The sequence below is a fragment of the Polyergus mexicanus genome, unplaced genomic scaffold, assembly GCF_030449975.1.
Source record: "Polyergus mexicanus isolate NDT 795.1 unplaced genomic scaffold, iyPolMexi1.0 SCAF_4, whole genome shotgun sequence".
In the NCBI taxonomy this organism is placed as follows: Eukaryota; Metazoa; Arthropoda; class Insecta; order Hymenoptera; family Formicidae; genus Polyergus; species Polyergus mexicanus.
In genome coordinates, this window is record NW_027223324.1 from 6744695 (window position 1) to 6816783 (window position 72089).

At 42.1% G+C, this 72089-nt stretch overlaps 6 protein-coding genes and 1 pseudogene across 6 annotated transcripts in view; 4 read left to right on the forward strand and 3 right to left on the reverse strand.

The window, feature by feature from the left end:
- Nucleotides 1-460, forward strand: part of LOC138932756 (fatty acid synthase-like) — a 6152-nt gene extending 5692 nt beyond the window's left edge. Inside the window, exons 2-3 of the mRNA XM_070294890.1 lie at nt 1-241; nt 404-460. The exon at nt 1-241 is cut by the window's left edge and continues 266 nt beyond it. Coding sequence (XP_070150991.1) covers nt 1-241; nt 404-460 — 298 coding nt within the window. The remainder of the gene's footprint in view (nt 242-403) is intronic.
- A 3835-nt stretch (nt 461-4295) lies between these two features.
- On the forward strand, nt 4296-7665 carry LOC138932757 (uncharacterized). The gene is made up of 4 exons (XM_070294891.1): nt 4296-4801; nt 5421-6011; nt 6219-6692; nt 7008-7665. The coding sequence occupies exons 1-4, from the start codon at nt 4296-4298 to the stop codon at nt 7663-7665; spliced, it is 2229 nt and encodes a 742-aa protein (XP_070150992.1).
- Nucleotides 7666-9900: 2235 nt separating this feature from the next.
- LOC138932758 (tropomyosin-like) lies at nt 9901-10836 on the reverse strand. The gene has a single exon (XM_070294893.1). It carries the CDS (start codon nt 10834-10836, stop codon nt 9901-9903), a length of 936 nt encoding a protein of 311 aa, XP_070150994.1.
- Nucleotides 10837-18863: 8027 nt separating this feature from the next.
- Nucleotides 18864-20450, forward strand: LOC138932759 (stromelysin-2-like). The gene has a single exon (XM_070294894.1). The coding sequence runs from the start codon at nt 18864-18866 to the stop codon at nt 20448-20450; it is 1587 nt and encodes a 528-aa protein (XP_070150995.1).
- Nucleotides 20451-30707: 10257 nt separating this feature from the next.
- Nucleotides 30708-31454, forward strand: LOC138932269 (uncharacterized; annotated as a pseudogene).
- A 33336-nt stretch (nt 31455-64790) lies between these two features.
- Nucleotides 64791-65489, reverse strand: LOC138932769 (uncharacterized). Its single transcript, XM_070294908.1, has one exon. It carries the CDS (start codon nt 65487-65489, stop codon nt 64791-64793), a length of 699 nt encoding a protein of 232 aa, XP_070151009.1.
- Nucleotides 65490-66072: 583 nt separating this feature from the next.
- LOC138932770 (uncharacterized) lies at nt 66073-66798 on the reverse strand. The gene has a single exon (XM_070294909.1). The coding sequence runs from the start codon at nt 66796-66798 to the stop codon at nt 66073-66075; it is 726 nt and encodes a 241-aa protein (XP_070151010.1).
- Nucleotides 66799-72089: the final 5291 nt, after the last annotated feature.

Genomic DNA, 72089 nt, shown 5'->3' on the forward strand with positions numbered 1-72089 from the left:
CGCAGTGACGATTGAGATAGCGCCGCATGATATTCTACAATACATTCTTAATGATTCTTTAGATACCACAGTGACAAATGTCGCTTTATACAAATTCTCTCACAAATCGAATATTGAAATATTTTTACACGGAATTGGAAAACTTTATAATGCAGGATTACAGCTGCAAATCGCAAATTTATATCCAGAAGTTAAGTATCCTGTAAGTCGTGGTACACCGATGATTGTCTCATCTTATAAGGTAAATTCTACTTAATGTAACACAAGATTTTTCAGTCATATTCGCTATAGAAAAATAGTGAAATTTTAGAAGCAGAAAATTAAATTGTATTATTTTTAACGACAGTAAAAGAAACGCTATGTAATATTTTATATATTGTTTAATTAATGATATTTATTGTAGATGGGATCATTCCAAAGATTGGTATACGTACCGTTATATCGGGCTAAGAACAATTGACAAAGGAGAAGTAATTGTTACTATTAATGTGTTAGAGGAAGATTTTATACATATGACTGGACATGTTAATAATGGAAAAAATTTATTACCGGCTACAGGATATCTTTTGCTTATATGGAAGATGATCGGCTGGTTAAAGAAACAAGATTATCTCGATATACCAATTATATTTGAAGATGTCAATTTTCTACGCTCTACAATATTATCAAAACAAAACTCAGTCGATTTAATTCTTATGATACAAAAGGTAACTTGTACAATTAAATTAATCTTGCAAACTAGATATACAAAAAATGAAAATTTTTTGCATAAAATACAAATGAGAGGTAAGATTATATAATATATAAATTAAGAAAAGATTTGTATCCAATAAATAAATTATTAGAGCAATCTGTCAATAGTATGACCGTAGATTTGAGCAGGTAGATTTGAGGATTTACCCATCAATGTTATACGTGATATATATATATATATATATATATAATATATATATATATATATATATCATAAACAAAAAACGATGACAGTTTTTATCAATTTATATGTATATATATCATAAACCAAAACGAAAACAGTTTTTATCAATTTGTAATATAAAATATAACATAAAGAGAACAAAACTATATATATATACATTTATTACTCTCTATTGTACGTATACCAAAAAATGATCATACCTTGCCAATATGCTTTCCAGCAGCCATATATCTAAACGCAGCTTCTATTTCATCTTTTTCAAAGACTTTTCTGCACAATGGTTTGATAGCTCCTTCCTTTAAACCTTCTATTAGTTTATTCGACAATATTATCTTACTTTCTGGTCTGTCATAAAAAGAATTATCCAATATTATACTGTAGAAACTAATGCCTTTTGAGAATGCAAATATTTCTAAAGGACTATTGAAAATCATATCAAACTTTCCAACTTCGAGGAAACGACCTCCCTTTGCTAAGCAACGGATGGATGCTTGCAGTTTTTCTTCAGCTAAAGAATTCAATACGATATCTACTCCGCGACCCTCCGTCTTTTGGATAACTATTTGTTCAAAACTTGTATCTCGAGAGTTTCCGATATGATCCTCGGGAATAGAAGGAAATGTTTTTTTTTATAAAATATTGTTTCTCGATACTTCCAACCGTTGTAAATACTTCGCAACCTTGGTTAAGTGCAAGATTAATTGCTGCTTGACCAATGCCTCCCGTACCAGAATGAATTAATACTTTGTCGCCTTTCTTCATTTTACCTTTCAAATACAAAGCATAATAACAAGTGGTATATACACAAGGAACCGTCGCAGCGTCTTCCATCGTCCACTCGTCAGGTATGATCCAACTGAAATATTTATCAGCTACGCAAATATTTGCAAACCTAAAAATAATGATTTATATTATTTATTATATTAAAGTTACATTTTAAAAAATTTTTTATTTTCAATGATATTCTATATATAGAAAAAAAAACATGCAAAATATAATAATTTTTCATTTTTTTTACTTCATCAAAAGCTTCATTAACTTAAATTTAAAAAAAATGTTAAACAGTTTATTTACTAAAAATATATTAATTAACATCTGTGCGTGACCTATCTTACTATCTTACCCATTTGAACACAATCTCATTATTCGTTGTTCATTTTTATTAAAACCAACAAATTCCATTCCGATTAAAAAGCTATTATTTCGTTTGAAAGATGCAATAGAAGTTGAAATGAGTCTATCACTAGCTATCTTGATATCTCTAAAATTGATAGACGCATAGACTATTCTTATCAAATTTTCTTCGTCATTGTTGATCATAGATATCCTGTTTTGCACCCAACAAAAAGTGCTGAGATTACTTCGCACCTAAAATAAATAAATATAACGATTATTTTAATCCTATTAAAATTACAGTAAATCATTATCTAATTTATAAGTAAAAATATCACAAAACATTATTGCAATTTTTCTTAAATACTGATTCTTTTTGACATACCATTTGAGAAACATAAGAGTAGGATAGATAGGCCGGTTTTGGATCAGTTTTGTGTGAGTGTGAGAGAGAGGGTATCGTTGGGGAGTAAGAGAGAGAGATAGTTTCGGAGCAGCTTGTGGGCGCCCGAGGGATGGAGAGCGGGCTGGGCGGGTGCGTGGGGGGGTAAGTAGGGTGAGAGGGGAAGCGCGGTCGGGGGGAAGCGGTGGGTACGAGTCGCCGAGAGCGCTCGAGAGATGGCGCTCGGGGGGTGGCGCGCCCGACTCGCGACCTCGACGCGACTCGCGCCCCTAGCGCGCGATCCGCCGTCGCGATTCTTTAGGGGGGCGCTTCTAGCGCGCGATCCGCCGTCGCGATTCTTTAGGGGGGCGCTTCTAGCGCGCGATCCGCCGCTTCTAGCGCGCGATCCGCCGTCGCGATTCTTTAGGGGGGCGCTTCTAGCGCGCGATCCGCCGCTTCTAGCGCGCGATCCGCCGTCGCGATTCTTTAGGGGGCGCTTCTAGCGCGCGATCCGCCGCTTCTAGCGCGCGATCCGCCGTCGCGATTCTTTAGGGGGGCGCTTCTAGCGCGCGATCCGCGAGCGGGCGGCGGGCGCCCGGCGTCGAGGGGGCGGGGGATCGTCGGTGGGCGGTCGAGCGGACGGAGGGGCGTCCCTCGTCGCTCTCCTCCTCTCGAGGCGCGCGTTAGCGCGAGCGCGCTCGTCGCGTTTCGGGGCGAGTTTTTTTCGTTTTCCGACGACGTCGCGCGTCCGAGAGCGAGTATCCGGTTCGGTTAATCGGGGGCGCGTCCTCGCTATTTTCCTCGTTATAAAAGGACGCCGCGATGATCTCCAGGTGTTAGTACGTTCGAGGATATTTCGCGGCGCGATGAAGCGCGCGCCGAGCGCTTTAACGAGATTAGCCGGAAGAGCGGTGAACGTTCGAATCGGAAATGTCGAGGATATACGGAATTTGGAGATACCGAATTGTTTGAAGAAAGAACTACGCGAACGTTATATAGAGGATCGTTTGTACTGTATAGAAGAGATCGATTTCACGGAAGAGTTCGTGCGAGAGGCGAGCGAGACGCGATTCGACGAACCTTTCGCGAATGTCGGAGCCGATGGCTATTTGCTCTATCGCAATTGGAGACAGCGATACGGAATTCCGAAATTTTCGTGGGAGGTGAATCACGTCGTGCATTGTTTCTTTAAGTTCGGTTGCCGATTCGAGAACGGAAAGTATTTCGAGGAGAACGAGAGATATTGCGCGTATTGCGCGCGTAGCTCGAGTTTCGCGAAGAGCGTATCGACGCACGTGACGAAAACGGTGTATAGCGAGATGGTGCCCGCTTGCGATCTCGTCGACGAGGTTTTCGACGTGTCGAATAATTGGTGCGCCGGCTGCGAGACGAAAGCTTTGTTCTACATCGAGAATTACGACGAGGAGGAGACGTGGTTTATTTGTAAAAAATCTTGGCGTTCGTTAGACGACGAGTGACGAGATGGAGGCGCGCGATCTTCTCGATAGCGCGCGGGACGTCGCGACGGGGAACGCGTATCGCGCGTGGGCGCGACGGTGCGACGAGTGTCTCGAGTCTCTGCGGGAGAGATGTCGAGGAGAGCGCCGAGGGAGATCGACCGGAGCGATCAATTCTCTTATCGCTCGGATCGTTCGATTAACGGGCGTGAGAGACGATCTGCGTCGACGTTTCGAACGCGTGGGAGGCGGCGTAGAGGAACGCGAGGGATTCTCGTGGTCCGAGATCGAGACGGCTTTCTCTAGACGCGTTTTAACCGGCGCGGTTATTAATTTCGATTATATCGAACCTCGACGATTTCTCGAGGACGCTAGAGATACCGTGCTCGATCGAATACGCGATGTTATGAATGAATATAACGGTGTTAAGGTCAATACCGTATTTGTTGGCGAGTTCGTTTCGGGCGACAAGATCGATGTTAAGACTATTGTCACGAAGAATTATCCGCTTCTACCTCTTTCCGACTCGCGAGAGTGGTACGAGAAGCGAGTGGTCGACGCTACTCTAACCTCGTTGGAAGAATTTCAGGAGCGCGATAGCGGATGGGCGTTATCGCGAATATTCAATTTAACCGTGAACGTGAACAGATACAATCCTATGCACGCGGGATGTCGCGTTAAATTGCCGCGAGAGATCGCGTTGAAGAAAGCGGTGATAAACGTGCAATCTAATGACAATGCGTGTTTCGCATGGGCGGTGGTCGCCGCTCTGTATCCAGCTGAAAAAAACGTGGGTCGGGAATCTTCGTACCCGCATTACACGACGGTGCTGAATCTGAAGGGCGTTAAATTTCCTATGAGTTTGAACAAAATTACTAGATTCGAGCGTATTAACGACATATCTATTAATGTGTATACCGTTCGAGATAAAAAGGAGGGAAAAGACGGTTGTCGCGTTGTTCCTTTGCGTCTCACTGACGGTAAAAAGAACAGACACGTTAATCTGTTGTATTTTGACGATATGACGCGACGAGATGACGCGACGCATTTCGCGTGGATTAAGAATTTGTCGCGACTCGTCGGCTCGCAACTCAGCGGTAGACGACATAAATCGCATATATGCGATCGGTGAGTACTAATTAAAAAAATCGTCGCGCGATGTTGATAATGCGCGAGATTTAAAATGTGCGTTATGTCGCAGGTGCATGCACTATTTTCGAACGAGCGATAAGTTATCGGCTCACAGCGTGGACTGCGGAAGGATGAACGAGTGCGCTATAGTCCTTCCTACCAAAGACGACAAATGGTTAGAGTTTCGTAACTATAGTAGAAAGGAGCGACTTCCATTCGTGGTGTACGCTGATCTCGAATGCGTGCTGAAGAAGAAAGAGGAGAGGAGAACGTCGAATACATCTATCGTTCAGCATCACGAAGTTTATAGCGCCGGATATTACGCGCGATGCGCGCTCGATGGCGTTAGCTCTACTTACAGAGCTTATCGCGGTGAAAATTGCGTATTGTGGTTCGTTAGAGAACTGCACGATCTAGCGCTTCGCGCGAAAACTGTTCTCGATATCGATGCTCCTATGACGAATCTTACATCGGATGAATGGGAGAGATTCGTAAACGCGACGCGCTGCAGCATATGCGAGAAACCGTTCGAATTGGGAGACGCTCGCGTGCGCGATCACTGTCATTTGACTGGACGGTACAGAGGTCCGGCTCATTCGAATTGTAATTTAAATTATAAGGATACTTACGTAATTCCCGTATTCTTTCACAATTTATCGGGTTACGACGCGCATTTTATCATTAAAGATGTAGCTAACGCTTTTCCCGGTAGCGTGGAAATATTGCCGATAACGAAAGAAACGTATATCTCTTTCACGAAGAACGTCGAAGATGCGTGGGACGAGGGATGGTTCGGAAAACGCTTGAAGTTGCGTTTCGTGGATTCTTTCAAATTTTTAAGCGCGAGTCTCGAGAAATTGGCGTCGTATCTAGACAAAAGCGAGTTGAGGATCGCGCGTTCGGAATTTTCCGATCTTAGCGACGCCGATTTCGAGCTTCTCGCGCGAAAGGGTGTATTTCCGTACGAGTATGTCGACGACGTAGATAAATTGTTAGAGACTCGTCTACCGCCGCGCGAGGCTTTTCACAGTTCGCTAACCGGTGACGCGATATCTGAGAACGATTACGCGCGCGCGATAAGAGTCTGGGAGCGATTTCGCGTCGAAACGTTAGGCGATTATAGCGATTTATATTTAAAGACCGACGTTCTTCTATTGGCCGATGTTTTCGAAAATTTTCGTGACGCGTGTATGAGAAGTTATAATTTAGATCCCGCGTATTATTACACGTTACCGGGATACACATGGGACGCTATGTTGAAGTATACGAGTGTGCGATTCGAATTATTAACCGACATTGATATGGTAATGTTCGTGGAGCGTGGAATACGCGGCGGACTAAGTCAATGTTCCAACAGATACGCGCGCGCTAATAACAAATATTTACAATCATACGATTCTTCGGAACCATCGTCGTATCTCATGTACTTCGATATAAATAATTTGTACGGATGGGCGATGTGTCAATCGTTGCCTTACGAAAATTTTCGATGGGTCGATAACGTTACGAGCGTTGACTTAATGTCCGTGACATCGGACTCGCCTATCGGTTATATTCTAGAGGTCGACCTTGCATATCCGTCCGACCTTCACGATTCTCACGCTGACTTGCCATTCTGCCCGACGCGCGATAAGCCGCCCGGAAAACGAGACGAGAAGCTTCTCGCCACACTGTACGATAAGAACCGTTACGTGATATATTATCGCAATTTGCAGCAATGCGTTCGACACGGATTACGCATTACGAAAATACACAGAATATTGCGATTCGCGCAATCTTCATGGTTGCGCGAATACATCGAACTGAATACACGATTACGAATTAACGCGAAAAACGAGTTTGAGAAAAATCTATACAAATTAATGAATAATGCCGTGTTTGGCAAAACTATGGAAAACGTGCGCAATCATTCGAATGTTCGACTCGTGACTCGATGGGACGGGCGATACGGCGCGGAGGCGATGATCGCAAAGCCGAATTTTCACAGTAGAAGCGTTTTCGCGGAGGATCTCGTAGCTGTAGAATTGCGTAAACTCGAGATTAAGTTCAATAAACCAATTTATGTAGGTATGTGTATTCTCGATATATCTAAAATTCGTTTATACGAATTTCACTACGAGTACATGCTACCATTGTATCGAGATAAGTGTAAAATAATGTACACCGATACGGATAGTCTCATTTATCGCGTCGAGTGCGAGGACATATACGAGAATATGAAGCGCGATATCGACAAGTTCGATACGAGCGATTACGCAATGGACAATGCGTATGGAATGCCTCTCGCTAATAAAAAAATACCTGGTGCGATGAAGGATGAGAACGCTGGCGCGATTATGACCGAATTTATTGGACTTAGAGCGAAAATGTACGCGCTGCGAGTCGCCGGTAAAAGCGATACAAAAAGAATCAAGGGTGTTAAGAGCGGCGTTGTCGCGAGAACGATAACGTTTGACGATTACGCGCGCTGTCTTCGACAGGGGATCGAGATGAAGCGCGAGCAGTTTTGTATAAGATCCGAGTTACACAAGATGTATACAGTATCGGAATTGAAAATCGCGCTCAGTCCGCACGATGACAAACGATACACGATATCGGGAACTACGGATACGTTACCGTGGGGACATTATAAAATACCGTTGTAGGGAGCGAAAAAATACTATACGTTTCTTAAAACATTTAAACTTTAGTTAGTAGTTTATTTAGTATAAACATATTTTATAAATAATATATTATCATTGTATTTTCGATATAATTCACGATTGCGTCGAAAAAACATCGATGAACGTTCTACGAATCGTTTCGAAGAACAAATTTGCGCGAATAATATAATTTGAATATAATTTGAATATAATTATTATAATAGATTTTAATAAAATAATAAAAATTAATCGGTTTTATTTATTAGATTTTAATAAAAAATCGTGAAAATGTTCGATCGGTCTTATATATAATAGGTATTAGATATAAAATCTATTATAAATAAGACTGATCGTACATTTTCACGATCTTTCTATTATGCTCTCGGAAGTGTTTTATATAGAATAATGTGAAAAAGATGTTAATGCGAGTTTTAGCGTTATCATAGTGACGTAATAAAGAATGTATACAAAGCGCGAGAAAGAGTACGTATAAAGTTTGAAAGAGAGAACGCAGGATACGGCGGCCGCGTAGCGGTGCGAGAGAGAACTCGTATAGAACGCGAAAAAATGAACTTTTTGTATTTTTGCGATATAAAAGTCGTGGAAACCACCATTCTGTCCAAGTCTTGGCAAATCTCGACTCGATTTGACAAATTCGCATTCTACTTCATTAGCATCGAACATATATTATGCTACATGCTACATGCAAACGAGATAGAATGCGAGAATTTGTCATAAATCGAGTCGAGATTAGCCGCGAATTGGACAGATCGATGATTTCCATGACTCTTTATTATATTCTTGAAAGTGTTATATATAGAGTAACGCGAGAATAAAGCTACCGCGAGAATAAAGTTACCGCGAGATACGATGTTCGCTTAACAATGCGATGAAGAATATATATAAAATATAAAAAAGAGTCCGCATAAAGCGCAAAAGAGAGAACGCAGGATATGGCGGCCGCGTAGCGGCGCGAGAAAGAGTTTATATGGAGCGCAAGAGAGAACTCGTACAAAATTACGATTGTTTTATAATCATACGATTTAAAGATTAATAATGATAATTACTCTATAATCGATTATTTAAACGGTTAATCGATTTTCACAAGTTTTAATTTTAATTGTATTGTGTTATTATTTTTTTCTTTGTTTTATAATTATACGATTATTTTAGTTTTAACATGTCTACAATTTTTTCTAAGATTTTCCTTGTTTTATAATTATACGATTATTTTAGTTTTAACATGTCTACAATTTCGTATAATATATAATATGTATAATATGTATAATATGTAGTTTTATTTAATAAAAATACATTTTTATCATAATACAGCTGTTTTATTTATCCAAGAATTGTGCGATTCGTCCATTCCTAACCATTTCACGTAAATCTTGTCACCCTTTCGACGCAGCACCTTTTCTACGAGATACACGTCGGGATCGCCAACGCGCGACAATTCGTGCTCGTAGAATCCTCCCGCGATCAGCTCGCCGCGCGAATCCTTTAATAGATACGTTACGGGATTAGTCCGTTGTATCTTAGTTATTCGAAAAATCTCTGTAGTCCAGTTGGGTGTGAAGCCTTTCTCGAAAATCGTTTTACTGATGCGTACCGGATCGGCTACTTTAAATTTCGCCGGAGCCGCGATTTTTATATTGCTGTATACAGTATTTAAAAGTTTATCGGCAATTTTTGGAGTTACGTCGACAGGTCTCATATTTATAGTGCGATGTTTTCGCGTGTTATATTCCTCGACGAGTCGTGGTAACTCGTCGATCCACTTGTACGTTCCGTTTAGCGTGAAATACTTCCACATAAAATTTTTGAGCGTACGATTGAATCGTTCGACTATCGACGCTTTCATCACCGAATATGTCGAATAATGATTTACTTCGTGCTTCTTCGTAAAATTTCGCATATCGGCATTGTAAAATTCTTTTCCTTTATCGGTCTGTAGATTTTTTGGACACCTCTTAGAGTCTCGTATTATTTTAGATAACGCTCGAGTAACCTCGTTTGCGCTTTTGCTCTTAAGCGGTACAGCCCATGCGTATTTGCTTAATACGTCGATAACGGTGAGTATGTAGTTGTGGCCTTTGTTGAGTCTCGCGTAAGGACGCATCTCGACCACATCCGCTTGCCATAGGTCGTCGTACCCGCGCACCGCAACGCGACGACGCGAGAAGTTTCTTCTCGCGGGAGCGTGCAATTCCTCGACTAGTCTTCGTTTTTTAACGCTCATAGTTCTTTTTTCTTTCTCTCGAGAATAACGTTGAATTGAATCTCTTTTTCGAGCGGTTCGCCGCTCCCGCTAATCTCTCTTTCGAGCGGTTCGCCGCTCCCGCTAATCTTTCTTTCGAGCGGATCGTCGTTCCCGCTAATCTCTCTTTCGAGCGGTTCGCCGCTCCCGCTAATCTTTCTTTCGAGCGGTTCGCCGCTCCCGCTAATTCTTGCTAGTTCTCTTACTTTTCTTGATAGCTCGTCCGCGTCTCTCTTCAATCGTGACGTTGAATTTTCCAATTCTCGTATCTTCGTCTCGGATTTCACCGCGGAATTCGCCGCGATACGCGATTTTTGACTTAGTTCCCGTATTGCTTTACCTTGATTTAACATTACTTTATAATCACTCGCGTTTCTCGTCGAGGACTCCGCCGCGTTGAGTGATATAGTTTTTTTCGCGACTTCGATTTGATCGCTTAAACCTTTGATTCGTTTATCTAAAACATCGATTCGTTTATCTAGAGCGTTAGCGCTCGTTTCTATTCTCGAAATGGAATTTTCCACAGCGTCTATTCGTTTACTCAGAACGTCATCGCGTGTTTTTATCTCGGAAACGAAACTCTCCGCGACGTCTATTCGTTTACCTAAAGCGCTATCGAGCTGAGCGAGTCTCGTGAATAGTAGAATGACGCCCTGCCCCGCTTCGTTCGCGTCTTTTCTTAATTGCGATGTGATTCCCTCGACGTAGCTTTTGCTTGTCGCATCGGCGTCCTCCTCAGGTTGAGCCAAGCGTTTTATTTTACGCTCTCTCGCGTCGTATTCAATGGAAGAGCTTAGACACAGCGCGTTATCGCGCACGTAACTTCGCAGAGACTCGATAGCCGGACGTAATCTTCCGGTTCTCGCGTCGTAGCCTCGATTTTTTAAAGGCGAGCCAAATTTGCTCACGGACATCGCGAATTCCGCGTACGACTGCGACAGTCATCCACGCGACAGTTCGATTTATACGATCGCTCCTGTTTCGCGAAGCTCCTCGATTATCGATAGAATCTCGTTTTCGTGAGCGTTGTTGCCGGCTCGACGCGAAGCGTCTAATAATCGCAGACGATCCACTAATTCGTTTGGATCGTCCCAATGGACGTAATCGATTTTATTGTCCATGACACGCATAGTCGACGATACGCGACCCGCGCCTGTTTTTTTCGCGCCGCTGTTGTGAATAAGCGGAGCGATAATAAATTTGTATTTATATCCTTTATTTCCTAAGACAGATTTTTTAGCGTCATGATCACGTCTATGAGCGTTCGTTGTTAACAATATACTTCTGTATGTTAATTTATCTTTTTCTGTATATATGAGACTATTAGGAATTTTCATAAAAATTAATTCATACAAACCGGGAGTACCGACATATTTAATCTCATCTATAAATATGGAATCATTCGCGTCTACGTCAAATCGCTTATCGCCGAGCATCGCACCTTTCTCGCCGATGTAAACTCCGTAAACGTGATCAATCTCGTTCGGCGCTTCTCCGCCGAGAAGAGTCCCCATATATTTTCGCCCTAACGGTCCTAGTCGACCGTGCGATATTTCGCGATCTTGAGCAATTCGCGAAATTTGTTTAACGGGTATTTCGGATATCGAGGGCGATTCGAGACTCTCGGATTCGAACGTTTCATATTCTTCGGTTTCGTTTCGCGCGAATGGGTCTCTTTCGACGAAAGATTCGTTTAATGGAGTAGAAACGGCGTTCAATCGTCGTCGAGCGCGTATTCGTTTCGCTTTAGGTTTTTTCCAAACGGGAGTTAGTGCTTCATCTTTCCATTTTTCCTCGACGCTCGTTGAGGGTGAAATGTCGGTTGCGTCTTGTTTTATCATTTCGCGCTTAATTTCATTTCGCTCTATCTCGTCTCGCTCAGCGCGATCAGCGATGCGTCGCAGCGGTTCGACAATCGGTTTGAAACGACTCTCTATCGCGATCTCGCTTTCCATTTTTCCAGTTTTTAATGCTCTGTGTTTTTTACGAATCGATGCGCGCGTTTTAGCTATCTCTTTTGCTGTTTTTTCGCGTTCGCCGATATCCGTCGAGGCCATTGCAACTTCTTCTAACTCGCGAGAGAGCGATTGACGCGTTCGACGTATTCGCGACAACTGATCGTTCTACGGTACAATGAAATCATTAAATCCTCGTCTGTATCTACCAGCGCGGAGCGCGCTATCTTTGTCGATTACTAAGAAACCATATTTATATCGCCAACACGCGCGACATAGCGCGTGAAAATTCTCGTACGACATATCCGTGTTCACGTGATCGTTGTATGCGTGACGTAAATTAGTACCATCTTGTTTAAAAAGAATTAACAGATTAGCGTTATCTCGAATCAAATGCTTCGGTATTTTAGCATACGTCTGGCACAGATAGAAGCAATCGACGTTCGAGTGTCGACCCATAGCGAAATATTCTCTGATAGTATTTTGTTTGTCGCACGCTACATCGTCGAATACGAATATCGAATTCGGGAGAGCTTCGCTGGGTGAAATAACGTCAAAGTTATTAGAAAATGTGAAATAACCTATATCTTCCATCGGTGTTAATAAATTTTCTAAATATTGATATTTAGGCTGCTGCAATGACTTTGAGTAAACATAAACGTTCTCGAAGCGTACACCATGCGGACTCTCCAACAAACTTATTAATGCGTTTGTTTTGCCGCAACTAGAAGGCCCGCAAATAACGCAACGAATAGCGCTCGGTAATAGACGACCGTGTCTACGCGTTTCTTTCGACGGTCGCGTTTTATTATCGAGGTTCGTCACCTTTATCGCGATCGGTTGCCGCACGAAACGCATTCCTCTTGCTGCGCGCGTGCGCGATACACTCGCGTAAGGCAGGGCGAGACTTTTTAATTTATATACGAATAGATTGCCATCAATCGCGCAGTAGCGAATTGCGCGCGGTGAATCGAAATGTTTATCTTACTAATAGATGGCGACGATATTCTCGATTTCACCACCGATCAATTGCGGTATATTCCGAAAATAATTTTACTAAAGCATTTCGGTCGCTACGTAGAACGATTGTGGGAGAAACTGCCTGAATATATAAAAGTGGATCCGGAGGTGCGGCGCTACCGTCGATGTCTAGAGCATTATAATCGCCCTTGGCAACGAACACACATCGACGGTCCGGCGCCGCTTGTTAAAGATTGCGGCGAATGCAATTCGCGAAACAGCAGTACGGTGTGAGTCATGGCGCTGGCTTGTTGAATAGAGCGATAAACGCACTCCCTTTCGAACTACATATACCTGGATATCAATTTTGCGGGCCGGGTACTCGTCTTGCGAAACGACTCGCGCGAGGCGATCGAGGTGTCAATCCTCTGGACGCGGCCTGCCGCGAGCACGATATCGCGTACTCGCGGAGCGGCGAGCTCGCTGATCGACACGTCGCTGACCACGCGCTTGCCAAAAAAGCGCGCGAACGTGTCGCGGCTAAAGACTCGACTCTCGGCGAGAGAGCCGCCGCGGCGGCTGTATGGATGGCTATGAAATCGAAGACAAAACTTGGAATGGGTACAACGAAAATCAAGAGAAAAAAGAACAAAAGAAGAATAATCGCTACGAGAAAAAGAACGCTTCCGATAGCGAAACGCGGCGGCTTTTTACCCCTGCTACCGTTATTAGGAGCTCTCGGTTCTTTGGCCGGAGGAGCGGCGGGAATCGCGAAAGCGGTGAACGATCGCAAAGCAGCGCGACGACAACTGGAAGAGTTGCAGCGTCATGATCGCGCGATGGAAGGTCGCGGTTTATATCTCGCTCCGTACAAACGTGGAAGTGGCGTGTCCTCAACGAGAAGAAGAGCTAAAAAAAAACTTCGCGTAAACAGACGCTAAAGATTCTCCCATCCGTCGGAGCAACAACGAACGAACAATTAAATCGCGCGGCGATACTCTCGCGCGTACCTCATTTTAGAGGTGTGTTTATGCGCAACGCGCTTCCGTCGCAAGCGCGCCGCGATGAGAGCGGCATTGTGAATTTAGACGACGCATCCGGACCGGGTACTCATTGGGTAGCGTATTTTCCGCCTCTCGATTTAAACGACGACGATTACGAATTAGGTTTAACCAATTTTGAAACTTATAATACGATACCGAATATAAATTCTACGAATAATAAATTTTACTTCGATAATAATGACGAGATTATCGCAATTCCAATAGGATCTTACGAATTAAGCGCTATAAACGCGTATCTAAGAGCGGCGATTCGTCATAAACGACGAGCGAGAGAGGAGGAACGAGAACGCGAAAATGAAAAACCGGAAACGAACGATGATGATTACATATATGATGTTGATGACGATTATTTCGAAGACGATGAGAATGGCGATAAAAGTGAAAATTCTATAACGCTTCGCGGTAACGATAACACTATGAGAAGCGAAATTAAATGCGCATATCGAGTAAATTTTACAAAACCCGATAATATCGGTTCGCTCCTGGGTTTCTCGTCTCGTGTATTACAACCGAATAAATGGTACGCATCCGATAAGCCAATAAATATTATGGCCATTAACCTTATTCGAATAGAGTGCAACGTTACAACAGGAGCGTATCATAACGACAAATCCGCGCATACTATACACGAATTCGCGCCTAACGTTCCACCCGGATATAAAGTGTCGGAAATTCCAACGCAGATCATTTACCTTCCGATCATCGCACGGACCATTACCGATATAAACGTGCGTGTTGTGGACCAAAACGGAAAATTGATCGATTTTCGCGGCGAAGAAATTACGATTCGTCTACACGTGCGACGAAAACGGTAGAGAAGCGCGCGATGCTCGTAGTGAATGGATCGAATGCGAGAAACGCACCTATTATCGCTGTCGCGTCACCTCTAAACGCGGAAAAGAGAAGAAAAAAGGGAGGAAGACTAACCGCTGCCAACGAGACTTTTCTGCGCTCTTTGGGTTTTGTCGTGCCGAAAACCGCTTCTTCGTAAAAAGCGGAATGTGCGACATTCTAAGTATCAGTGGGGAGCCAATCTTCGACGATCGCATCGTCAAGATCGAAACTCACACGTACAACCCTTACGCCAATACTACGTTCGGAAATAGCGATGAGATACGAATTCCTATACAACAGCAAGATTTGTATACGTTACCTTGCGACAGTTTTATCTACATTGAGGGCAGACTCGAGTCGAAGGAAACATCGAGCGCGCAAGAGGAAATCGCATCGATAACGAGATTAGTAAACAATTGCGCGGCGTTTATGTTCGAGGAAATTCGCTACGAGCTCGATGGCGTAGAGATCGATCGAAACAGAAACGTTGGAATAACGAGTACGATTAAAAATTACGCGTCGCTGACAGTCGAAAGAAGTAAAATATTAAAAAACGCTGGATGGGACTTATTAGCAACAACTCATTCGTCAATCGGTGATTTTAATTTTTGCGTACCTCTTAACGTACTATTAGGTTTTTGCGAAGATTACAAGCGCGTTGTGATCAACGCGCGACACGAGCTTATTTTAATACGAGCGCGCAACGATAACAATTGCGTTATATCGCGCGAAACGCAAGAACCTAAAATCGTTTTGTTAAAAATACAATGGCGAATGCCTCATATAGTATTGAATGATGTTAATAAATTAAGGTTATTGCGCACGTTAGATAGTGGACGATATTTGAGCGTCGCTTTTCGCTCATGGGATCTTTACGAGTTTCCGCTTCTACAGAACACGACCAAACACTCGTGGGCCGTCAAAGCGGCAACACAACTCGAGAAATCGCGATACGTTATCTTCGCGCTACAATCTGGAAAGAAGAACGTTCTGTCCGAGGAGCCTTCTTTATTCGATAATTGTAAACTAACTAATGTCAAACTGTATCTTAATTCCGATTTTTATCCTTACGATGACATGAATTTAGATTTCGATAAACATAAAATCGCCGTATTATACGATATGTATTCGAAATTTCGAAAAACGTACTACGGATGCGAAAACGACGAAACGCTCTTAAATTTAGATAAATTTTTAATTCACGGCCCACTCGTAGTCATCGACTGTTCTCGACAAAATGAGTCAATTAAAAGCGCCACTGTGGACGTTCGCATAGAGTTCGACTGCAAGGAAAACATCCCCTCTAATACCACAGCTTACTGTCTTATTATTCACGATCGAGTGGTAGAATACAATCCGCTCACTAATGTCGTGCGCAGAATCGTGTAAGCGCAACGATACTCGAAAAAATATGGAGACAGAATAAAACGCTTAGAAAAATCTAGAAAGAAACACTTCGAGTATCGCTAACAACGACGATGGACACACCGATTTTTGTCGATCTTCAAGGTTTCGTAGTTAACGAAAAATTCGTCGTGAAAGAAGTAGCCGTATTAAGAAATGGTGTAGAATTGACGCATCACATCTTTCGCTCGCCGATGTCGTGGGATTTGCTCACGAGAGCGGAAAAATCGCGAGCGTGTTGGTTGATATCGAATCATCATCAGCTAAAGTGGAATGATGGACACACAAATTATGGGTCGATGAAAAAACTCGTTCGAGATGCCATATGTCGAGGATCTAACCCTGATTCGACGGTGCAGATCTATGTCAAAGGTCACGAGAAGAAGAAGTGGTTAATCGAGATCTTAGGAAACGTCGCCGACGATCGCGATATAGCCGTTTCTGTCGAGACTATCGACGCCGATTACGAAGACATCGAACGTCTGGAGACTCTGAACGCTTCGCGGGCCTTTCATTGCGGATACCACGCGAAAAATTGCGCGTTAGAAAACGCGTGTAAATTGCACGATTGGTGGTTCGAGCGACGCGACCGTTTGCGCAATATGAGCGATTGATTTTATATTATATTATATAAATTTAAGTTATATAAATTTAAGTTATATAAATTTAAGTTATAATGTATCAAATTAATTATATATTTTAAATTATAATCTATAAATTTAATCACGAATATGTTATATATTGTTGCAAAATATACGTTATACGAACGAACCGCGTTTTTTCTTTATCGCGGTCGCATCCTTTATCGCGGTCGCGTAACAAATTTAATTATAATAACTGTCCATAGATATTATTTTATCGCGATCGCATAATAAACTTAATTATAGAATATTTTAAATTTTATATATAATTATAATGTATTGAATTAATTATTAAGTATTTCATTCTATATTTAAACTACATTTTTATATATCAAATCTCAAAAATTAAATCTAATAAAACCTTAATTTATAATTATCCATAGATTATCGCGGTTGCATAATAAACTTAAAGTAAAGAGATTTTAAATCTATTTAAATATACTTAATGCGGACACAGATGATTACGAGAGGATACGGAAGAAGAAAAGCGTAAAAAATCAACGTTTCGCTTAATATATAACATTTATTCATAAAAATTATCTTACAAATGCGCTTTATTAACGCTTAAAATTATTCCGCGTCGAACGGTTGCGATTCGGGCTCATAGTTCGCCCATCGTACATTAGTCTGCGATTTACTCTCGTTAACCGTCGCTGGTTCGGCCTCGTTCTCCATTGATCGTAATTCGAGTTCGCCGATCGATCGCGATTCGGGCTCCTCATCGATCCGTGATGCGACGACTCGCCTAATTTCGGGAACGGCGAAATCGCTCTCGCCGCGTCGACGAGCGTCGCGCAATGCGCTGTGAACGCTTTGCGCTTGTGCGAGCATAGTTCTCGTTTTATTTATTAACTCATAGAGCGATTCTCGCGCTGTTTTTACACAGCTTTCTATTTCTTGTCTAAAATACGAAAGTAAAAATTAATAAAAGTAAAAATTAATAAAAGTAAAAATTAATAAAATTTATTATAATTTTTATAACTTATTATAATTTATTATAATTTATTATAATTTCAATTAGATACTTACATTAAACGTGCGATATCTACGTCTTCGTTTAACTGGAAAGCGAGTCTAAACGAATCCGGACTATTATCGATAACACCTTGCGCTTCCACACGCAAATCCGTAGCGAGATCTCCCAGAACATAGGATTTTATCGCGATTAAGTCCCCGTTTACGTTAATATAATCAGCCGCGTTAATGATCTGTTCGATTCGTTCCATATCGAACAGATCACGACCGATTTTAATTCTCGTCACTTCGCGTTCCGTCGTTTCGAGCTTCGTTATCTCGCGAACGAGAATACTTTAACGCTTCTCGAAACGATCTCGCGTTTTATAAAGATCGACGCGCGGGATGTTGCGGTACAATTTATCGATCGCGCCGCGTCTTCCTTCCGCGACCGTTTCGTCGTCGGAAAGGAGATATCTCTACTCGCTCATCGAGTGTCCTTTTTAGAGGACAAATGAACGATAAAAATAGAAATAATAAAAAACATCCGTTAGATAATGCGCATTCCGAATACTCTGCGAACAATAAGATCATCATCGCCGGAAAAAAGTATCTAGGGATATCTAAAAAGGTATCTCTAATTTATCGTTACCGGAAAGAGATATCTCTAATTACCGGAAAGAGATATCTCTAATCGCTCATCGAGTGTCCTTTTTAGGAGACAAACGTAAAAAACATCCGTTAGATAACGCGCATCGTTGAAAGAGATATTTTTAATCGCTCATCGAATGTCCTTCTTAGAGGACAAACGAATAATAAAATGGAAATAACAGAAAACATCCGTTAGATAACGCGTATCGTTGGAAGGGATATCTTTAATCGCTCATCGAATGTCCTTCTTAGAGGACAAACGAACAATAAAATAGAAACAACAAAAGAGGAACTCGAGCGCGTCCGCTAGATAACGCGTATTCCAAACGCTCGACGTCGAAAGAAACGCATTTCCCTCTCCCTCTCCCCACCCACCCGCATTATTCGTCGCCGATAAAAATAGGCGTCTCTCGGAACGCGCGAATCAATCGCGCTCGGTGTCTCTCAACAGTTTATCGCGTCTTCCCCGCTTCGCGCGATGACTAACACGAGGACGGTTCTCACTCTAGCGACAATACTCGTCGCTACGACGGTCGCCGCGCCCTTCGACTCGGAAAAAATCGAGGCGCTTCGTTTTCTGCGCGTATACGGTTTTCTAAAAGACGATGGAGAATCGCTGTCGTCCGATAACGCGACGTCTTTGCGTCGCGCGCTGTCGCTGTTTCAAGAATATTATCAATTATCGGGAAACGGCGCGTTAAACGCCGTTACGCTTCACCTTATGCGTAAACCGCGATGCGGTCTCGCAGATATTCCCGATCGCGCGTATAGCCCGATCGCGCGAAAATGGCCGAAGACGCGTCTCGCGTGGAATTTTCAGATGGCTAGCGAGGAAATCTCGCGAACGGCCGAAACGGCGTTCGCGCTATGGGCGGCGAACTCATCGCTAACTTTCGCACGCGACCCGTTACACCCCGATATATTAATATCGTATCGAACGGGCGCGCACACTTACGCGAATCGTCGAAACGTCGGTATTTGCCCGGCAGCTTTCGACGGTCCGGGAGGAGCCCTAGCTCACGCGTTTTTTCCCTCTGGAACAACCGATTTCACATCGGAGATACACGTCGACGATTCCGAACCGTGGCACGTGTATCTAAACAAAAATCCTCCCGACACGCATCACCTGCTACAAACGCTAACGCACGAGATCGGCCACGCATTGGGTTTACAGCATAGTATGCGCAATGACTCTATAATGTTCCCATATATACCCGACATCGAGAATCAATTTCCAGTTAAGCTGAGCATAGAAGACATTCTCGCTATACAAAATCTGTACGGATCTCACGACGACGGAAATTATCCAACGGCGACTCCCGCGACCACCGCGACGCCCGCGACGACGAGCGTCGCGCCGACCGATCCAGCGCGAGCGGATCTCTGCGCATTGCGACGCGTGGACGCCGCGCTAATAATGAATCATCGATTATATATAGCTAATCGCCGCAACATATGGTCGGTCGACATAACCGAGAAACGTTACGGTAGACCCATGACGCTCACGGATTACGCGACGTTTCTACCGGCGAATTTCACGCGTCTATCCGCCGCGTATAGAAGACCCTCGGGCGATCTCGCTCTATTCGCGAACGATTCGATCTACCTCGCGGAATATCCCAGTCTTAAACTAAAATCGGGTTGGCCGAGATATCTCCACGATATCGGACTTCCCCGAAACGTTAAAATCAACGCGGCGATAAATACGCACACGGGACGAACCTACGCTGTATACGACGATGATAAAGTCGCGGAAATCGACGAGTGTCGCATGATAGTCATTAGACACGCTCCATTAAAAGATATATTTCCCGGAATTCCGTCCGCGATAACGTCGGCCTTCCGATACATCGATGGCAATCTATATTTCTTCGCCAAACGTCAGTTCTACGCCTTCAACGAATTTACAAATACCGTAACCTCGGCGGGTCCTTTCGATCTACACGCGCTCGACATCGAGTGTCCTACGGATGGATTGCTAAGGCAATTGCGCGATCTCCTTAGTCGCGTCTATCGTCTCAGCGACACGATCGAGAAAGAGAGAATCGACGACGAGACCGACTAGAGCGACCCTACCGTTATTTTTTAAAAATAGAATATATAAGAGAAAACGCGCGAAAAGGGAAGAAGCGATCTCTACGCGAGTATATAAAGACCGCTCATCCATTAAGCGCTTCATTATTAACGAAGAACACCGAAGCTAACGCGCGAAAAAGAACAAACGAGAAAGAACGAGCGACGATGTACGCGACAATGGGAGGACAACCGCAACAGCAACACTCATTCGACGATCGATCGAGACTAACCGAACGAGACCGCGAAGATAGCGCGGAATACGCTAAGAAAGCTAAAATGGACAATGGGTAAAACTATCGAACATTTATTCGAATTAATAATTCGCTAACACCGTTTCTCTCATCGCTCATATCTATTTTTTAGACGAGATCGCGATCGAACGCCAAAACACGACGCGGACGTCTCGATCGCGCGACCGCTCAGAATCTTAGGAAGACGCTATCCATTGACCAAAACCGCATATAAACATCTGGAAATTAGCGTTAACGTCAGCCGACCCTCCTTCGTAGAAATCGTCCTCGGAGATTGCCACGGCAAAGAGATCTCGCTAACGCCGGATACGTGGAAGGAACTGCTCGATCTACGACCCACGCTCCTGTCGCACTTTCGCTCCGACGAGCGCGACGAGGCGCGCCCGACGCCAATACACATCGGACAATTGACGCTACGATTCGGCAAACTCAACAATCTCCGAATACTTCGTCTCGAAACGCCTAAAATTCGCCTAGCCGTATCGAAGAACACCGTCGTAAATATATTAAATCTGGAACTTTGCGTCAACCGCATCGTTGCATCTTTAAGCGGTTTAACCACGCGCGTGGACAACAAGCTAATTCGTTTCCTCGACATCGCGGCGGGCGCTCGCGATAAGGCGCTTATTCCCGCGATGATACGCGAGAGCGATAACTTCGACCGCAACGATATAATCGATTGCGAACTGCAGGCTCTGCTCTTCGGAGAATCGTGATACGCTCGCTCGCGTACTCGTATCGTCGTATTATTAATACGTTAAAAAATTTGTAAAAGAAAACAATAAAAACACCTCTCCTCTCTCGCTAGAACGACGACGTCTCTTTATTTCACCACCCTTCGAAGATTCGCCATCGCTAAAGCGACGAGGGACGCCCCTCCGTCCGCTCGACCGCCCACCGACGATCCCCCGCCCCCTCGACGCCGGGCGCCCGCCGCCCGCTCGCGGATCGCGCGCTAGAAGCGCCCCCCTAAAGAATCGCGACGGCGGATCGCGCGCTAGAAGCGGCGGATCGCGCGCTAGAAGCGCCCCCCTAAAGAATCGCGACGGCGGATCGCGCGCTAGAAGCGGCGGATCGCGCGCTAGAAGCGCCCCCCTAAAGAATCGCGACGGCGGATCGCGCGCTAGGGGCGCGAGTCGCGTCGAGGTCGCGAGTCGGGCGCGCCACCCCCCGAGCGCCATCTCTCGAGCGCTCTCGGCGACTCGTACCCATCGCTTCCCCCCGACCGCGCTTCCCCTCTCACCCTACTTACCCCCCCACGCACCCGCCCAGCCTGCTCTCCATCCCTCGGGCGCCCACAAGCTGCTCCGAAACTATCTCTCTCTCTTACTCCCCAACGATACCCTCTCTATCACACTCACACAAAACTGATCCAAAACCGGCCTATCTATCCTACTCATAAGTACTCTGTACGAGTTTCGGTTGTAGTAATGGTAATGGAAAATGCCTATAAGAACCCCAAATGCTACCAGAACGTATAACATTGATGGGTAAATCCAGTTGTAGTTGCTTCATGTATAACGATTCTTGCAATGAAAAAATAGGCGCATCTTTATCTTGAATAAATACACCTCTAGTCATTTTACCACCTGGTTCTTTTCGTAAACAACTTACAAGGCCGATTAGTCCGCAATCGAAGTCCCCTTCTGCGACGATTATAATTCTCGTAATTTCATTTTCTACGTTCATGAATGATTTAAGTCTGTCTATCCATGAGAATTCATAATTGTTTACAAGCACAATCTGCTCATTCCTCTTAATATTGTGTATTTTTCTTAATAATATAATTGTCTTATCGTTGGTGCATTTCTCCAAAATTACTTTTAACCCATACTTATCCAGACATGAGTAATCATAAATAGCATCCAACTCTTCAAATGTTAGAAGAAATCCCTTTGACATTATGACAGATAATAATTGTTCGTATAATTCGTTTTTATTTTTTGTTAAAATTCCAAAACCTATAATCATCAAACAATTTTGATTTTTTGTCAGCTCATCAAATTCTATTGTAGAAATATTGCCAGGCAAGGTGATATCTTTGAATCGCTTATGTGTTGCTATCAGTTTGATATCGGATTGAATTTGTGGTAAATCATCTAGAATTTTATTCACAAATAAACAATTTAAATCCTCCGGCATCACTTGATCGCTATCCTCCACAAATTCGATGATTTTTACGTTTATCATATTGTAACATTCGACCGCAATATGCACCGATATATCCTCTAAAGACATTACATCTAGATCCCGATGAGCAACAAACTTGTACTCTTCAAGAACGGGATGGATTGATCTTTGTTGGCGAGATATAGTTGTAGCGACGACGCCGCTTACTTCAATTCCTCCGGATATCAAAGCATCTAAATGCTTATAATTTTGTACAAGGACTTCTGCAATATGAGACAATAGCGCAATTTTATACATATATTTTTCGGAAAATAATATCGGGCTAAATATTGTGTTTATTTATATTACTGTAACATACGTTTTTCTTCATTTGGAAGCTTCTCAATTTGTTCTATATGAGATTCTGGGTCGATTACTACTTTACGAATTCTGGTTGGTACGAAGAGATTTCTCGAATCCAGTCCTAAAATCATCATCTGTAACATGTTGTGAATAAATATTGTCCAGTTGTCAGTCCAGACAATATGACCATTTTTTCCCCTAATTGACGCGCTTTTTAATCCACAAAATTCGCCAGTATATTGATAACCACGAAGCTTCAATTCTTTATAGATATCTTTCATATTCATCTCCTCTTCATCATTGTCATTTCGATCAATAAATGTAATACATATTTTTTCGTCTTCAATATTAATTGGAATTCGTACTGTTCCAGTAACGACAGCATTGCTTCCTTCCATTATCTCGAATTTGGCACTACCTGTAAGAATATCGATATCAGAGTTTCTTGTAAACGCAGTTAGTGCTAATACTGTATTTACCTGCTCAAATCTACGGTCATACTATTGACAGATTGCTCTAATAATTTATTTATTGGATACAAATCTTTTCTTAATTTATATATTATATAATCTTATCTCTCATTTGTATTTTATGCAAAAAATTTTCATTTTTTGTATATCTAGTTTGCAAGATTAATTTAATTGTACAAGTTACCTTTTGTATCATAAGAATTAAATCGACTGAGTTTTGTTTTGATAATATTGTAGAGCGTAGAAAATTGACATCTTCAAATATAATTGGTATATCGAGATAATCTTGTTTCTTTAACCAGCCGATCATCTTCCATATAAGCAAAAGATATCCTGTAGCCGGTAATAAATTTTTTCCATTATTAACATGTCCAGTCATATGTGTGGCGGCCTACGGCAACCACAAAAATAGCGATAACACAATATTCGCGATATATTATCGTTTCTCGCAAGTGCTCGTCCGTCCGCGCGTAGTGCGAGAGACGCCGCTAGTCGGCGCAAGGCGCTCGAGCAAACACGAAGTTGGAAAGCAGTCCGGCGGGCATATAGCGCGTCCGCGCGTAGTTGCGGGCAGCACCGCTAGGCGGCGCAAGACGCCCGGGCCAACCTGCAAGTAGAAAGCCGCCCAGCCGGAATATAGGGCAGACCCCCTGCAGAGAAAAGACGAAGAAAGTTATAGGCGCCAGACGCCTCACTTTCTAGCGCAAGTCGCTAACGAACTTCATAACGTTGGACAAACGCCACGGCGCCAGTCGCCGCAACGCCGCCAAGACGCCACGGACTAAGAGCGCCAGCACGCTGCCTACAGTGGCAGAAATCGCCCTTCGGCGAAAAACTCGCCCTACGCCGCTCCACTTAACAGCGGCTAAAAGGAGACGAATAGGCGCACGGTCGCCTACATCACACGGCGCTCGCTCGCCTCCAGTCTTAGGCGCACGGTCGCCTATATCACACGGCGCTCGCTCGCCTCCAGGCTTAGGCGCACAGTCGCCTCCATCACACGACGCTCGCTGGGACGAGCCACCAGCTCCAGGAGCGCCGCTACCAGGGAGAAAGAAGACCGAGGCCCGGTTACTGACACTATTCGGCGCCAGCCCGCCAAAATCCACCACCGTGCAGGGCACCAAGAGGGACCGACCAATCACGCCCGACATTGGTCGCCCACGGAGTACCACGCCTCCGGTTCCGTGGTATCCTCCACCGCTCGTCTCGCCTCTACGACGAACACCTCAGAAACGGGACAGTACCACGCAAACGAACCCCGGCAAAACCGGAATCGACGTAGCAACGCAAACCAAGCGACGAGGAGGAAGAGCACGTAAAGCGCTAATTAACAACAACAACCAAACGCTCAATCGCAACCATAATAAAGAAAATCGTTGGCACGAATGTAAAAGAACAGAATAAAAGTATATTTTTAATGATAAAAACATTCATTTCTCTACCTTCATATAAGATAAGTTGGGTATTATCCTTAAGCGATAGATCTCCTATCCCGTACATACCCACAATATGTATAAAATCTTCCTCTAACACATTAATAGTAACAATTACTTCTCCTTTGTCAATTGTTCTTAGCCCGATATAACGGTACGTATACCAATCTTTGGAATGATCCCATCTACAATAAATATCATTAATTAAACAATATATAAAATATTACATAGCGTTTCTTTTACTGTCGTTAAAAATAATACAATTTAATTTTCTGCTTCTTAAAATTTCACTATTTTTCTATAGCGAATATGACTGAAAAATCTTGTGTTACATTAAGTAGAATTTACCTTATAAGATGAGAAATCATCGGTGTACCACGACTTACAGGATACTTAACTTCTGGATATAAATTTGCGATTTGCAGCTGTAATCCTGCATTATAAAGTTTTCCAATTCCGTGTAAAAATATTTCAATATTCGATTTGTGAGAGAATTTGTATAAAGCGACATTTGTCACTGTGGTATCTAAAGAATCATTAAGAATGTATTGTAGAATATCATGCGGCGCTATCTCAATCGTCACTGCGTCGTTTGGAATAAAGCGTAAAGTTTCTGAAAATAATACGGGGACTAGCAAATAATTTGCATAATATTCTGCTAGACTTGACTTTGGAAATGCACTGAACCATTCATAAGACTCATTCGGTACACTCAACCACTTTGAGCTTGGAGACACTTGTTGTGGCAATATTTGATTCAAGTATTCCAAAAGTTTAATTCTTGCGGGTTCGACGTAACAACTATGAAGAGGTATATGTCCAAAGGAAATTTCTTTTACAGAAATATTGTCATTCTGAATAAGAATAAACTTTATTATTTATTTAAAATTAAATATATAATTGTAAGCATATATATATATTATATATAATTTTTTTTACATGAATTGATTTGTCTCATTATTCTATACATAAAAGTATTACGGTAAGATTATCGAAAACTAAATATTTAACAAGATATTTTATTTTGTATATCAAAATATGTCAGATTACGATATAAAATAACTCAAAAAGTAATTAATGAAAAAATATTTTATTATAGTGTTTTGAAAAGTTCTTGAGATAAGCTATAAAAATATGCAATGAAAAAGGGGGGGTTCCATTTAACATTTTAAAATTACCTCCTGCCCCGTTAAGAGGAGGAGCGGAGGAAATTTTATGTAGTTAGAAAGGCCCCTTGAAAACATGAAACTTTCTCCTAAACAATTTTTTTATTTGACAAATATTTTTAGAGTTATTAGCTTGTAACACTTTACGTAGGCCACTCTGTATGTATTAAATTATATATATATATATATATATATATATATATATATATATATATAATTTAATACTATTTAAGCGTTTTTATACAAACCTGTAGCTTAGCGAGGAATGCTCTTACAGAGGACGTTGGTCCACTCACAACAGAATTACATAAGGTATTGTAACATGCTACATCAATATCCGTTGGACAGAGATTTTTCACAGTTTTGGAATCGAGATTAATTTCGGCCATTAAACCTTCTATTATTTTTGACTTAAGAAATGCTAAGCCGGCATAATACGCTAACATGATCGTTTCTTCAGCCGTCAAGCATCCATCGGCATATCCACAAATCAACTCGTCAATGGAATAATAACCCATTATAATATCAGGAATGAAACCAATACTTGTTAAAAGATCAACTATTCCGATCTGTAATACATATAATTTTTTATTACAACTTTCTAATGTATTTTTCTGTTGAATAAAATCATATTATAAAATATTACAAATTTAGCATTATGTATATAATTATGTATATGGAATAAACTCTTTATGATTTTAGTTATATATTTTACAGTTAATTTTAGCTGTTTATAAAATATTGGTCTTTAAGTATAAGATACTTTGTAAAAAATTAGACAATACAAAAAAGTCCTGCAGCAGATACTATAGACAATATATTTTATTTATAAATATATGTTTGTACCTGTAATCCAATAAGGCCTACAAATAAACTAACTACGTTATTGTTAACTACAATATCTTTGTCTTCATTTGTTAGAATATCTGTCACCGATATACCGTAAGGTCTTAAAATTGTGTCGCATTTCTGGACTGTTTTAATGAATGCTGGAAATTTCATTAAAGCTCGACCTACTAATATTTAAAAAGAATACTCGTATATAATTAAATACATTATTTTATAATTTCGTAATACATAGTCTTAAATAATATTTTTGCTTATTTGATCTAAACATATATAAATAAAAACTCTAGAGAAATTGCTGATCTTTATTTTACACGTTTTTCCTACAGTATTATTACTATATTTTAGTTTAGTTTAATCAAAATTTAGTCATTATACCTAATAAATGTAACTCAAAGGATTACAAAATTCACAAACTGAAGATATTATACGTGTTAACTGTTATAGCCCGAGAAGGCTATATACGAATTATTAGATACTTATTATTTTAGAGAGATATTATTTTATACAATAAGATATTGCTTAACGTGTAACGCGAATACAGATCACGTTACGAACGTTGACCGAACGAAGCGCTGACAACGCGAGCCACGCGCGAAGCCCGAGCGACCGCGCAATCACCCATTACGAAAACGCGGAAACCAAGGCACGCGGAATAAGGATGTTGCGAAAATGCAACGTAGAAGTCCTACCGAAAAGCAGAAAGGAAATTGCGAAAATGCAAGCAAAGAAGTCCTACTTAGAACTCCTTAGCTTGCATCCGGATCTTGCCGCAAAATCGAGCGACACGACACATGGTCTTGTCGCTAAACGATCCCCTCCTGGAAAACCAAGGGGAGACAATAAAAAGACCCATCGCTAACGAGCGGCGGGCAGTCTTTACCATCAATTAATATTACGCGGGCCGTAACGCGAATAGTCGCGAGTAGTCACACTTAGTGAAAATCGTGAAGATCGAGAAGCAAGTCTCGCGACGTAAACCCGACTCCAAACACGCGTCCGCGAGTGTCAGATAACGCGATACGCGACACGAGTAGATGATAGAAACGAGGACGAATTATAATTAAGACCATTTGTAGTGAATAAAAGTTTTATTGAATATAAAAAGTGTCCAGAATTTCGGGTAACCCGCCAGACGTATCCCAGATTCCTAAATCTAAATCCGGCAACGATCCCGAAAATTACCGTGCTTCACCCGAGGCATAACATAACTTTGTTTTATATTTTAACAAATACTTAAGAATATCAACATATGTGTAAATTAAAAATTGTTAAATTTTAATTGCAAACAAACATGTTACATCTTAATAATTGTTATATATTACATTGTAATATATTATTTTTGTGATTTACTTACCTATGTTAAGACATTGAAATCCAATTCCAGAAAATATGAAGCAAACCTGTCTTTTTCTACATAAGTTGCGTTCTATTTTAATTATTGCTTTATCGGATACGTTGGATCCAGTAATTATGTATCCTCTATAGGGATGACCTTTTATATTGTTACTATGAATATGATGTAGGAGAGAAATATATTCTACATCTATCGATCGACTCTGGACCTATAGAGATATCTTATATCGTAATTAATAGCTTATTCTTAAAATTAATTTTTTTTAAATTGATTATATATATATATATATATATCAGGGTGACCCACAATGATCACCCACCTAGTACATAGCATTATTTCTTACCACAAACTGAGACGAAAAGTCCTGACCCATATTTTTATAACGCTTAATAAAAGAGTTATTATTGAGTAAAACTTGGCCAATCAGTGCCGACCTTTAGCCGCGCGTTGTGAAATATGTGCCGCCGCAACTAAGGGCGCGCGACTCACCGACGTGCGCCGGCTAAAGGTCGGCGGTGATTGGCCAGAATTTACTCAATAATAACTCCTTTATTAAGCGTTATACGAAAAAATGGCTCAGGACTTTTCGTCTCAGTTTTTGATAAGAAATAATGCTATGTACTTAATGGGCGGTCATTGCGGGTCATTCTGTATATATGTATATATACTGTGTCCAATAAAGACCGGGACCCTTTAAAATCTTGAAGGAGTTATGTTACAGAAAAAAATGTTTTATACAAAAGTTGTAGGGTTGATATGGCGCATTATATAGTGATATTATTATGGCCTTGAATAACGTTGTCAGGGTCACGTGTAGGTCACCTTTAATTTCTTAAATAGCAATCTATTTTTTTTGCATATTCTTGTAGCTTACCTCGAGAGCTTTTCAAAACATTATAATAAAGTAATTTTTCGTTAAGTATTTTTTGAGTTATTTTATATATTAATCTGATATATTTTGATATAGAAAATAAAATATCTCGCAAAATATTTAATTTTCGATAATCTTAATCGTAATACTTTTATATACAAAATAATCAATTAGTGTAAAAGAAACAAATAATTGTTTGAAAAAATTTATTGTAAATAATTATATACTTTTTCTTAAAAACGATTATCTTTTTATACCAATTGATTTGTTTCATTATTCTGTACATAAAGGTATTACGATAAGATTATCGAAAACTAAATTATACGAGATATTTTATTTTTTATATCAAAATATATTAAATTAAGACATAAAATAACTCGAAAAGCTTAATGAAAAAATACTTTATTATAGAGTTTTGGAAAACTCTCGAGATAAGCTACAAGAATGTGCAATAAAAAATGTTGGTTTCCATTTAAGAAAACATCGATCACATTAACGTGTTCTTGAGATGGTCACTTAAGGGAAGTCCATATTTTTATCATGTGGTCCCCTCGAAACCATGCAATTTTTGTCGGAAACACTTTTGTCTATCGGGCTCAGTTTTCGAGCTTTCTCAGGTTTTAACTGTTAAAAATGGGACACCCTGTATATATGTATGTATGTATATATATAGAATGTCCCACCAAAAATAGCCAACCTCTTTTATCTTTTAAACTAAAAGAGATAGACCGTAATAAATATATATTAAATTAAATAGTTTAAACCGAATTCTATTGTTTACATAATGGTTGCTTCTAAAAGCTATCATCTAAAAACAGTTTGCTATCTGTGTTAACGAGCAGAGAGATATTCATAATTTTATAATAATATAAATATTTCGATATGAAAAAAATTGTAGCGCTGTTTGAAACGAATACAACGATATATGATATAATGTAAATATTTTACATATTATTGTTTTATCAATTTGAAATATCGCGGGCAACGTCTACCTTTTCATTTTCGAACCTGCGATATGGCCAACTTCGGATTGAGTATTATGATTAAATGACAATAACATGATATATCATACACTCCTAGAAGAATAATGTTACAACTCAAAAAACTCACATTCCAAGTTAAATCCACAGGAGATATGTCTGAAACGATATCTCCGTACAGTGATGCCAGAACTAGGTCAGCAGAAAATATAAGCCAAATTCCTTGTTTTAGAGGCTTTGCTTTAACTATAAAGCTATTCTCGCAATTTTTAAAAATCTTTCAAGTCAGCATGAAGGATTTGAGCTTGCAATAGGATTATGTAATCAAGATTTAGTGCAACATTTATTTTCGAAACTAAGACAACGTGGAGGATTTAACCCCAATCCAACCGCAAGAATGATTCGATTATCTATTAGACATATACTTTCTACAGGATATATTCAAACCAGTGACAAAGGCAATGTTCAATGTCCAGAAATTGAAACTCTAATAAGTCAACCAAGTCAACTCATGAAAAGGATTAAAAATTTTTTGAATTTAAATGCTAATGTAGAATATGACAAACATGAAAATGAATTGTTTATTGAAGATGTAAATATATTTTTCAAAGAATGTGATATCGAGGAAATTGAAAGTATAAATTCATTTGACAGCAGTTAGAATGAAAATGCTATCGCATATTTCGTTGGATTTGTGGCGCGACGAAGTATTGCAAAAAGCAACTGTAATCATTGTCGCAATGATATGATGAAAACTCCTATGGATGAATCGGCAGCAAATGAAAAATATATTGAATTTCGCAAATATCTAAATGAAGATGAAGATGCTCCAGCAGTGACAAAATTAGTGCGCCCAACAACTTCATTTATAAATATTACTAAAACACAGTTGATAGCATTCAATCATACATGGCAATATCACTGGGCATCTAAACAGATTCTTAATAAAATTGTGACTGAATGTATATATAAAACACATCTACAATGGCTAGATAAAAATGAAAAGTGTTATGATCACCGGATACAAACGTTAAAATATATGATTACCATAAAATTATATTCCCGTACAAGATATAATAATCGTGCTGCAAAAACAGCTAATATACCTTCCTGTAAAAAAGTTAAAAAATTTTTAAACAAGTGAAAAGTATATCAATAAAGATAGATAAAAGAAAAAAACATGATATGGAGCAAGAAATAAAATAAAAAAAATAAATAGTAATATATATATATGATAATAATTTCAATAAAAAATTTGAATATTGATCATGTAATTTCTCCCTAGAGAATGATTACGATATTCAAAAAGATAAGTAAAAGGCAGAAAAAGAAAAAAGTTAATAACATAACGTATATATAATAATATATGCGCGATAAATATCATATAAAAAGATTGATACATTTAAAAATATATATGTGTATGTACGTTTTTTTCTTTATTATTTTATGCATCTTGCAGTTTTGTCATTATATGTGTATAAAAAATGTTTACTGTGCTATTATGTATCATGATACTGAATTCATTATGAAAAATGCTTGCAAATCATGTTTTACTTTACAATCAGTATTACTTTAGTATTAATTTAGTAATGAGAAAAAAAGCATGAATTTTTTAATTTCTTAAATCGAAAATTGATTATATATATTTTGCAATAGTAGTGTCACAGTAATTAGTTAGCCAGAGGCGATCAATTCGTGAGCTAGTTCTTGAAAGAAATATTTTCCACCAAATGCGTTTTGCATGTGCGCTTTGGTTGAAGAATGTATCCCAGAAGCGATCAATTCGTGAGCTGGTTGTCGGAAGAAATATTTCTCACCAAAAACATTTTACATATATGTTTTGGTTGAAGAATGTATCCCAGAAGCGATCAATTCGTGAACTGGTTGTCAAAAGAAATATTTCCCACCAAAAACGGTTTGTATGTGCGCTCTGCTTATTAAAAAAATAATATTTTATTCTAAAGGCGATTTTTGATTGTGAACTAGTTGTTTTAAGAAATATTTCACACTAGATGCGATTTGAATGTGTGCTCTGGTTATTAAAAAAAGATTTTATCCCAGAGGCGATTTTTATTCGTGTGCTGGTTGGTTTCAAAAATATTTTATTCCAGAAGCGGTTTGCATATGCGCTCTGGTTATTAAAAAAATATTTTAACCCAGAGGCGATTTTTATTCGTGTGCTGGTTGGTTTCAAAAATATTTTATTCCAGAAGCGGTTTGCATGTGCGGTCTGGTTATTAAAAATATGTTTTATCCCAGAGGCGATTTTTATTCGTGTGCTGGTTGGTTTCAAAAATATTTTATTCCAGAAGCGGTTTGTGCATGAATATTCTTGTTATTAAAAAACAGTTATTCCAGAAGAAATGTAAAGAAACTTCCGTTTTTGAAAGACTAAGTGTATCTGGTATTTCAATATCTGGTATTCCTTCATATGATTGCAACCAATCATATATGGTAATAAAAGCTTACAAATTATTGGAAGGAATTATTGTTGTAATTCCTGGCGATGTATTTTTTCTTTTTTTAATGGCTCCAAATTTCGTGTATACAGGGTGTTTCAGAATAACCTTCCATCCTTAAAATGACGTATTCCTGATACTATTCTAAGACGATTTTTCCTTTACCAAAATTTGAATTAAAACGTAATTTTTGAGTTATAAGCAAAAATAGTTAGCAAATCACGTGACGAGTACAGAAGGCAGGCAGGAGCGGCGCAACGCGCCGCAGCTAACCATCCAACGCGTGACTACCACAGCATGAGTCGCTAACTATTTTATCTTATAATATAAAATTATGCTTTATATAAAATTTTGGTAAAGAAGAAAATGTCTTAGAATTACGTCAGAAATACGTATTTCTTAAAATAACGTCACTTTAGCGAAAGTTGTTCCGGATCGCCGCTCGTCGGATGCTGCGATCAGCTAATTGCTACACGCGATGTGTATGGTGGAGTGTATGCGTAAAAGGAAGGAAGAGACAGATAGAGAGAGAGAAAGAGAGAGAGAGAGAGAGAGAGAGAGAGAGAGAGAGAGAGAGAGAGAGAGAGAGAGAGAGAGAGAGAGAGAGAGAGAGAGGAGAAGAGGAAGGGAAGGAGGGAATAAGGGAGAGACGTTTATACACACACACGCACGTACGCATACACTTTTTTTCTCGCTCTCTTTCTCTCTTTTACACAACACTTATACACTCTCTCATTCGGTCACTCATTCACGCACTCACTCACTCACCTGCTCACTCACAGCGTAACGAATTATCTTCATACTACGTATTATCGTTAACTGCTGTACGATTATTATTTAGCGATGGACCGCGGAGACTGCGAAATCACATTGTTACGTTGCCTAGCGATGCGAGAAACGCGACATGTACCGTGCAAGTTGCGTCGTGCGTGTGGCGCGTGATTGACGCGAGATAAGACGAACTATTTTCTAAAACCTTTGCATTACGAATGCGGTAGTAAACATGAAACGTATAATAACGTACTTAAAAAAATTACTTATTTATCATAATTAATAACTATTTCTAAATAATTATTATTTTAAAAAGCATGTATTATACGTTATTACGTTTTCGAAATTATTACATTCACGATGCGAAAGTTTCAGTCAATCGCAAGATCGCAAGAATAATGTAATTAATAAATTATACTTGGAAAAAATTTATTTTTATTCTGCTCAAATCAGATGTTCCAACGTTAAAATATATTGGTCGTATGTATTGATGTATTGTATAATATGATTAAAACGTATGAGAGCTTGCATTAGTATGGATGGCGGGCATTTCAAGCATCTGCTCCAAAATTTTTTTTTAATCAATCCGCTCTTTTCAGAGCGACCAATACATTTTAACGTTGGAACATCTGATTTGAGCAGACTAAAAATAAATTTTCCCAAGTGCAATTTATTAATTACATTATTCTTGCGATTTTGCGATTGACTGAAACTTTCGCATCGTGAATGCAATAATTTCGAAAACGTAATAACGTATAATACATGCTTTTTAAAATAATAATTATTTATTATAATTATAAATAGTTATTAATTATGATAAATAATTAATTTTTTTAAATACGTTTTATGTTTTCTATCGCATTCGTAATGCGAAGGTTTTAGAAGATCGTTCGTCTTATCTCGCGTCAAGCACGCGCCACGCGCCACACGCACGTCGCAACTTGCACGGTACATGTCGCGTTGTTCTGAAACACCCTGTATAATAGTCTATCAGACTGTGTATATACAAGTTGGTAGGTAAAGAGAGAAAATATATACATCTTCGTTATTAGGAGGCAATCCTTATGAGAAAAAATATTCCAAGGATGTAAAGATCTTTACATACTCGAGTATGAGGAAACGGTTTCGTAATATTATAGGAAGCAATAAACTGCTGCTTTTTTAAAGTGATAAGAAATTATGATTAAAAAAATCTATCCTGATACTCGTAACAATGTCGGCCAGAAAAAAGATGCCTCAATCTTATTTGTAAATTATAATCGCAGATATAAAAATAATAAATAAAATATTTTGGTTGCGTTGTCACAAAAATTGCCGATGAAAGAGCCCTTTGTATATTATAAATATCCAAAATATTGTAACAATCATAAAATTTTGTTGCAATGTGTTTGATAAATGACCCGAGAAATTTCTGATTTCGGAGGGTGTCGGGAAGAACAGTTAGATTCACTCACACTCACTCTGTTCCGAGCCGCACTTTACCGATGTTCCTCGCGGAAACGTATTTCATACATTTCGTACGTATTTCGTACATTTGATATTCGATTGATAAAGTCCTTGTTGATACCGAGAACCTTGAGAAAACCGGGAGATTGTTAATTAGATCCGATCCTAGTAGCAAAACCGAATTCCAAGAGCTTTTGTAGACTTTTCTAAAGGCGACGTGCTCACAGAATGATCAAGAATCACCGGAAGGGTCGATATCGACGCAGGAGCGCGGATAAGGTCCTGAGAGCGTGCTTGTGATTGGGTGATAGCATGGCGCGATGCCGGTTAGATTGATAGGACAGGCTTTGGGATTGGGTTAAGGTCACGTACAAGAGAGAAAAGGAAGAGAGAGAGAACACTAAAGAGAAGGACCAGAGTGAGTGAGATGATGTTGAGGAGATTGCGCAAAAGTCGCGAGATTTTCTGAACACAACGTTTTGCGGACAGAGTATTTATGTGTTTGCATTTATAAATATTTATATTAATATTTATATAAATGTAACTTTTAATGTGTGCATACTTATGTCATAAGAATATATAAACATTCACTTTTATAGTGAAGAAGTTTATATATTACTCATTAGTCCTCAATCATATCGATTATACCGATATAGTATCGATGATAAAGATTTATCATCATATTCAAAATTATATGCATAATATATTTATATCCATATATAATATATTTTAAAATATTATAATATATTTAGTTCAATTTTCTCGAACTGTACTGCATAAATTATAATCCAGCAAATCAAGATATGATTGTTATACATATAACATGTACATATATATATATTATATATATATATATATATATATATATATATATATATATATATATATAATTAAAGTGTACATATTATATACATCTATGTTATATGGCATATATATCATATGCATACATACATACATATACATATATATATATATATACTATGATAAAATCAAAAGAGATAATATATGAGCAATATTATAGATTTGTTGTCAATATATGTATGCGACACAAACAGATATCTATGTAAAGTCGTTGTTTCTACGAGACGATAAAACAGAAATAGAGTAGAAATTCAACATATTTTTTGTCTCTACATATTTAACAGAATGCGAAAAGTTTATATTTTATTGCTCTTTCCAAAGTATGCACATATCCTTGACTCCATTACCCTACATAATGATGTCGGCCATGTAACTATAAAGCGTTGGTAATATACCGACATTTTTAGTTACACTTAGATGAGGGCGTTCACCCGTCGGAGTTCGCCCGTCGCTCCAGCATCCTCTTAAGAAAGTTTCAGATATTAGTTCTATTAGCTCAGACTGTTCACCTAATGTCAATAATAAAACTAATTTAGACATTGCTCAAGATTGTCTTTTTGATAGTAAAGACAAAGGATCTTTTTACATTTTCCACAATGTAAATAAATTGGAAAAAGGACCTCTTTCAATCCTTGAACTTGCTAGAATATTGTTTGTGGTTGATGTTAAATATGTTGATATGTTATCCATATCTAGATCCTGCTGGAAGCTTACTTTCAACTCTGTTGCGGAAACAAATCGTGCTATCCAAAATAAATTTTTAAAAGATAGAAAAATTGAAGACTATATCCTAAGATTCCTTAAAAAACGAAAAGGGATTATTCAAAGAGTCCCCTTGGACATTTCTTTAGAAGAAATTTTAGCTCTTGTTAAAAATGAAAATCATTTCACTGCAGAAAATGCTTTTCGTCTTAAACGGATAAGCCGCAACAGATTGTCAGGTAAATGAGAGGACTCAAACAGTATTTGTCTTGAATTTAAAGGTCAAATATTGCCAGATTTAATCAAAATTTGGAGAATCAGCATTTCAGTCCAACCTTATATTCTTTCGGTAAGGATTTGCTATAAATGTGGTTCTATTGGTCACATGAGTAAAACATATAATAAAGAAAAAAAGTGCTTAAATTGTGGTAAGGCTCATATTATCAGCAAAAAAAACAAATATACGGCGGAGACATACTGCATAAATTGTGGTGGCTCTTATTTCATTTTAGATAAAAGATGCCCGGCGTTTATTAGACATTCTAATATCTTGAAATTCATGGCTAAAGACAATATTTCCTTTTTGGAAGCCAAAAAATTCGTAGACGGTTTATCTAATAACTTATCACATTCATTAAACCCTTCTTCTATTATACTGTCGTCAAAACATTTCCCGAATCTTCCCCAATCCAAGGATTTGAAGAACTTTGTATCTAAAGATAGATATTCGTACGCAAGGAAGATTGCAGCGGAACAGGCAAGGACGATTGTAAATCGCCCCCCTCTCCCTCCCAAGGAGACACCTCAACTGACAGATATTATAAAATCTATTATTGATATCATTGAAAATTCCTTACCAGATTTTCCTGGTAGAGAATTATGGTTTAAAAAGTTAAATTCTAAAGTTTCTCTAATTTCGCTTACTTCTTCTAGGGAGACTTTTTTATCGATCTTATGAAAATCCTTCAATGGAATTATAGAAGTTTTAAAGCAAAGTTAGTTGAGTTTTCTTATCAAATTAGAAATTATGATATTGCAATTTTGTCGGAAACATGGCTTACCTGTTTTGATTTTGTGATTATTAAAGAATTCGATATTAGGAAAGATCGAATAGGTCATAGAGGAGAAGGAGGAGTAGTGATACTTATTAAAAATGGTCTTAAATATAATATTAGAAATGTATCTGACTGTAATAATTCTCTAGAAGTATATCCCGCGGATATTTATGATTCCTTCGGTGAATTTACTGTTGTTTCATGTTACGGATTGCCAAATAGTCCTAGACTTAGTACCTCCGACTGGAAGTCATTTTTCAATCAATTTTAAGATAGAAGCATTGTTGATAATGATTTTAATGCACATCATTCTAATTGGAGTGATGACAGATGTTGTTCGGTGGGTTACTCTTTAGTAAAAAGCTTAGTTGAATTAAGGTTTGTTTGTTTAAATTCTGGTTCTTCCACCTTCTGTAGTTCGATTAATCCGGGTTCTGAATCATGTATTGATCTCTCTTTTGCGACCTCGGATATTTATTTGAATTTAGAGTGGTCTATATATAATGATTGGGGTAGTGATCACCTCCCAATCACTATCGCATTATTTTCTAGAGTTTCTTATTATACCCTTTTTAAGAAACCACAAAAAATTCATTTTCTCAAAACTGATTGGAAATTATTTAAGAATATTGTAGAAAATTCGCTTAATTCAGATTTATATTCTAAAGAAAACTTTCCTAATATTTTATCTAGATTTAATGCTTTTACGAACATCATCCTAAACGCTCAAGAATGCTACTCCTGGTAAAAGACGCATGGAAAAAAAAAATTTTCACAACATATTCGTCAACCTCTACCATGTTTATGGAGGAACGAAGGTTGTGACGAATTGATCAGCGCTAGAAAATGTGCTTTAATTAATTTCAAAAGAAATCGTTCTTGGGATAATTTTATAAATTATAAAAAATGTGAAGCTAAAGCCCGCTCAGGTCTCAGAAAAATTAAAAAAGACTTATTCCGAGACTTTTGTTTAAATTTACGTAAAGACTAATCCCTCAAAAATATGGGCTACGGTCAAAGGTTTTAATAATAGATGGAATTATCAAGACAATAATAACATGTTTAACCCTCAAAAGGAATCGAAAGTTAGAGATTTAATTTCAGACTTGTGTCCTCCTTGGATTGTCCCAGCACCCCCTATCCTTGATCAACATCTTAATGATCCTTTCTTGGATTCTCTTCTTTCACAACAAGAATTAGATTTTGTAATTAAGAATGTAAGACACAATTCTAGCCCAGGCATTGATAGAATTGACTACCGGATAATTTCTTCTCTTCCCCAAATAGGACTTATTCATTTGCTTGATATTTTAAATGATATTTTTGCATTTGGGATATTTCCTCCGGAATGGCATAGATTTTTAGTTTGTTTCATACCGAAAAAAGATAAATACAAAATGAGACCTATTTCGTTGGCGTCTTATGTTAATAAAATACTGAAAAGACTTATTTGTAATGGATTAATTTGGTAGGTTGAATTTTATGATATTATTCCAAATTCTCAGTTTGGTTTCCGTCGTAATAGGTCCTGTATTGATAACTTATCTATTTTATATTCTTTTATTATTAAATCATTTAAACTAGGTAAAACTTCTTCCCTATTTCTAGATATTAAAGGAGCATAAGATAATGTGCTCTCTGACATTTTGATTAATTTATTAGTTAAGCTGAAATTTCCTCACTCTTAAATTTATATATAATATGATTTCTTCTCGCCAATTGCTTTGTAGATATGGTGAAATGGATGAGATATTGTAGACATTCAAAGGTCTTTCGCAGGGTAGTATTCTAAGCCCTATTTTATATACTTTATGTTTTTGATTTGTCACTCTTGGAAAATCCTCTAACTTTTTACAATATGCTGATGATGTGGCTATTTATTCATCCATAAATTCTACTCAAGAAAAATTAAATATTTTGGAAGAAATTATTAATAAAGTGAATCTCACTTTGAATAATTTAGGTTTAGAGTTATCCTTAGAAAAAACTAAACTTTGTATTATTTCTTTCGGTAAAAGACTTAGTGATAATTTAGGTATTCATTTTAAGGATTCGTTTATTAAAAATTCAACGAAAATCAAATTTTTAGGTTTAATTCTTACGTCGACTTTGAACTGGACTCCTCATATTGACCATATTTGTAATAATTGTCAGAATCCTCTTAATAATATTAAATATCTTAGACACACTTGGTGGGGTACAGATCCTAGATTACTAATCAATTTATATATTGTTTTAATTCGTTCTAGGATTGAATATGAAGGTTTTTTATTCCACAAACTTTTTAAAAGTTTTTTTCTGAAATTAAATCGAATTTAATATAAAGCTCTTAGATTCGCTTTGGAATTGAGGAATTCAACTCCCACAAATGTAATATTGGCAGAAGCCAAAGAGCCTCTTTTGTCTATTCGATTTGATTATATTTGCAAACATTTTTAAACTAAATCTTGTGCTAATTGTGATAATCCCACTATAATCAACAGATTTTTAAATATTCCTCTGGTTATCAACTTTAGAATTGAAAAATTACTCTTATCTTTTGGAAAAAAAATGGAAGACTTATCTTTCTCATGTTTGTCAGCCTGATTTAGTTTTTAGAGATAAATTTGCTATCGATCTTGATAATTCCTTTTGTTTATTTACAGACAGCTCGAAACAAAAGGAGGCTAGATTTACTGGTTTGGTTATTACTAATCTTGATGAATCTTTATCTAGACTTTTCAGAGCTCTAAATTTTATCTCTATTTTTACGGTCGAGGCAATGGTTTCGTTAAAGGCTATTGGTTCTATTCATGAGAGGGGTATTAAATCTGTTACAATTTTTTTCTGATTCCAAATCGGTCCTTTCTGTTTTATCTCGTTTTGATGTTTCTGGCAAGAAATCTTATCTTATTTCTAATATTAGAGAAGATCTTCTCTCTCTTAAAAATACAGGATTTGACATTAAACTAGTTTGGATTCCCGCTCATAAAGAAATCCGTGGTAACAAATTATCGGATCACAAAGCTAAAATAGCAGTTAGATTAGGTATTGATACTTGAATTGGTTTTCCCACTTAGGATTTTAAGCTTCTGTGGAAAGATGAAATGTTTGAAAAATTCTTTGATTGGTATAAGACTTCTGGTTCTGACCGTGGATCTTTTTATTTTAATAATTACTTTTCTTTTTCTAGACGCAGCTGGTTTCATAAATTATCTCTTAGTAGGAAAATAGTTGTAAACATTTGCAGATTAAGAAATTTACATACGTCCCTTAGCGAGAGTGTGTGCAGATTCCGTATTGTAAACTCCCCAATTTGTGTGTCATGTAACCAGCTGGAGACTGCCAACCATGTTTTTTTGGGGAATATTCGCTATTTGACCGAGAAAGGGCTTCATTGGTGAAGGAGGTATGCAGAGTGTATAATACATTGCCTTTGCCAATTGAATCCAGTTTATTGGATTTAAATAATGATATAATGATATATCATTGAAATCATTTTTTACGAATATTGACAGAAAGATTTGATTATTTTAAATTCTTGTTACACAGTTATTTTGCGATTCCAAATTTTGTGTTATATTCATATCATTGAAAAAAAAATCTTCAACTATGTATTGAATATCTAGATTTAAATTTAGTTATAGTTTTTCGTTAATTTATATAATTTTCCTATTTATATTTTGGTATTTAATTCATTTTAGGTTATTTTTATTTTACAATAAGTTATTTCTTCATTCCTTATGTTATTCTAACATTAGTATTAATCTTTATTAGTATTTGAATAATTTTCATCTTCTTAATTTATGATTTCTTTAAATTATCTTAGTTTCTTTTAAATTATATTAATTTATAAGCTCTCAAAAAATTGTATTTCTCTATTAACCTATGTAAGTTAAACAACTGAACTGTTTTTGGCCAAGTTTTCAAAATTATATATGTGTATCAGCTGGTTAAATAGATTCTTCCCAGGTTATTACTTTTATCCAATAAAAAAAAATACATCTACATGCTCTTCTAATTTGATTTTGTTGTCCCGATTCCCGGTCAGTGTCATTTGTGAATTGCTACAGTATATTAATACTGACAGTACTATACCTTTCAAGCCTCATAATTTGGAAAATGCTTAATGAATTTTGTAACGATGCATCCCTCCACCGTTACCTGGCCGTCGATCCGCCGGAAGTCCGCCGCCCGACAAACACCGGTCGGGCATAATGCGGAGGCGCCGAGCGCCCATTTTTAAGATATAAAGAAAAGCGTTCGAATTTATAACCGCCGTCAAGACGCGTTGTTTACCGGGAATCGTCGCCGCGCTCGGGTAACCGTACCGACCGTTCCCGAAACCACCCGAGTCGCGCACGACGGTTCAACTTTAAACAATATGCCTTAAAACAATCAGGCATATTACGCACGCGCACCCGCCGGAGAAAGCGGTATAAATAAGGGCACATTTTCCATATCGAGACCAGATCAATACGTTTAAGGACCGCCCACCGACCCGACCGAAATTACCGCCCGGTAGTTAGCGGCCCCTGCCGAAATCTAAATCCGCTTTCGTAATCGATACATTTACGAATCGCCGAAATCGCGCTCCGCACCGTGCATCCGTGAATCCGTGCATGTAATTCGGATGCACCGCGACCGACACTCACACATACACGAGGGCGTTTGGCTGCATACACACGATCACACCCACATACTTTCGATATATTGTAAATCCCACGCAGATATTACACGTTCGCACACGCACTCGCTCGCTTGGCCCTTACTCACACACAAGCGCACACACCAACACATACAATAGTTACACACACATTCACTCTGTATACACACATATTTAAACGCAATAAATTATATTTTACCTAACGCATCTATCGTTCGTCTCTCGATACCCTTTCACGAGCCCCGGATCCCGACCGAGTTATTCACGACCGCCTCGCGAAAGCGGTTTATTACATTGGCGCCCGAACAGGGACCGTTTTTTTTTTGTTACCTGACCGTATCGAGACACGAACCCTCTGTAAGCAAGACGAGAAGAGTGCAACGCGAAAATGAAAGGGTGGATATACAACCTACCCAAGGCGCAATTGATCGAAGTAGCCATCAGCCGGGGGGTGGATACATCCGGGACCCTCGACGACATCCGACGGCGGATGTCCGCGTACGTCGAGGCGCACCCCGAAGAATTCGGGACGCACGGCGACGAGCCCACCACTGCGACGGGCATACCCGCATGTATCCTCACGCCGACCGACAACACGATCCCCGCGCCCCTCGCTACCTCCGAAGTACTGTGCCAGATGCGAAAATGGGGTTGTCATTTCGATGGGCGCGACCCGTTCGATTTCTTGGAAAGGCTCGAGGAGCTCACGACCGGGCATCGATACCCCGAAGCCGCGATGCTACTCGGACTCCCCGAGCTTCTTAAGGGAGACGCCCTCCGGTGGTACCGCAACCACCGCCACCGCTGGCAAACCTGGGGGGATTTTGACTGCGCATTCCGGGCACAATTCCTACCCCGCCGGTACCAGGCCGTCCTTCGCCGCGAAGCCGCCGACCGCCGCCAACAAACCAGTGAATCGTTCAAACGGTACGTGGCCGACCTCCTAACGCTCATGCGCCGGGCCGGCGGATTTACACCAGAGGAGGAATACGACCGGGTGTACCAGAATATGCGCCCGGAACTCAAGCGGTTCATTATCTACGACGAAACCGGAGAGGTCGGGGACCTGCAGGCGCGCGCCACCGAACTCGAAGAGATTGACGCCGAATGCGCAACCGAAGCCCGCCGCCACCGCCAGGGGACGACGATTCCGACCGTCGCCGCCACCTACAACCGCGACGAATGTTGCTGGCGATGCAAGCAGCGGGGCCACACGCGGTTCAACTGCCAACGCCCACCGCGAAAGTTCTGCTCGCGGTGTGGCAAGGACGGGATACTGACGCGTCAATGCCACCCGCTGTCGGGAAACGCCGAGCGGGCCGGGGCCACGACGGCCGGCGCCCCGAGCCCTGCATAAAATACACGCCACGGCCGCACCTACCGGTATACATTAATCGAGACCGGTACGACGCCCTGCTCGATTCCGGGTCCGAAGTCTCGTTTATCAACGCCCGGACAGTTAACCGCGCAAGACGGTGGGGGCACAAGGTCGCCTCCCGCGAAGGGGAAGTACAACTCGCCGACGGCGAGATTACTAACACCGTGGGCACCATCAAACTGCCCATCCAGATCACCGGCCAGACCTACTGGCATACATTTACGATCCTGCCGACGCTCGACAGCCCGGTATTAATCGGCGTAGACCTTTGGTCGCGTACCGGCATCAGCCTCACACCACCGCGATGCATGCCCAGCACAACCACCCCGCCGCTACACGGGACCACCGGGGGTCTAGCGCGGCAGACCGAAAGCGAGGAACAGGCACTAAAAAGCTTCCTCGACCGCGAACTCGGAAAATTCGCGAACATCCGGGGACCGACCGACCGCGTACACCACGAAATACGACTACGGAATACCACGCCAATTAAACAAAGGTACCGACCACGAAACCCGGCGATGCAGGCCGTTATAAATCGAGAGGTGGCCGAAATGGAGGCCGCCGGCATCATCGAACCATCCAAGAGCGCCTGGAGCTCGCCCGTGGTACTAGTCAAAAAGAAAGACGGAAAGTACCGATTTTGTATAGACTTCCGCAAGGTGAACGACGCCACGGAAAAGGATGCGTATCCGTTGCCACAAGTGACCGCGACACTAGACAAACTCCGGGGCGCGCGATACTTGTCAACGCTCGACCTCAAAAACGGGTATTGGCAAGTACCACTCGAAACAGCCAGCCGACCGATCACCGCTTTCACGATACCCGGAAGAGGGCTGTATCAGTTTACGGTCATGCCGTTTGGGTTGCATTCCGCACCGGCCACGTTCCAACGACTTCTGGACACAATCATCGGCCCAGCCCTCGAGCCAAACGTATTCGTCTACTTAGACGACATAATCGTCATTAGCGAAACATTTGAAGAACATCTGCAGTTACTCAACGAGGTGTTCCGCCGACTACGCGGGGCGAATCTGCGCCTCAACCCGGAGAAGTGTAGATTTTGCGTCGACCAATTGAAATATCTCGGGCACGTGGTTGACCGCGAGGGGATACGGACGGATCCCGACAAAGTCAGCGCCGTTGCTAACTGGCCCGAGCCGAAAACCGTTAAACAAGTTCGACAGTTCCTGGGGATGGCGTCCTGGTACCGCCGGTTTATCGCGAATTTCTCGACCGTTGCCGCGCCGCTCACTCAACGCACTAAGAAACGCGCCCGGTGGACGTGGGGCAAGGACGAGGAGGAAGCGTTCCGCACCCTGAAGCGGACGCTCATTTCCGCACCGGTGCTCGCCTGCCCAGATTTTACGCGACGTTTCGTGTTGCAGACCGACGCCAGCACCAGCGGCCTTGGGGCCGTATTAACACAGTACTTCGAGGAGGGGGAGCGCGTAATCGCATATGCGAGCCGAACATTAAATAGCGCCGAACGAAATTATAGTGCTACCGAGCTGGAATGCCTCGCGGTCGTATGGGGCATCCGACGCATGAAGGGCTACCTCGAAGGGTACCCCTTCACCGTACTGACCGACCATCAATCGTTAAAATGGCTGCAGCGCCTGGAAGCTCCCACCGGGCGCCTCGCCCGGTGGCTATTCGAGCTCCAGCAGTACGATCTCGAAGTAAAATATCGCAAGGGCACGCTCAACCGCGTAGCCGACGCCCTGTCACGACAGCCCGAACTTTGCGCCGCAACCGCCCGCCGATGCCGGTGGTACCGACGGATATTCGCAGAAGTCGAACGCGAGCCGGCCAGCCGACCAGACTACCGGATCACCGAGGGGAAGCTGTTCCGCCATATTCTGCACACCTTGGACTTCAAGGAAACCGCGGCGGAAGACCAATGGAAGGAGTGCGTTCCCGAGGAACAACGACGCACGGTGCTACAGAATGGGCACGACGCACCAACAGCCGGACACCTGGGCATAGCAAAGACCATCGCGCGCATCGCCGAACATTACTATTGGCCAGGGATGTTCCGAGCCATTGCCGGATATGTACGGACCTGCGAAACCTGCCAAAAACACAAAGTGGCCCAGCAACAACCGGCCGGGAAGCTCCACGCGACCGACGTTCAGCGACCCTGGGAGCAGGTCACCACCGATCTCGTAGGGCCACTGCCGCGCTTACGGCAAGGCCACACATGGCTCTACGTGATGCAAGACCGATTTTCGAAGTGGGTAGAACTGACACCGCTACGCCAAGCCACCGCCAGAGCGGTCACGAGGGCCATCACCGAGCGGGTGATACTCCGACACGGCAGGCCAGAATCCATCCTGTCGGATAATGGCACACAGTTTACATCAAGAGAATTTGCCGAACGACTACGAGCATTCAACATCCAGCATAAGACCGCACCAGCCTATGCACCGCATTGCAACCCCGTGGAAAGGACCAACCGGACGATCAAAACGATGATCGGCGAATTCGTCAATAAAGACCACCGGGATTGGGACGAACATCTGCCCGCATTCCAGTTCGCCTTTAATACCGCCGTCCACGACGCCACCGGATATACACCGGCCTACATAAATCACGGGCGGGAGCTCGTACCGCCGTACCGCATCACACCGGCCACCGAGAGAACCTCGCCCGATACCACGCGAGAACGGCTGGACGACGCGTATAAGATCGTCCGGATCCGACTGGCGAGAGCTTTCCAACAACAGGAGAAGCACTATAATCTCCGACGCCGAGAATGGAGACCGCACATCGGCGAATGGGTGTGGAAGAAGGACCACCCGCTGTCGAAAAAAGCCGACAGTTTTAACGCGAAACTCGCGCCGAAATACATCGGGCCGCTCGAAGTTCGCCGAATCATCTCGCCAGTAATCGTCGATCTGAGGAGCAAGCGGGGAAAATGGTATAGACATGTACACATACAGGATCTCAAAGTCGTAAAAACAAAAACAGACGGCGACAACAGCAACTCAGAAGACGAGGACGACGATACCCCCACTACCGCCGGGGAGGAATAAACCGCCGAGATCCAGGAAGAAAGAATCAGAAGGCAAAGATGTGCGACTCAGAGAGCATCCTGGCCGCTATTAATGAGCTCCTGGGCGAACCAGGGCTCCCAGCTCTACCGCCGCCGCCGAACACCAGCCGAATCAGCGACGGAATACCGCCGACGACCGACCGGCAACCAACCGGCCCAGCCGACCGACCGCCTGGCCGGCCACCGAAAGTCGGGACGCTGATACAGCGCTCCGACCGCGTGAACCAGCGAAAAATGGAGCAGCTGATGCAGGCTCTGCCACCGCTGCCTGCCCGCTCGCGGAGACCAGCGAGCACTCCGGCCCGCAAACGACCGCGGGACTCCGAAGAGGCCGAGACCGGCAAAGACCAGCCGCCGCACCTCCTGATGCCGACCGGCCCGCTACCACCGCCACCGATCCGGGTCCAGGTGGAACCGGGCATCGTCTTTGACGTGCCCCATTTCGCCGTGCACGTGGCACGGAAGTACAAGGTCCGATCACCGCAGGGGCACTGGGTGATGCGCTTTACAAAGGACGGACAACTCCGATACCGCCGCCGCTTAAACTAGAACAAGCGAGCGCAAACTCGCCGAACACCGCGGAACCGAAACCGTTTTATGCCTCTAATTTCAGGCATGCTAAACCGGAGGGGTGATGTAACGATGCATCCCTCCACCGTTACCCGGCCGTCGATCCGCCGGAAGTCCGCCGCCCGACAAACACCGGTCGGGCATAATGCGGAGGCGCCGAGCGCCCATTTTTAAGATATAAAGAAAAGCGTTCGAATTTATAACCGCCGTCAAGACGCGTTGTTTACCGGGAATCGTCGCCGCGCTCGGGTAACCGTACCGACCGTTCCCGAAACCACCCGAGTCGCGCACGACGGTTCAACTTTAAACAATATGCCTTAAAACAATCAGGCATATTACGCACGCGCACCCGCCGGAGAAAGCGGTATAAATAAGGGCACATTTTCCATATCGAGACCAGATCTTCCGCAACCGCCAGAGTCAGTACGACGCCTGGAATCCAGAACGATCCTAACACACGCTCGAAGAGAGAGAAAACGGGGTTGGGAGTACCCAGCCTCCGCCGAGAGTTTGCGGCATCTCTAAGAGCAATCCTTTAAACATCTCTGCGACCGAGGGACACGAGGTTGGACGTACTCAGCCTCCGTCGGGAGTTCTCGACACCTCACACGCATCCGTCCACCTGCGTGCAACGGCGATCATCCAGTGGTAGGGAGTTCCCTGCCATTGACGGGTGTTCCCGTCAGCCGTTGCACTCCTGCCTTCTACGGGAAAATCATCCCCGACGAAACCATACCGCGATATCCGCGAACTCGCGGTAATTCCGCGACCGCCATTACCGCGATCGGACTCGCCATTAATACGGCGCGCTAAGTCCCGCTCAAGGGGGAGGATCTAACCCGGCCGCGACATCGATCGACGCAATCAGATCAATACCGACACGTTTAAGGACCGCCCACCGACCCGACCGAAATTACCGCCCGGTAGTTAGCGGCCCCTGCCGAAATCTAAATCCGCTCTCGTAATCGATACATTTACGAATCGCCGAAATCGCGCTCCGCACCGTGCATCCGTTAATCCGTGCATGTAATTCGGATGCACCGCGACCGACACTCACACATACACGAGGGCGTTTGGCTGCATACACACGATCACACCCACATACTTTCGATATATTGTAAATCCCACGCAGATATTACACGTTCGCACACGCACTCGCTCGCTTGGCCCTTACTCACACACAAGCGCACACACATACAATAGTTACACACACACTCACTCTGTATACACACATATTTAAACGCAATAAATTATATTTTACCTAATGCATCTATCGTTCGTCTCTCGATACCCTTTCACGAGCCCCGGATCCCGACCGAGTTATCCACGACCGCCTCGCGAAAGCGGTTTATTACAATTTTATTATAGTGTTACGTCCTGCCGACTCCACGATTCCTTCCTTCCGCGAAATTGCAGCAAGGATCGTCGATTGACAATAAAAATGAGTCGTTCAGTAAATAGAGCATCTTGCGCCACGCATTTCTTTAAACATTTAGTCACTTGTCAATATCGATATCTATGAGCAACCGTGGAAAAGACGCGAGAGACCGGTAACGAAACCGCGCCAGTCGCCTAAAAGTAAATAAAAAATCAGTAAATATCCTCGAAATAGAATTTTCCAGCGGAAGGATAAATTGATACCGAAAAGATAAGAAAATTCCTTCTAAGAAAATATCCGACAAACGTAACTAAATCAATAATGATGAAACTCCTGTGACGACATATCCAGTAACGACAGTAAGACCCTTTCTAATCAGATCACGTGCGCAAGGGAAATCTAATGCTCAAGAGACTTGAACTGATATCGAGACCACCAATCGACGATCACCACGGGTAAAAATTCGAAAAGTAGGAGAAACACCCCGCCTAATGAGGGCACTGGCATAATTTTTAATTCGTTGGAGACTTGGAAGATTCCCACCCTTAGACATTAGAATATACCCCTAAAAAAAAGATATAAAAAGAGGACCCAAAGGGCCACTCTCTCATTTACTTACGTGCGTACTCTCCAGGTTCACATAAGTCTTATTAAGTGCCGTGGCATCGTGAAAAACTAATTAGAAAAATTATACCAGTGCATTCATCGCTGATTGACCGCAACCTGATTAATCTGGAACCCAGCAACTCAGCACATTAATAAAATCCGCACCTTCATCTACGGGATAAAAGTAAGTCACATTCATCCAATTCATTTTGCGCTATTAACCTTCGCGAGACATAACGCATTACGTTATATTATATTAACGCTGGTTTCATAGTAAAAACCAGATCCGGAATTACTCACACCTTATCGCCCAGCCAAACTGTCATTCGCAGGAGTCGGAGGACTCGAACGCCGATAAAATGCAGATTCTGCGCTACTCATATTAATAATTCACCAACAGTATTTGTTAGACCTACTCTTCCCCGCTCGCCTAACTACTCCTCCCCCAGCTACTCCCCAATCTTCCCCGAACATATCACCCCAGTCATTGAACCTCCGCTTTCCCCTCGTTCCTTCTCCTCCCTATCTAATGTCCTCCTGAACAATTCACCCCCAACTTCCCCGCACCTTTCCGAGTCGAAATTCGAGCAAGCTATAGAGGAGTTTTGCAACGAATTACCCGACCTGGAAGCCAACTCGTCTTACCAGGAATAACTAAAGCCAAAAAATCTCCCTTCTCTCTCTCCTTCATACCGCATTCTCTTACTCACTCTCACACACACACACACATGTATTTTTTTTTATTTATTATTAAATCTTCATATTGTACTAACCAGTCAGGACCTAAAATTTAACGGTACAAACTTTCCTTCGTCATTCTGACTGATGCCCTCCATATTAGTGTAACACCCGCGGAACGATAAGCTCAACCACACACAACCACTCATATTCACACGATAAGTGTAATCACTTTCTACAATATATATATATATATATATATATATATATATATATATATATATATCATGTATTCGAACCTTTTATTTTTCTAATGAATAAAATTATATTTTATTTAATTAATTAAACATTTCTTAACCCCTCTCTCGTTCCCAGTACGAAGATCGCACTAGGTCCCATCCCGCGTAAAAGGGATTAAATTCCCTGACCGAAAAGGGACCACCGAGCGAACGTCTAAATAAACAGCGTAATAGCGACCCGAACGGTCGTTTACCTGCTTTGCGGACCTGTCAGTTCGTTCAACCCGATTCCAAACGCCACGAGACCTTTAAACTTCGGGATAATAAAAGATAGTTGTTACGCCCTTCCGTCAACTTATCCTTCCCCGAGTCTGGACGTAACAGTATTGTTTGTGCTTTTTTCTCTTCTTCTTTTTCACTCGCGGCGCATTGTAAGCGCTGGTACATATCTTGTCATTCGGTGTAATAAAATAAAATTCTCTCGAATCGAACATCTGACATGACGGATAAATGACAAAGAAACGATTTTACGAAAATTGTTTTTCTGCATTCCGTAGAACCACAGACGATCGACGTCCAAGGATGTTCCCATCATACATCCATGTTGTGAAATGAACAATTTGCCTCGCGCTCATAAACACAAAAAATCATCGAATATTTTTAATATTTATCGTAGGTGTGCGTTGAGTAATAAGCTTATCCGCGCTCCGGGGGCCCTACCGCGGCCATATGCTCGCGTTAGCGTTTCCCGGTACGTGAACGAGCGGAAAGCACCGTGCCGATTAGTTGCTAAGCAGCCGCGGAAGCGACGCGAATAAGCGTATTCATGGAGATGTGCTCGTACCGGTATTTTTCGAGCACCGCTACTTACGAGCTTATAAGTGGTGCGCTGCTTACGAGCTTATAAGCGGTGCTTATAAGCTGTGTGCGCTTATGTTAGAAATAAGATGCTCGTTTAGCGTTCAACTAACATTTAATATTATTTTGACGGAATGTTCTATGCGTGTAGTAAAGAAGTAAAGGAAAAGTTAGAGAGGGATAAAGGGAAAAAATACTCTGTGATTTTTAAAGTGGAAAAACTTCATATTTATTGATGACAATTTTTTATTTTTTATTTTTATGAAATTAACAATTACGATTTAAAATTATACATACAATTTCATTAAAGCCGAGCGAAAGTAATTCTTCGAATACAATATTGAAATATATATCTAAAAATGTTAAATTATTTATCTGTGTTTGTACGTTCAATTTCTTGGAAATTACCTTTAATCGTGAATTTTATAATTTCACGATCTATGTAAGACGTAGGAAGTTTTAATTCTATTTTGTTAATTAAATGATTGACACACACGTTGACGGTGTCGGCGATGCAAACTAGCTGAGACAAATGTGCATCCATACATCTCGCAATATTTTCTAGGCCTAGGAAAGTAGCTTTCTGCATCACGATAGCGATGTTCTGCGTTTTTCACTTCTTCAAAGGCGGCTGTGCTTGCTCCTTCGCTTCATCATTACTCGCAGATTGTTCTGCATTTTCCTTGTAAGTCATTATCACAGTCCTCGACCCGTAAGTGGTGGTGAATCCGATGGAAATATTGTTGATGATGATCGGACATGATCCAGTTTTTTTATTTTCGCTCAAATACAGACTCATCTGTTTCATGCTGCTTTGAAACTGCTACCAGCTGTCCGTATCGAAGCAAACTCGATATAATTGCCTGTTAATTTAACAATCGGTACGAAGCAATTTTCATTTGTCGCTTGCATCCCACATGTAACTTCTTAGTGTAGGATGAATTAAGACCATACGTTGTCGATAGTAATAAACAGCGTTGTTCGTTTCTTCTATCGATGTCGGTCTTAGCATCAGATTTCCCACTAATATCACAAACATGCGTAGATTTAATAAATTCGGCTAGATTCTTCTGATCACTGGAGACTTCTTTCGCAGCCATTGTTATCACTTTCGAGTAAACACTAACGGTGAACACCAATCACAACAACGACGAATTCTTGTATCGAAGCCGAAAGGAAGATTTCGTATGATCAAACACGAATGAATAAGAATTCGCATCTTCTCGCACGACTTATATATTGAAATACAAAGAAAAGTGGAGGGAAAAATTTGCGCAGGCAGCTAAATAATAGGAAAAATCATGATTTTTCACGTTCAAACTTGTTCATTGCGCTAAAAATTACGCGAAAACATCTAGAAATTAGATACGAAACAAGGAAAATTTTTTTTAAAACTTTTTCTCTAAATACATTTACAATAGGTCACAAAGCGTAAATAAAAATTTATCAATCGTATAATAAATTTTTATAGCTTATAAAGAGGAAAATGGTATAAAGGACGAGTTTCTAATTGACATAATCCTAACCCTTCTACGAAAATTTTAAAAGATTTTCACAACAAAACCTTTACTTTGACACGTCTATAATAAAAACACCTAAGCAATAAAACTATTGTATGCAATGCCTGCATAGTGTAATAAAAATAAGAAACTATTTTTTCTTTTTGACCGTTTTTTTCTCGGAAGAAAAGAGAAATTTTAACCCTTTCGGGGGTTTTCCTTTTTGGAAAAAAGAGGAGATATGATTTTAAATAAATGCTTCGCGGTGCAATAGAAAAATTATTTCCGAATTCGCCATCGATCGAAGTAATGCGTGTCTTTCCGCGAAAAGTGTTATATTTATCGTGAAAAGTGATATCGTGAGTGAGCGTTGATAAAAATGCCTGACCTCAAAGAAATATTATGCAAATGATAATTATAGGCTCAAATTTGTCGCCTAAATTAAACAGGGAGCGATATTTATACCCGTTATGGGATGAGTCGTCGGAAATCAATTACGCTGTTTCTCGGTCTTTTGCGTGGGCCTGCTCGAACACTGTACTAGCAATGCTATACAGGCTAGACTATTTCGCCGATTATGATGAATTGCTGCATATCGCTGCTGAAATAATAGAAATGCGGGAAGCATTCAAATATAAGGAGGAGGATGCAGGAGATCATATAAAATTCCTGTTATCTAAACATCGAAAAAACCTTTTAAATAGTAAGTAAAATGTTTTTCTTTATATGGTGCAATTGTAATGTAATCGAATACGCTAGACAGCGATTAATCTAAATTTTCAAAATTATAATTTGTAGATCGAAACACGGCTGCGACTGATGACCGCGAGACTTCTTCTCGGACTCGAAAACGCCCGTCTGAAAAAAAGCTCGAAACAGGACCTTCAGGTAAGTTTTGCGTAAAAAATGAAAATATTAATCTTTAGATGTTCTATATTCAATATTGATAAAATATTAAATTTTAGGGAGAACACGTTCCGATGAAAACGACAACAATAGCTGATATCGTGATATCACTAGGTGAGATACAAAATTTTACAAAAATAAAAATAATTTAGATATAATTTTTATTTTATTTATAATAAAATTTTTCTTTTGCTTCGACAGTACAAAGAGGCGGTGGTGGTCAAAATGAAGAAGTTTCTCCTGAAGAACAAACATCGCAACTTCGTAATAACGAGGACGTAACCGACGAGGACGAGAATGAAGTGGAAGTCGTCGATGAACGATGTAATCCATTGTTGGAGACGGAAGATGGTGAAGAGGAGCCGGAGAAGGAAGAGGAGTAACAACAGTGTCATGAGGTCGACAATATTAATTTTAATTATGTAGAATTATTATCGGAAAATACGCGGCAATTTCGGAGATTCGGTATAATCGGGAGAGAAGCAAGTTTCGCGATACGACCGTCACATAAAGCTGGAGGTATTTATCGTTTATTAGAAAATGCGTTCCGCGAAATTCACGCGTATGCGTTAAATTTATGCGAGCCTGGAGATTATGTGGGAATGTCTTTCCATTCGGCGAATTTATCACAGGGCTCTGTAGGATTATCCTTTTGTGCGGCTAGAAACATGACGTATGAGGATATTTGGAAACTCGTGAATTCAGTAGCGCAGAATGCTGGGGGGCTCGATATCGCGGAACACTGTAACATTCGTGTTTTTAATGTTATGGTTCCTTTGGGTCGCGGTCATGTTAAATTAACTCACGAAGTTGTGAAGCGCTCGATAATAACAATACAAAATTCCGACAATTTATGTTTTCCCGTGCTCTCTTAGTAGCGCGTATTTACCGCGAACGTGGTAACTCGCGTACGGGGAAATTACATGAAAAATGGAATACCGTAAAATATCCGCAATCCTCGCTTCAACGTGAGCTAGCGTTACAATTAACGAGGAATGCCGGTATTACGATACCCGAAGAGGATTGCGGTATTCGGGAAATCGAGCGCTTTCAACGTTATTTTACCGTTCACAATATCGTTTATAATTTTAATACTTTTGGTCGCGGCACGAAACCGTAGTACGATGGAATCACGATACTTGCTTCACTCGGACGGAAACCCGCGTTACGCTTAAATATTATGTATTACGAAGGTTCGCGTCATTATAATCCTACTATAAATTTAAACGCAGCCGCGGGTTGTGCAGGAATTATTGCGTACCGTGCAATAAAGGTTATCGCTGTCCAAATAAATGCTCTCGATATTTTGCTATGCCGTCGTGTAAACAGACAGACGCGAAAATAATAAAATTCAACACGTGTAAACGTACATTTTTCGGTAAGAAGTGCTTTGAGCATCATCGTAATATAAAATTGTACGACCGAAAGTATATGCGATATCGTGCGATTTTGTGACGGATGCGGTCGCATCGTTAAATCATACGCGAGACACGAATGCGGCGTTTTTTACTGTAAACTATGCCGTTCATCGAAGCCTGAAAACCATTTATGCTTCATGCAGCCTCTTCGTCGTAATAATAATTCTTCTATTGAAGCATCGTCTTCGTCATCTACATTGACCGTGCCGACAATGGTTACACATGCTACGGAGGAGGGTGCTTTTAACGTCGAATAGTCAAACAAACATGCATACGGACGCAAAAAGAAACGCATTGCATTCGTATTTTACGATTTCGAAACACGCCAAGACGAGACGCTCGAAGGTACGATGAATATAAAAAAACACGTTCTAACCCTTTACGTTGCGCAGCAGATTTGCGAAGCGTGCGCAAAAAAAATGACATGGCCGTGCCTTGTCGTTGGTGCGGGAGTTCGTATTTCGTCAGGATCCGGTGAAACAATTTGTCGATTTTACAACGCAAACGACAAAATACTTCAAGCAGATCATTTGCATAGCGTATAATGCGAAAGTGTTCGACGCTCAATTTATTTTACAGTATATTGTTGAAAGTCGCAACAATTTAGAGCCTAAAGTAATTTTGAATGGTACGAAAATCATGGTGCTAACGGTGGGACATACAAAATTCATCGATAGTGTTAATTATATGCCAATGCGTTTATCCGAATTACCGAAAGCTTTCGGATTACGCTGGATAAAGGCATTTTTCCGCATTTATTTAACACCGTCGAAAATCAATCATATAACGGTCCCTTATCCGATACTCATTATTATTCTCCGAAGGCTATGAAACCGGAAGAGCGCACACGCTTTCTCACATAGCATGCAGACATGAAACAAAAAAATATCACATTTGATTTCGAACGCGATATTGTTCGTTATTGCCGTACCGACGTTGATATTCTTCAACGAGCATGCATGGCGTTTGGAAAAATTTTCATAGATCATGGAAATGTATGTCCTTTCGAGGAATGCACAACTATTGCTTCGACGTGCATGACAGTTTTTCGGAAAAACTTTTTGCAGCCGAATACGATAGGCGTCATTCCAGCTGGTGGATATAGAAAAGCGAGTAATTATTCACGTAAAGCTCTGCAGTGGTTAGTATGGATGGAGCGCGAGGTCGGTCGTTCTATAAATCACGCAGGGCGTGCGCGCGAATATCGTACAATCGATGGCACGCTCGTCGACGGATATTACGAAACATCTGATACTAGGACAACGCAACATCACGTACTTCAATTTCACGGTATTTTTGACACGGATGTTCGACTTGCTTTCCCATGAACCGCAATAGAACGCTTTCGTCGGCGGATTGCAAGGATACGATCGTCTCACGTTACGAACGAACTTGCCCGATCTTGTCGCGGCTTCGACAACGGGGATACCTCGTGACGGAAAAGTGGGTGAGCTCTTTCGACTGGGATATACGCGATAATCGTAAAATGCGCGAATATCTCGAAAATCATCCAATGGTGGATACACCTCTGTTCGATCCTCGCTATGCATTTTTCGGCGGACGTACGGGAAATATCGTGAGTCGTTATGAGATTAAGGATACGGAGAAAATACGCTGCGTGGACGTGTGCTCTTTGTATCCTTATGTATTGAAGACGAGCGCTTTACCGATCGGTCATCCGGATATTTACGTTGGCGAGGAATGTTCCGCATTAATTGGGAGGGCACCAAATTATAATTTCGATACGCTCGAAGGTCTCATACGGTGCACAATACTCCCACTACGCGATCTATTTCTTCCAGTACTTTCATATCGTGTGCAGAGAAAATTGCTTTTTGCTTTATGTCGCAGTTGCTGCGAAACATTTTCGCAGGTGCCCTATGCACATGACGATGCTCGCGACCGCGAATTCAACGTGGATGTCCTGCGAATTACGTAAGGCCGTCGAAAAGGGTTATCTCGTGACGGCTGTAAGTGAGATTTGGCAATATAAAGTTAGCCAATTCGATCATACGACACGTCAAGGCGGATTGTTCACCGAATATATAAATACATTCTTGCAGCTTAAACAAAAAGCCAGTGAATGGCCGAGCGAATGCGGGGAAAACGACGATGATGCTAAAGAACGATACCTGAAAGAATACGAGAAAACCGAAGTTATCGTTCTTGATAAACGTAATGTCGCGCGGAATCCCGATTTACGTTCTGTCGCGAAGCTGTGCTTAAATTCATTTTGGGGAAAAATCAGCCTGCGATCCAATTTACCAAATACCGAAGTCGTAAGATCGCCTCAGCGTTTTGCGACATTGATGACAAGTGCTGAGCACGAGATAACCAATATATTACCCGTATACGACGAGGTAATATACAGGGTGTCCCATTTTAAAGGACCCACTCAAATATCTCAGAAACACTGCGTTAAATCGAAAAATGTTTCAAACAAAAGTTGTGTGGCTTCAAAGGGGCCATAATATGGTGACAATGATTTGACCTTGGAAAATCATTTGAAGGTCATGTGAAGGTCAACTTTAAAATCTTAAATAGAAACCCTCATTTTTTATTTAGTATTCTTGTAGCTGACATCGAGAGCTTTCTAAAATACTATAATAAAGTATTTTTTTATTAAGTACATTTTGAGTTATTTTATATTTTATTCTGACATATTTTGATATAAAAAATTAAATATCTTGTAAAATATTTAGTTTTTGATAATCTTACCGTAATACTTCTATGTACGGAATAATGAGACAAATCAATTAGTATAAAAAAAAAATTGTTTATAAGAAAATTATTTACAATGTATTTTTTTAAACAATTATTTGTTTTTTTGGCATTAATTAATTTGTTTTATTATTCTGTACAGAAGTATTACGGTAAAATTATCGAAAACTGAATATTTTACGAAATATTTTATTTTTTATATCAAAATATGTCAGATTAAAATATAAAATAACTCAAAAAGTATTTAATGAAAAAATACTTTATTAAAGTGTTTTGGAAAGCTCTCGATGTCAGCTACAAGAATACTAAATAAAAAATGAGGGTTTCCATTTAAGATTTTAAAGTTGACCTTCACATGACCTTCAAATGATTTTCCAAGGTCAAAACCATCTTATGGCCCCCTCGAAACCAAACAACTTTTGTCTAAAACATTTTTCTCTTCCGGGCTTGGTTTTTGAGATATTTGACTGAGAAGATTAAAACGTGTGATGTCACTCGAGAGCCTTAATTTCTTAAAATTGTTAGTTCTCGCCGGCTGAATGATGATGTTATTAGTAATAGATATTATTACATATAAGGTGAATGAGAAGTATCGGTAGTGTAGGATCTGAATAGCTTAGAGGTAAGAGTCGTCTGGCAAACGAAAGACTCGGGTTCAATTTCCGATTCAGCGACTTCGCCCCGATATTTTTCTCGCCTTCGTCTCTCTAGGGGGTAAAAGGGGGTTATTATAAATCTCAAATTAAGATTAATTTTAAAAATTTTAGTATAGCAGCAAGTAAATTTATCCTATGTGCACATAATCAATTTCATAGAAAACTTATTTTTCTATGAAACTGACGCACTACCATCCGCATTCTGGCTCTTACTAGCCCGCGATTATTTGACAAACAATTAAGTAAAGATGCTGGCAGATAAGAGCGCAGGTATTGGTACGTGAAATGTTTTATTAACAACTCAGGAAAAAATGGTCCGTGTATAATTATATACATCATATTATGTGTATACATATAATTCTGTATGATATTATATATTGTCATATATAACCTTATATGAGATTGCATATATTTATATATAATTTTATACAATTACACACACACACACACACACACACACACACACACACACACACACACACACGCACGCACGCACGCACGCACGCACGCACGCACGCGCGCGCGCGCGCACACACACACACACACACACACACACACACACACACACACACATATATATATATATAAAATTCATATATTCATTATATTATGAATTCATTTTCAATTATTCATATATTATCATCATCTCATAATCATAATAAATGCCACCTAAGACTCTTGTCTGCTCGGTCGCATATTCTTAAACGACGCGTCAGAAAACATGATGGATTGCTTCACAAAAAATATTCCTCTTTGCGAGATTTATCGTTCCTCAGAGTTTGTCGCAGAGTTTTTGAATCATCCTATACAGAGAATTATCACAAATTTGCTATCATGCTGTACACGGCAAGGTTTGCCCTATTCTTGTCACAAATTTGCTGTCATCCCGTGCACGGCAAGGTTTGCTCTATTCTTGCCACAAATTTGCTATCATTCCGTGCACAGCAAGGTTTGTCCTGTTCTTGCCACAAATTTGCTGTCATGCCGTGCACGGCAAGGTTTGCTCTATTATTTGCGTAAAATGTGCATCACGCTATTGCGACAAGTCTTGCCAGCAAAAGCTAAGCTTTATCCGGACACGCCTTGTTACAATTTTGCTGTAAAGACATGCTCGGGTTTGCTGCAAACTTTGTGCAAAGTTTGCATCATTTTGCTTGCTGGGTACATTGCGTGTCTCTGCATCTCCCGTAGTCAGAACGCATCAAAAAATAGAAAAAGGTAGCTGCCGTACGATCACCAATCTGTCTTTGTCTAAAGATGCGTGGTAGAAACGCTTTCGTTGACTGGGAAACAGAAAAGTAGAGGGGATGAAAAGACGAAGATAGAATTATAATACAAAGCATGTTATCTCTGTCTAATATTTAATGATCTCCATTCCTTAATACTCGGTATAGATTATACTATATCTATGGAAGAATCAGATTATATAAAAGAAGATTAAGTTACGAGTCTTTTGCAACCCATAATGCAATGCAAAGAATCGATTGTGCGCAGTCGCTATTGAAAAGAGATGCTAAATAAAGTAAATTATGTTATTGGCTCTCGCGGTCTTTCGCAATGGATTGTGCAAGTAAATATAATACATTAAATATGAAGACTTAACTTTCTTTTATATAATCTTATGGAAGAACAACGACACTTCTGTCCTCTAGCGATTGACTTGCAAACATACTTGTGATGTTATTCCACGGAGACACTGATGCCAGAATTGAGACGCGAACAACACGACTTCGTAATGCGCAGAACGCTCTGCGCATTACATGTACACGGTTTACGCTTGTGTGTGTATCCCCTCCATTACGGAGTCGTGTTGCTCTCAATTCTGGCATCACTGTACGGAGATATCGTTTCAGACATATCTCCTGTGGATTTAACTTGGAATGTGAGTTTTTTGAGTTGTGACATTATTCTTCTAGGAGTGTATGATATATCATGTTATTGTCATTTAATCATAATACTCAATTCGAAGTTGGCCATATCGCAGGTTCGAAAATGAAAAGGTAGACGTTGCCCGCGATATTTCAAATTGATAAAACAATAATATGTAAAATATTTACATTATATCATATATCGTTGTATTCGTTTCAAACAGCGCTACAATTTTTTTCATATCGAAATATTTATATTATTATAAAATTATGAATATCTCTCTGCTCGTTAACACAGATAGCAAACTGTTTTTAGATGATAGCTTTTAGAAGCAACCATTATGTAAACAATAGAATTCGGTTTAAACTATTTAATTTAATATATATTTATTACGGTCTATCTCTTTTAGTTTAAAAGATAAAAGAGGTTGGCTATTTTTGGTGGGACATTCTATATATATACATACATACATATATACAGGGTGTCCCATTTTTAACAGTTAAAACCTGAGAAAGCTCGAAAACTGAGCCCGATAGACAAAAGTGTTTCCGACAAAAATTGCATGGTTTCGAGGGGACCACATGATAAAAATATGGACTTCCCTTAAGTGACCATCTCAAGAACACGTTAATGTGATCGATGTTTTCTTAAATGGAAACCAACATTTTTTATTGCACATTCTTGTAGCTTATCTCGAGAGTTTTCCAAAACTCTATAATAAAGTATTTTTTCATTAAGCTTTTCGAGTTATTTTATGTCTTAATTTAATATATTTTGATATAAAAAATAAAATATCTCGTATAATTTAGTTTTCGATAATCTTATCGTAATACCTTTATGTACAGAATAATGAAACAAATCAATTGGTATAAAAAGATAATCGTTTTTAAGAAAAAGTATATAATTATTTACAATAAATTTTTTCAAACAATTATTTGTTTCTTTTACACTAATTGATTATTTTGTATATAAAAGTATTACGATTAAGATTATCGAAAATTAAATATTTTGCGAGATATTTTATTTTCTATATCAAAATATATCAGATTAATATATAAAATAACTCAAAAAATACTTAACGAAAAATTACTTTATTATAATGTTTTGAAAAGCTCTCGAGGTAAGCTACAAGAATATGCAAAAAAAATAGATTGCTATTTAAGAAATTAAAGGTGACCTACACGTGACCCTGACAACGTTATTCAAGGCCATAATAATATCACTATATAATGCGCCATATCAACCCTACAACTTTTGTATAAAACATTTTTTTCTGTAACATAACTCCTTCAAGATTTTAAAGGGTCCCGGTCTTTATTGGACACAGTATATATACATATATACAGAATGACCCGCAATGACCGCCCATTAAGTACATAGCATTATTTCTTATCAAAAACTGAGACGAAAAGTCCTGAGCCATTTTTTCGTATAACGCTTAATAAAGGAGTTATTATTGAGTAAATTCTGGTCAATCACCGCCGACCTTTAGCCGGCACACGTCGGTGAGTCGTGCGCCCTTAGTTGCGGCGGCACATATTTCACAACGCGCGGCTAAAAGTCGGCACTGATTGGCCAAGTTTTACTCAATAATAACTCTTTTATTAAGCGTTATAAAAAAATGGGTCAGGACTTTTCGTCTCAGTTTGTGGTAAGAAATAATGCTATGTACTAGGTGGGTGATCATTGTGGGTCACCCTGATATATATATATATATATATATATATATATATATATATATATATATTGTGACGTGACGTTTTTGGGACGTCCGTCACAAGGGCCGAATGGCCCGATCGGGGGCGGTTTTTGGGGGGCCTGCGTCTTCCTAATTTAGGGAGAGAGCGGCCCGATGGTCAGATCAGCGCGATCTGACTTTCGGTAGGAAAAATCGCAAATGTAAGCTCGCGAATTAGTTGTCGGCACGAGGTCGAGCGGCGGGATCCCATCCGGCGGAAGGAGAGGAAGAGAGAAGAGAGACGGCCAAGGGCGGGAGTCCAGGACACAGGAGACATCAGGTCGTAGTTTTTCAGTATTAACTACACTCATGGTGGCCAATATACCTCGCTACCGATAATTTAATATTACTATAACAGGGACAGAAGCGAAGGACCGGAAGGAACCGGCCGAAGGGGCGGCCACTCCACCCGCGCGAAGCGAGGGAGTCCCACGGACGGAGCGGCGGGAGGATTCTTCACCATGGACCTATTTTTCGAAATAGGAGGGAGAACCGCTCGGACGCTGCCGAAATTCCGCATCTGTCGGTCAATCAACAACCGATTTAGGAAATTTCGGGGAGAGGATCCACCAACACGGCCGTGAGGACAACAAGGATCGCGAGGACCGCAAGACGGCCCTGCGTAACGCGAAAGCGCCACAAGTGGCGCGATAGCGATTTATCGCGCCGACGTGTCTCCTGCAGGACTCTCGCTCGGCACTGTTCGGCGAGCCGTTAGAGAAGACGCAGGCTTTTCCAGGAGCGAGCGAAAGACCGAACCGCTAAAGAGAAGCACCGAGTACTTCCGGCCGGTGGGACGAGCGTCGTCGACCCGATTTTGTTGCCGCATAACTGTAGGTAATTAATTCGGATGAGTTGCGCCCTAAATAGTTGTCGAGCCACGCGTTTTGGTGAATTAATTTGGTGAATATTTTTGGTAGATTAAGTCGCACGGCCGACGGGCACATGTCGCTTATCCGAATTAGATAAAATAGGCTCTCTCTATTCACTTCGCCGCTGCCGACAGTCATTAGTGTTATTTTCGCGTTAGTCTGTATAATATGTTGTAAATTATCGGGATTTTTGCGTTCACGCGATCGATATTCCGACTCGCGCAAAGTATTGCGCCTCGCGACTCGTACACCACAGTCGTTATCGATAGTTTCCGTCTTGTTTCTGCGCATTGTTAGCGCGTGTTTTTTTTGAGTATTGTAAGAAATTAGAGTTGGAAGGAAGCGAAATCCTAAAACTTTGTATAATAAATCTATCGGGTGTCTTGGAGCCCGCTATTAGTTTCCGCGAGTTATTCGAGCTAGAAATTAGGCATTTCAACGCCAAGGTCACCGTCATTGTTATTGAGACGTATATCGGCTTACCGCGAGCCGGACCAACGGACCGATTTGAGTCGTGCAATCTAGTATTTTTTTTTATTATATCGAAGCGGATTCACGAGCGTGCGTAAAGTAGTTACAGGCGTATTCGAGAGATTTCTTTAGCTGTCGCGGCCTAATTAAGTCTCGTACGGCGGAAATCCTCGCGGCCGAAGAGTCGAGTTAAAGCGCGTAAGACGCCCGGTAATGTGATACTGTTGCGCACGATCGTGCCGATCTCCGCGGAAATAATATATCTTATTCGCCTGTAACATAATTACTGTCATTCCAGGCTATTATTTATACGAACTACTCTATACTCTTGTTTCTTTCATTTTAAATATATTATTGTTATCTTTGTTTTAACCGACCGAATGCTCATTTTGGCTCCCGTGTTCTCGACTCTCAAGATTTCTCCCGTCTTCCCCGAACCCCCCCCCCCCTCTACCATTTCGGGTATACTGAATAGCCGCGGAATTTTGCCGTCGCGTTAATTATCGATCGCGCGATTATCTTTTGGTGTTGCGTTTTTCGTGAATGGTGCGGCCTGCCGTACCTGGCGCCCAACTTAGTTTATTTGTGATTCCGGGAATTTTTGTGGATCGCGAGATCGATATTCGAAATACGCGCCGAAGGTGTACCGTGGGCATCGGAGAACCGCCCGCCGAATCAATAATTATTAATTAAATAATTTAAGAAGAAATATACGGTTACAATATATATATATATATATATATAAAGCAGTGGTATCAACGCAGAGTACTAGAGGAGTCTCTGGTTTTGGGGGGTGTCGGGAAGAACGCTTAGAGTCCACGCACACGTACGTTGGTCCGAGCCGCATTTCGCGAATATTCACACTTACACTCAATTCGATGATTGACTGCCGGTTGATAATGTCCTTACGTTCACTGAGATTCTTGAGAACACCGTGAGATTGATTTCTAGATCCGATCCGAATAGCAAACCAAATTCCGAGAGCTTTGTCGATTTTTCCAAAGACAGCGTGCACTATGAAAGACCGTTACTCGAGGAATGATCGAGGATCACCGGAAGGGTCGATATCGACGCAGGAGCGCGGAAAAGCTCCTAAGAGCTTGATTATGATTGGCTGATAGCGTGGCGCGATGCTGATTGGATTGATAAGACCGGCATCGGGATTGGGTTGAGGTCGCGTACGAGAGAGAAAAGGAAGAGAGAAAGAACACTAAAGAGAAGGACTAGAGTGAGTGAGATGATGCTGAGGAGATTGCGCAAAAGTCGCGATATTTTCTGAACATTCCGCCCGCCTTCTACAACAGCGTTGAAGAATTATGCCATTGGTGATGGTGAGGCCGAATCCGTTGCTGGTTGCTCCGTGGGTGAGGGTTGATCTGGTGTCGTCGGAAGCACTGCCAACTTTGTGATAGGTCGCTTGAGTTCTGTTGTGGCCGTCTTGAGGGTGACCACTCTGCAGAGACCGTCCGAGCCAAGATGAAGCTGTGTTACCCGAGCAACAGGCCATTTTGATGGGGGGAATCTCTCATCCGTGAGAAGTACAAGAGAGCCGACCTTGATTTGCGTGGAGGAATGATGCCATTTCGATATCGCTAGCTGACGTTGAAGACATTCAGCTGACCAACGTGACTAGAAATGCTGGAATTGTTGCTGAATGAGCTGCCACCGAGATAACCTTGGGAGGGGCACTGCGGAGAGAGATGGCTCCGGAATTGTAGTTGGCACTGCCCCGATGATGAAGTGCCCGAAGGTGAGGGCTGCCAGGTCTTCCGGGTCGTCAGAAAGTGGGCACAATGGCCTGGAGTTGAGGACTGCCTCGATTTGAACTAGAAGAGTCGTAAGTTCTTCATAGGTTAGGGCAGTGTCGCCTATAGTTCTTCGCAGATGATGCTTGACCGATTTGACAGCGGCCTCCCATTTACCGCCGAAGTGAGGGACTGCTGGAGGATTGAAGACCCAAGTGGTGCCGTCATGGGTCAGTAGCTGAGCGAGTTCCGAGAATTCCTTTGATCCCGCATTGAATAGCCGCTTAAGAGATGTATCTGCCCCTTGAAAATTGGTTCCACAGTCGCTAAAAAGAGTTTGGCAGATACCTCGCCGTCCCGTTAACCGCCGATACGCTGCGATGAATTCGTCTGTCGAGTAGTCCGTCACTGCCTCCAGATGAACCGCCGAAGTTGAGAAGCAAACAAAGATGGCTAACCATCCCTTGTGACATTTAGCCCCTCGTCCTCGCCAAGTTTTAAGAGTCAGGGGGCCGGCGTAATCAACCCCTGTGTTGAGGAAGGGACGAGATGGCGTAATGCGAGATGATGGCAGTTGACCCATGAGTTGCTGTGCCCTTACGCCTCGTTGTCGAGCACACCGAACGCAGCGGAGAATGTGAGATCTTACTGGAGCTCGGCCACCAATGATTCAGTAAGCCTGGCGAAGATAAGTTAAGGTTACCTGAGTTCCGCCGTGAAGAGTCCTTAGATGGGCGTCCGATATAATGAGTCGGGACAGATATAAATCCCGTGGCAAGATGGCTGGGTGCTTGCATTCAGAGTCCAATTGAGAATGCTTGAGTCGGCCTCCGACTCTGAGGATGCCCGAATGATCGATGAAGGCCGTAAACTTGGCGAGAGGATGAGACCTTGACAAGTGTGTTCCGCTTGAGATGAGTATCAGTTCCGATGAGAAGTACGCCGATTGGACTGACCGAATCCAATATAGTCGTGAAACTTCTAGATCTGCAGGTGTGAGAGGTGTGGCCAGAGAAGACTGTGGTATGTCTTTGAGGATCGTGCAACACCGTTGACAGTGAGCCGTAATCCGAAGAAGCCGTGTGAGCGATGAGTAACGATAGAGAAGCTCCCAGAGGTGGTGTTGCCTTATTGTTGAGGAGGTGAGAAGAAGCCCGGGCCGCTCCTCAAGAGTCGCCGCCGAATCTAGCTGTGATACCGTGCTTGGCCAATGTTGAGAAGACTGTTCGCGACTCCCCTAGATGGCTGGTCTGGAACTTGAGGGGGAGCCGTACGACATAATGCCCAGCACTATCTCGCGAATGAGTGTCCTTGAAATGAGTTTCGCACTCCTCTTCGTCAGGGTTGAGCTGAGTTGCGGAGAATGAGGGAACTTCTTCTTGAATCCAGAACTTTGTGAGCAGGTCGTGAAGCTCATGATCTACCGCGACATGATGAGAACTATGAGCTGTGGCCGATGGTGTAGAGGTCGGACCGAGGACAATCCATCCAAAAATTGTGTGTTGAGCGATGGGCTCCTCCTCCGACCCTTTAATGATATCGGGCTGGATGAACAGACCGTAGGAGTCGGCACCGAGGATTAAGTCTATTGGTCCGGGGGTGAGGAAATCCGGATCCACCAGCTGGAGCCCGTGAAGGTGAGGCCAACTATGCTCTGCTGTCGCTATAGGCGGGAGTGAGGTTGTTAACTTCTTGAGGATGTAAGCTGTAACCTTGATGGATTGCGAAGAGTAAATTGAATGAAGTGTTAGGGGGACGACACCCCGAGTTCGCTCCGACTGAGATCCGCCAATACCTATGATGGGGACAGAGGCGTGCCGTCGAGGTACCTGAAGGGTTTTGATAAGTTGTCCAGAAGCAAAGGTGAGTTCCGATCCGGGATCGATGAGCATCCTGACCGAGTGAGGTGAGCCGCCAGGTGATCGGATGATGGGGCAACAAGTAGCGAGTAAGACTTCCGGACGAGTGAGAGCTGCCGAATGAGATGGAGCGAGGACTGCGTGCGTGCATCATTCCGAAGCCGCTGATGTGGTGCTCTCATTTGGTGAGGCTAGCGCCGGCGTTTGTGGGGCTGCGGTTGAGGAGGTTACCCTGCCTTGTGTAGCTGACCGACGTGGGGGCGGTTGATCATCCATGTGTATCATAGTATGATGTTTGTTGCCGCAGTCTCTGCATCTCTTGGAATTTTGACAGGCGAGTGCGTTATGCCTGCCCATTCGCTCCGAGTCGCTTCAAACTTTTGCCAGTTGTTGTCTATGAGGTCGAGTTTAACCCTGAGCATTTGCAGTTGGAGAGTGGGGAACGTCGGTTCCTTACACTCGAAAGCCACCGATTTGATGTAGGTGTACCGATTCAGCTGCAGAGAGAATCTTGCTTCGAGATTGGACATGATGAGTGATGCTTGTTTTGTCCGATGATTTCCAATTGATTAAATTCACTGAAGAGAGTGTCCGATGAGCCGTGCGTCTCCGAGGGTGAGAAAGAGAGGTCTGTGGACCTGTGGTCGCGTATCGGCATCCGCCTCACACCACCGCGATACACGCCCAGCACAACCACCCCGCCGCTACACGGGTCCACAGGGGGTCTAGCGCGGCAGACCGGAAGCGAGGAACGGGCACTAAAAAGTTTTCTCGAACGCGAACTCGGAAAAATCGCGAACATCCAGGGACCGACCGACCGCATACACCACGAAATACGACTACGGAACACCACGCCAATCAAACAAAGGTACCGACCGCGAAATCCGGCGATGCAGGCCGTTATAGATCGAGAGGTGGCCGAGATGGAGGCCGCCGGCGTCATCGAACCGTCCAAGAGCGCCTGGAGCTCGCCCGTGATACTAGTCAAAAAGAAAGACGGAAAGTACCGGTTCTGCATAGACTTCCGCAAGGTGAACGATGCCACGGAGAAGGATGCGTACCCGTTGCCGCAAATGACCGCGACACTAGACAAGCTCCGGGGCGCGCGATACTTGTCAACGCTCGACCTAAAAAACGGGTATTGGCAAGTACCACTCAAAACAGCCAGCCGACCAATCACCGCCTTTACGATACCCGGAAGAGGGCTGTATCAGTTTACGGTCATGCCGTTCGGGTTACACTCCGCACCGGCCACGTTCCAACGACTTCTGGACACGATCATCGGCCCAGCCCTCGAGCCAAACGTATTCGTCTACTTAGACGATATCATAGTCATTAGCGAAACGTTTGAAGAACACCTGCAGCTGCTAACTGAGGTGTTCCGCCGACTACGCGGGGCGAATCTGCGCCTCAACCCGGAGAAGTGTAGATTTTGTGTTGACCAATTGAAATACCTCGGGCACGTGGTTGATCGCGAGGGAATACGGACGGATCCCGACAAAGTCAGCGCCGTCGCTAACTGGCCCGAGCCGAAGACCGTCAAACAAGTCCGACAATTCCTGGGGATGGCGTCCTGGTACCGCCGTTTTATCGCGAATTTCTCGACCGTTGCCGCGCCGCTCACTCAACTAACTAAGAAACGCGCCCGGTGAACGTGGGGCACCGACGAGGAGGAGGCGTTCCGCACCTTGAAGCGGACGCTCATTTCAGCACCGGTGCTCACCTGCCCAGACTTTACGCGACGGTTCGTGCTGCAAACCGACGCAAGCACCAGCGGCCTTGGGTCCGTATTAACACAGTACTTCGAGGAAGGGGAGCGCGTGATCGCGTATGCGAGCCGAACGCTAAATAGCGCCAAGCGAAACTATAGCGCTACCGAGCTGGAATGCCTCGCGGTCGTATGGGGCATCCGGCGCATGAAGGGCTACCTCGAAGAGTACCCCTTCACCGTGCTGACCGACCATCAGTCTTTAAAGTAGCTGCAGCGTCTGGAAGCTCCCACCGGGCGACTCGCCCGGTGGCTATTCGAGCTCCAACAGTATGACCTCGAAGTAAAATACCGCAAGGGCACGCTCAACCGCGTGGCCGACGCCCTGTCACGACAACCCGAGCTTTGCGCCGCGACCGCCCGCCGATGCCGGTGGTACTGACGAATATTCGCGGAAGTCGAACGCGAGCCAGCCAGCCGACCAGACTACAGAATCACCGAGAGGAAGTTGTTCCGTCATATTCTGCACACCTTGGATTTCAAGGAGACCGTGGCGGAAGAACAATGGAAGGAGTGCGTACCGGAGGAGCAACGGCACACGATGCTACAGAATGGGCATGACGCACCAACAGCCGGACACCTGGGCATAGCCAAGACCATCGCGCGCATCGCCGAGCATTATTATTGGCCAGGGATGTTCCGAGCCATTGCCGGATATGTGCGGACCTGCGAGACCTGCCAAAGACACAAAGTGGCCCAGCAACAACAAGCTCCTCGCAACCGACGTACAACGACCCTTGGAGCAGGTCACCACCGATCTCGTAGGGCCACTGCCACGCTCGCGCCAGGGCCACACGTGGCTCTACGTGATGCAAGACCGGTTTTCGAAGTGGGTAGAGCTAACACTGCTACGCCAAGCCACCGCCAGGGCCGTCACGAAGGCCATCACCGAGAGGGTAATACTCCGACATGGCCGACCAGAATCCATCCTGTCGGATAATGGCACACAATTCACCTCGAAAGAATTTGCCGATCGACTACGAGCGTTTAACATCCAGCATAAGACCGCACCAGCCTATGCACCGCACTGCAACCCCGTGGAGAGGACCAACCGGACGATCAAAACGATGATCGGCGAATTCGTCGATAAAGACCACCGAGATTGGGACGAACATCTGCCCGCGTTCCAGTTCGCCTTTAATACCGCCGTCCACGACGCCACCGGGTATACACCGGCCTACATAAATCACGGGCGAGAGCTCGTACCGCCGTACCGCATCACACCAGCCACCGAGAGAACATCGCCAGATACCAAGCGAGAACGGCTGGATGACGCATATAAGATCGTCCGGATCCGACTGGCGAGAGCTTTTCAACAACAGGAAAAGTACTATAATCTCCGGCGCCGAGAATGGAGACCGCACATCGGCGAATGGGTGTGGAAGAAGGACCACCCGCTGTCGAAAAAAGACGACAGTTTCAACGCGAAACTCGCGCCAAAATACATCGGGCCGCTCGAAGTTCGCCGAATCATCTCGCCGGTAATCGTCGATCTAAGGAGCAAGCGGGGGAAGTGGTATAGGCATATACACATCCAGGATCTCAAAGTCGCAAAAACAAAAAACAGACGGCGACAACAACAACTCGGAAGACGAAGACGACGATACCCCCACTACCGCCGGGGAAGAATAAACCGCCAAAATCCAGGAAGGAACGGCTCAGAAGGCCAAGATGTGCGATTCAGAGAATATCCTCGCCGCTATAAATGAGCTCCTGGGCGAACCAGAGCTCCCAGCTCCACCGCCGCCGCCGAACAGCTGCCGAATCGGCGACGGAATACCGCCGACGACCGACCGGCAACCAACCGGCCCAGCCGACCGACCACCCGGCCGACCACCGAAAGTCGGGACGCTGATTCAGCGCTCCGACCACGTCAATCAGCGGAAAATGCACCAGCTGATGCAGGCTCCGCCACCACTGCCTGCCCGCTCGCGACGACCAGCGAGCAACCCGGCCCGCAAACGACCGCGGGACTCCGAGGAGACCGGGACCGGCGAAGACCAGCTGCTGCGCCTCCTGATGCCGACTGGCCTGCTACCACCGCCACCGATCCGGGTCCAGGTGGAACCCGGCATCATCTTTGACGTGCCCCACTTCGCCGTGCACGCGGCACGGAAGTACAAGATCCGATCACCGCAGGGGCATTGGGTGATGAGGTTCGCCAAGAACGGGCAACTCCGCTACCGCCGCCGCTTAAATTAGACCAGCGAGCGAAAACACGCCGAACACCGCGTAACCAGAACCGATATGCCTCTAATTTCAGGCATACTAGACCGGAGGGGTGATGTAACGATGCATCCCTCCACCGTTACCCGGCCGTCGATCCGCCGGAAGTCCGCCGCCCGACAAACACCGGTCGGGCATAAGGCGGAGGCGCCGAGCGCCCATTTTTAAGATGTAGAGAAAGACGTTTGAATTTATAACCGCCGTTAAGACGCGTTGTTTACCGGGAACCGTCGCCGCGCTCGGGTAACCGTACCGACCGTTTCCGAAACCACCCGAGTCGCGCGCGGCGGTTCAACTTTAAACAATATGCCTTAAAACAGTCAGGCATATTACGCACGCGCACCCGCCGGAAAAAGCGGTATAAATAAGAGCCAATTTTCCATCTCGAGACCAGATCTTCCGCAACAACCGCCAGAGTCTGTAAGACGCCTGGAATCCAGAACGATCCTGAAAACGGGAGTGGTGCACTTGGACACAGTATAATTGGACACGGTGCAAATGGACACGTTACAAATGGACACGAGATTTTGCACACAGTTCAATTGGACACAGTGCATTTGGACACAGTAATTTTGGATACAGTAGCTTTTGGACACATAAGAAAATACGCATCGTTTACTTGGACACCGCTCAATTGGACACTGTTCATTTGGACACCGTTCGTTTGGACACAGAAAGATGCGCACCGTTCATTTGGACACCGTTCGTTTGGACACCGTTATTTGCCCACCGTTCGTTTGGACACCGTTCATTTGCCCACCGTTCGTTTGGATACCGTTCATTTGCCCACTGTTCGTTTGGACACCGTTCATTTGTCCACCGTTCGTTTGGACACCGTTCATTTGCCCACCGTTCGTTTGGACACCGTTCATTTGTACACAGAAACATGCGCACTGTTTGTTTGAATATGTAACAGATGGAGAGAAATAAAAATCATTTTGGGAAAATATAATCAGTATTCTTATAACACTTTATACTGGTAAATCTATGTAAAATATGAAATCGTGAAAAGGAGATACATTTGAAGGTTATAATATCTGTCAAAATAAAATATATTCATACTTATATATCTCTGATACTGATGTCATTAATTTTACATTGCTTTTAGCATTTTGTTTAGCCTTTCGCATATTTGTATGTCATGCATGGATACAGTGGGTTCCGCCCCCCCTGCGGGGGGGCTCCACTTCCGGAAGATATAACCTAACCCAAACCTATTTCTTATTTAAAACAAAAATTTGGTGTGGATTACGTAGTATAACTTAAATCAAATTTTGGTGTCCAAACGAACGGTGTCCAAACGAACGGTGGGCAAATGAACGGTGTCCAA

Coding starts and splice junctions, on each gene's coding strand:
- LOC138932757 (XM_070294891.1), top strand. CDS start 4,296: ATGAATGAATATAACGGTGTTAAGGTCAATACCGTATTTGTTGGCGAG. Junction 6,012..6,218: donor GTCGACGACGTAGATAAATT/GTTAGAGACTCG, acceptor GTGTATGAGAAG/TTATAATTTAGATCCCGCGT. Junction 6,693..7,007: donor GAGAAGCTTCTCGCCACACT/GTACGATAAGAA, acceptor GAATTTTCACAG/TAGAAGCGTTTTCGCGGAGG.
- LOC138932759 (XM_070294894.1), top strand. CDS start 18,864: ATGACTAACACGAGGACGGTTCTCACTCTAGCGACAATACTCGTCGCT.
- LOC138932769 (XM_070294908.1), bottom strand. CDS start 65,489: ATGGGTCAACTGCCATCATCTCGCATTACGCCATCTCGTCCCTTCCTC.
- LOC138932770 (XM_070294909.1), bottom strand. CDS start 66,798: ATGCTCATCGATCCCGGATCGGAACTCACCTTTGCTTCTGGACAACTT.
- LOC138932758 (XM_070294893.1), bottom strand. CDS start 10,836: ATGTCCGTGAGCAAATTTGGCTCGCCTTTAAAAAATCGAGGCTACGAC.